The 71,106-nt window shown below is 44.4% G+C and overlaps 3 protein-coding genes and 1 long non-coding RNA gene across 9 annotated transcripts in view; 2 read left to right on the forward strand and 2 right to left on the reverse strand.

Moving 5' to 3' along the window:
• Positions 1 to 4,528: 4,528 nt before the first annotated feature.
• Positions 4,529 to 37,285, reverse strand: LOC129851324 (uncharacterized). The gene is made up of 13 exons (XM_055917780.1): positions 37,017 to 37,285; positions 21,487 to 21,650; positions 19,227 to 19,427; positions 18,797 to 18,982; positions 18,440 to 18,528; positions 18,138 to 18,279; positions 17,906 to 18,010; positions 14,667 to 14,757; positions 14,196 to 14,229; positions 9,150 to 9,227; positions 8,770 to 8,872; positions 7,310 to 7,443; positions 4,529 to 7,163 (listed from the first exon to the last, which is right to left on the reverse strand). Exons 1-13 carry the CDS (start codon positions 37,072 to 37,074, stop codon positions 7,028 to 7,030), a joined length of 1,521 nt encoding a protein of 506 aa, XP_055773755.1. The 5' UTR covers positions 37,075 to 37,285; the 3' UTR covers positions 4,529 to 7,027.
• A 5,282-nt stretch (positions 37,286 to 42,567) lies between these two features.
• Positions 42,568 to 47,008, forward strand: LOC129851326 (V-type proton ATPase subunit e 2-like). Its single transcript, XM_055917788.1, has 4 exons — positions 42,568 to 42,719; positions 43,137 to 43,184; positions 43,804 to 43,903; positions 44,202 to 47,008. Exons 1-3 carry the CDS (start codon positions 42,622 to 42,624, stop codon positions 43,895 to 43,897), a joined length of 240 nt encoding a protein of 79 aa, XP_055773763.1. The 5' UTR covers positions 42,568 to 42,621; the 3' UTR covers positions 43,898 to 43,903; positions 44,202 to 47,008.
• A 593-nt stretch (positions 47,009 to 47,601) lies between these two features.
• Positions 47,602 to 49,671, reverse strand: LOC129851327 (uncharacterized). The gene is made up of 2 exons (XR_008758961.1): positions 49,585 to 49,671; positions 47,602 to 48,441 (listed from the first exon to the last, which is right to left on the reverse strand). It is a non-coding gene; the product is annotated as an uncharacterized LOC129851327 (long non-coding RNA).
• The window catches only part of LOC129851325 (CREB3 regulatory factor-like), a 37,796-nt gene continuing 16,322 nt past the window's right edge, over positions 49,633 to 71,106 (forward strand). The window contains exons 1-4 of one of the 6 annotated variants that reach the window (XM_055917784.1): positions 49,633 to 49,932; positions 66,374 to 66,617; positions 66,894 to 67,010; positions 67,754 to 68,585. In XM_055917784.1, coding sequence (XP_055773759.1) covers positions 66,609 to 66,617; positions 66,894 to 67,010; positions 67,754 to 68,585 — 958 coding nt within the window. In that variant the 5' untranslated portion in view covers positions 49,633 to 49,932; positions 66,374 to 66,608. The other 5 variants (XM_055917787.1, XM_055917781.1, XM_055917786.1 and 2 more) reach the window with 5 other exon arrangements.

Below are 71,106 nucleotides of genomic sequence, written 5' to 3' on the forward strand. Positions count from 1 at the left end.
CTGGATTGTGAACAATATGATGTGCTGCTGCTGAATTACAGCAAGACCCTACAGTTAACTAGTGAGCTAGCTAGTTAGCTAACTTTTATCTATCAACATTAGCTAGCTACAAACAACAGACAACAGTGTCATGTCATTATGCCAAGGCCAAGGCAAGCTGCTCTGAGTTTCCAGTGTGTTCTTGTGTGAAAGAGATGTCTTCAGCTCACTGATCTTCAGAACAACGGACCCAAAGTGAACCCTGACATGCATATAACTAAGTCTGTCTGTCTGGGATTATTGTGTCCTATTGTGTCTGACTGATGCGTGTTTTTTTTAAATGACAATGAATAATCTTTCATGTAATTGTTAATTGCAGCTTCGTTATTGTTATTTTATTGTGTAATTCATTTCTTTTGCATTTTTATAATTTAAAAAATCTCATATTTTCTTACATAAAAACAACTGCATTGTTAGTTAAGGGCTTGTCAGTAACCATTTCACAGTAAGGTCTACACCTGTTGTATTCAGCGCATGTGACTAATACAATTTGATGTGATTTGTGTGTTTAGGTGCTGGACGTTGCTCCCTCTGACACTGGGTTTCTGAACATCTAAAAGTCTGAGCCGTTTGGGGGGTTCTACTAGCTGACATGTGGAATTGTTTTAAGTTTTAAGTTCTAATTTGATTTTGAATTATAGTATCCCTTTAGGTAAAAACATTAAATACATAAAAATGATTTGATAAAATATTGAATTTGGCCTTTTCTGCTATAGACAATGCAAACGCATTGAACAACACATTCATAAATGGTATAAAAAAAAGACAGTGAAAAAATGTATCATAAGGACTAATGTTTTGAAGTGACTGTCCTCTATCTAGGGATATAACAACATGTGTTTTTATGGACACATACACTATACAAAAGTATGTGAACATCCCTTCAAATTAGTGGACTAGGTTATTTCAGCCACCCCTGTTGCTGACAGATGTATAAAATCGAGCACACAGCCATGCAATCTCCATAAACATTGGCAGTAGAATGGCCTTACTGAAGAGCTCAGTGACTTTCAACATGGCACCTTCATAGGATGCCACCTTTACAATAAGTCAGTTTGTCAAATTTCTGCCCTGTTAGAGCTTCCCTGCTCAACTGTAAATGCTGTTATTATGAAGTGGTAACGTCTAGGAACAACAACGGCTCAGCCGTGAAGTGGTAGGCCACACAAGCTCACAGAACGGGGTCCGCTGAGTGCTGAAGCACGTAGCGTGTAGAAATTGTCTGTCCTCGGCTGCAACACTCACTCCCGAGTTCCGAACTGCGGCTAGAAGCAACTTCAGCACAAGAACTGTTCGTCGGGAGCTTCATGAAATGGGTTTCCATTTCTTAAGATCACCATGCGCAATGCCAAACGTTGGCTGGAATAGTGTAAAGCTCGCCGCCATTGGACTCTGGAGCAGTGGAAACACGTTCTCTGGAGTGATGAATCACGCTTCACCATCTGGCAGTCAGACGGACGAATCTGGGTTTGGCGGATGCCAGGAGAACGCTACCTGCCCCAATGCACAGTGCCAACTGTAAAGTTTGGTGGAGGAGGAATAATGGTCTGGGCTGTTTTTCATGGTTCAGGCTCGATCCCTTAGTTCCAGTGAAGGGAGACCTTAACGCTACAGCAAACAATAATATTCTATACGATTCTGTGCTTCCAACTTTGTGGAAACAGTTTGGGAAAGACACTTTCCTGTTTCCGCATGACAATGCCACCGTGTACAAAGCAAGATCCATACAGAAATGGTTTGTCGAGATCGGTGTGGAAGATCTTGAATGGCCTGCACAGAGCCCAGACCTCAACTCCATCGAAAACCTTTAGGATGAATTGGAACGCCGACTGCAAGCCAGGCCTAATCGCCGAACATCACTGCCCAAGCTCACCAATGCTCTTGTGGCTGAATGGAAGCAAGTCCTCACAGCAATCAAATCAAATCAAATTGTATTTGTCAAATACACGTGTTTAGCAGTTGTTATTGCGGGTGTTAGCCAAATTGCTGTAGCCAAATGCTTGAAGCAACGTTCCAACATCTAGTGGAAAGCCTTCCCAGAAGAGTGGAGGTTGTTATAGTAGCAAACACATCAGCTGTATATGACCAGGCAAAAAAAACTTTCCAAGCCAAACTATTACACACACCCTATATCGTTGTCACCATATTAGCTAAAGTAACGTCATAGTCAACATAGTGCAAAGACCTGGCTAGATCATTAAGGAACAATTGTCCAGACAGAGGATTGAGTTTACGAATTTACGTTTTATTAACCCAACTTCACACAGGCTACTGTTTGGCCGTAGCCCACGCCAAATAAATGAAGGATACCCTATAAAAAAGTGAACTTTTCTTGTGAAGGCCAGACGTAAGAGAGAGAACAATGGCTAAACCTGGTCTTAACTTCCAATGCTCCATCCCCCTGCCCAACCCCCTCCACGCCACTCCACCAACCACCAGGATGCCCGGCATCAGAACATTCCAGGCATTCCGTGATTGGCAGGTTGATTGGCATGTCAGACCCCGCGAACACTGGGTGCTGGTAAGTACAACACAACCAACTAATAGCCTAACACATAACTTCACAGCTGTCTGTGTGGGTCGCTACAATAGCTAATAGAACTAATGCGTTAGTAATCCCGCTAAAATCATGCAGTAACGTTACTGTGTACAGTCAGTAAGCAGTTTAGCACTTACACAGGCGAGTCCCGATGGCAATAAATTAGTAAAACCAAAAGCTTACCTTGACTTGGAAGAGTTCCAGTGTTCTTTTGGATAGTCATAGACATCTAGCTAGCATAGCATCCCTCTGTTTGAGCAGGGTGTTTGAGTAGGCTAAACTAGATAGCTGCATTTGCTGGCTAAGTAAGTGAAAGTGAAAAAGAATTACGAAATCTCTCTCTATCGCTCTCTATCTTGCTTCTCCTTCATTTTGGAAAAAATGTGTTTGTTCAAAACTGTTCAACTATTGTCTTTCTCTCTGAGTCAACTACTCACCACATTGTATGCACTGCAGTGCTAGCTAGCTGTAGCTTATGCTTTCAGTACTAGATTCATTTTCTGATCCTTTGATTGGGTGGACAAAATGTCAGTTCATTCTGCAAGAGCTCTGATAGGTTGGAGGACATGCTCTGGAACTTGTCATAATTACTGTGTAAGTCTATGGAAATGGCGAGAACCATGAGCCTCCTAGGTTTTGTATGGAAATCAATGTACCAGGGGATGGAAGCTAGCTGTCCTCCAGCTACACCATGGTGCTACCCTACAGAGTGCTGTTGAGGCTACTATAGACCTTCATTGCAAAATAGTGTGTTTTAATAATTTATTTGATTAGATAGTTTCATCTAAAAAGGATAACTTTTAAAATGTTTAACTTTTTTTTTAAATAATGAAATTCACTAAGGAGGATGCCCCTCCGCTTCCTCCTCTGAGGAGCCTCCACTGTGTCACATGGCCCTCTCTGCCTCACCATACCGCTGGAGAGAAGAAGGGAGGAGGGAGGGAGGGGGGAGGAGGGAGGGAGGGGGGAGGAAGAGAGATGGCGAGAGAGTCAGAATTCTGACAGACAGACACACACACACACACAAAGCATCGTGCAAGTTCACAGTAGATAGCTCAGATAGTGACCTTCAACCCTGTTAGTGCACTCCCTTTGTGGAAGCATCACTTTGGCCAATCAGGAGCAAGCTGGGTGGACTTCTGAGCATCTGATAAGTCAGAGGAGTAGATCTCCAAACACCCGTAGCTGTATCAATTATTCCCAAAGAACCAGAGAGAGAGAGAAAGAGAGCGAGAGAGAGCGAGAGCGAGAGAGAGTTTGGACAAGATTACAGAAATCTAATTTCAGGTGGGAGTATAGTGGTATTTTATGTCAAGCTTTAAGGTGCTGTGTATCTGTGGTCTTTGGGGTTACAGTGGATAGTCTCAGAGAACATGTCCACAGCCTGAGAGTACTGGCTGCTTAAACAGCTGAATACCCTTCTCTGGAGGAGAACACACACATAGTGTTAAACTGGAATCATTTCAGTGAATAGATATAATCATTCTGAGACAATTGTGTTCATGTCACCTGTTAGTGAGACTCTCTTCCTCTTCACAGGGTCTGAACTCTCCACCTGATATGAGACAACTCAGTTAACACTGCCTCTGTGTGTGTGTGTGTGTGTGTGTGTGATTAATTGTTAGTGCACACTTCGGGAAGGGTGGAGAAAAGGGACGCAGCCAGAAAGTACTGGGGCCAGGGGCAGAGAGGAACAGGGGCAGAGAGGAACAGGGGCCAGGGGCAGAGACGAACAGTCAAAGCCTAAATCGTTTTTCTAGATACGGTCTATGTCTTTGCCAGGCTAGAGGGATTCACATCTTTCATCAATGTCGTTTTTTTTCTTTAATTGTCACTCGACGAGTGAATTCAGACAATCTAATTAGAGATGGAAACGTAAATATAAATATACGCCACGTGGCAGCGGATAAAGATACAGACAAAAATTACATTTAATAATGAAACTTCATCTGATTTGATAAAACTGTATTTTATTATTAATGAATACAACTGTTTGACATAATAAAACAGTCATTTGTACACCCAGCTCCCCCACATGCTGAGTGAGGGGTTACATACAGATTGTCATTTTACATTGATGCTCTCAAACAATCATTGTGTACTCCTCATATTGTCACTTTAGTCAACTGAACATACATGTATTAGTCCACTGAACAGACATGTATTAGTCCACTGAACATACATGTATTAGTCCACTGAACATAATATGTATTAGTCCACTGAACATACATGTATTAGTCCACTGAACATACATGTATTAGTCCACTGAACAGACATGTATTAGTCCACTGAACATACATGTATTAGTCCACTGAACATACATGTATTAGTCCACTGAACAGACATGTATTAGTCCACTGAACAGACATGTATTAGTCCACTGAACAGACATGTATTAGTCCACTGAACAGACATGTATTAGTCCACTGAACAGACATGTACTTGTCCACTGAACAGACATGTATTAGTCCACTGAACAGACATGTATTAGTCCACTGAACAGACATGTAATATTCCACTGAACATACATGTATTAGTCCACTGAACATACATGTACTTGTCCACTGAACAGACATGTACTAGTCCACTGAACAGACATGTATTAGTCCACTGAACAGACATGTAATATTCCACTGAACATACATGTATTAGTCCACTGAACATACATGTATTAGTCCACTGAACATACATGTATTAGTCCACTGAACATACATGTATTAGTCCACTGAACATACATGTATTAGTCCACTGAACATACATGTATTAGTCCACTGAACAGACATGTATTAGTCCACTGAACAGACATGTATTAGTCCACTGAACAGACATGTATTAGTCCACTGAACAGACATGTATTAGTCCACTGAACAGACATGTATTAGTCCACTGAACAGACATGTATTAGTCCACTGAACAGACATGTATTAGTCCACTGAACAGACATGTATTAGTCCACTGAACAGACATGTAATATTCCACTGAACATACATGTATTAGTCCACTGAACATACATGTATTAGTCCACTGAACATACATGTATTAGTCCACTGAACATACATGTATTAGTCCACTGAACAGACATGTACTAGTCCACTGAACAGACATGTATTAGTCCACTGAACATACATGTATTAGTCCACTGAACAGACAGGTATTAGTCCACCAAACAAACACTGAGTGTACAAAATATTAGGAACACCTGCTATTTCCATGACATTAACTGACCAGGTGAATCCAGGTGAAAGCTATGATCCCTTATTGATGTCACTTGCTAAATCCACTTCAATCGGTGTAGATGAAGGGGAGGAGACAGGTTAAAGAAGGATTTTTAACCATTAAGATATTTGAGACATGGATTGTGAATGTGTGCCATTCAGAGGGTGAATGGGCATGATAAAATATTGAAGTGCCTTTGAATGGGGTACAGTATTAGATGCCAGGCGCACTGCTTTGAGTGTATCAAGAACTACAACGCTGCTGGGTTTTTCATGCTCAACAGTTTCCCGTGTGTCAAGAATGGTCCACCACCAAAAGGACATCCAGCCAAATTGACACAACTGTGGGAAGCACTGGAGTCAACATGGGCCAGAATCCCCGTGGAACGCTTTCGACACCTTGTAGAGTCCATGCCCCGACGAATTGAGGCTGTTCTGAGGGCAAAAGGGGGTGGTGCAACTCAATATTAGGAAGGTGTTATGGGTCTTGTTCCAATATCCACAGCAGCACACTACTTGTTTCATTTAAGGTGGTCTAGTGTGGATGTTAGAACACCCTATGGACACTGGTGACGTTCCAGGCTGACTCATGGTTGCGTGCCACGTCACTGACTGTGCAGTCGTACATCAGTTTGCTATATCATGATTGGGTTAGCTGACATCTTAAACAAACACCTATCCATGTGTTGTGAGAGAAGGCAGGTGAGTGCAATTTAGTCTGCCTGGAACATGCCTCATATTCAATAAAAAGCATTGATTATTTATCCCCTGTTGGGGCAATTACTTGGCACCCTATGGCATCAGGCTGGCAAAGTGACATCACAAGGGGTCACACGTTCAGGTCACATGACCATACATACAGTTAAACACATGATAACAACAGATGTCAGCCCCCTTAGTGTCTACAACATGGTCATCATAGAGGAGGTTCACTGGGCAAAGATCCCTTCAAGTTCTAATGATGAAGTAATTTCCATGTTTCACAGCTCAGGCTGAGGGAGAGGGGGAAGGAAATCAGAGGTTCACTCCTCTTCACTTTGATTGACACTTCACACACTCATTCTATATGTCTAGTGTTCTGTCTTGGATCTGTGGTCTGTGCCAGAGGACTACAAACGGGGTGACACCCCCCCAAGCATCCTGTTCCCTTTTAAAGTAGGGACACAGTCCCTCATCCTCTTCCTTAATCTTCATCATTCTCCTCCCTCTCTACTATCCAGTCACTGCGTGGTGGTCAGGGTTGCCATGGTTTCCTGTCTCTTCCTTTCTGGTCGGGCTTGTGTTTGAAGCGACACTTGTCACCATAGAAACAGCCGGTGGTCCTCCAGAAGAAACACTCGTCACCATTGATGGGAGCCATCCTCCTGGTCCTGGGAGAGAGAGAGACAAACAGTATGAAAACACAATAACACTTCCTCCTTCCATCACTTTGTACATTTCAAACTTTTCGGAGTTGATTTGGAACACTTTATAATAACTCATAATGATGTTTTGAATGACAGACGGATGTCCTTACCCTGTGGAGGCGTACTGGGAGGCTGAGGAGGTGTTGAGGCCTGTAGGGTTGGTCCTCTGAGGAGAGGGAGGGGTTCTCTGCATCCAGCGGTCTGGGTACCTGATTACCAGCCTGGTGCTCTCCAGCTCCACACCCTGGACAGGAGGACAAACAGCAGGCACATTCAAAATACATGCAATAGGACCAATAGCATAGTCCCAAAAGTACAATGGAACCAATAACATTGTATTGGGTTTTATTACTGGCACAGAAATTGTTTTTCCTTTGCAGCCAGAAAGGAGTTGAATTGTACTTTTCTCTCTGTGTTGGACAATGATGATACTATTTATGTGCAAGACTCAAGCTCTTCACTGAAGGCTCTTGACTCTGTGTATCATGCAGAGATGTCTAACTCACCATTGTGATCTCTACAGTGCTGTCAGGTGGACATCAGTAGCAACACGCAGGCTCAAACACTGGTACATTCTTATTCATTTAAGAAAAACTGCTCTTCTAGCTCAAAATGAGAACACATAATACAAGTTCAGATCTCAAATCTTGTTTTATGCTAATAGTCCCTTTCATTACTCAGCCCCTGATCTTGAATTCCCTCCAAGCCAAACTAAAACACCAGGACCTGATCTTGAATTCCCTCCAAGCCAAACTAAAACACCAGGACCTGGTGTCCCTGGAGGAGTTCAAAGGACAAATAGATGAACAGGTCGTTGAGCCATGTAGCTGTTTCTAGTTGTCACCCCATGTCACTAGTTTGCATTGCCTTATGTAAGGAAGCATGTTTTACACTACATACACACATCCTGTTTGTTTCCTGGTGTATTTGAGCTGTTGCCAGTGTCTTCTGTCTGTGTTGTCCTTTTAGTCCAACTTATTTCAAATAAAGTTTTTGTACAGAGGTTTTCGTTTTCGGGATGTCTCATGGTCTGACAAACATCGCTCTCGCTCTGCCACCTTTCACCGCAAGTGCGACATCGGCGGATGCGGTGGACTGATATCTCTATCTTGAACAGACAGATTTTTAGGTGACTTGTATTATTATGTTAGATTGAAACAGTTTTTTTGGGGGGTTATCCATACTCACAGGAGGCCTTTAGCCTCACCGTCATTGTAAATAATCATTTGTTATTAATAATTGACTTGCCTGGTTAAATAAAGGTTAAATAAACATTGTCCCAATCAGACAACAGAACCAAAAGCATAGTCCCAAAAGTACAATAGCATAGTCCAAAAGAACAGTCTCAAAAGTACAATGGAACCAATAGCATAGTCCCAAAAGTACAATGGAAACAATAGCATAGTCCCAAAAGTACAATGAAACCATATGCATAGTTCCAATCGTACAATAGAACCAAAAGCATAGACCCAAAAGTACAATCTCCTATAGTTTAAGCTAAATTGAATTGAAAGCACATCTCACATAGTTGAAGGCATTTAACAGCATTATGTTTCATCCCACAACTCACCTGGAGCCTCTCCAAGGCGCGAGCGGCCATGTTGGCATTCTTGAAGTTGACAAAGGCACAGAATCTCTCATGTAGAACTCTGATACTCTCTATTTCCCCACACCTACAGTAAAGAACATAGAATTAGAACGTAAAAGAATAATGATCACCATTCCAACTCAACAAACAGATAAATGTCATAGTATTAGAATGGTGAACCAGTGGCCATTTTGAGTAAACCATTTAAAATGTTAATGTTATGTTTCTTGATGATTATCACCACCCACCATGTAAGAAACAAAGTCACAGCAAGAGAAGCCTAAGCAGTGGATATGGAGATCGAGATAGATAGGTGCAGCTACTGAACAAAAACAGATGGAAATGGGGCATGATGGTCATACGTTTTGAAAAGGTCCCATATGTGTTTCTCAGTAAGGTCCACGGTGACGTTCCCCACCCAGAGAGAGGGACAGGGGGACCTGAGGACAAGAGGAGAGAAGTGGACCATGGTGAAAAACACATTCATTACAGCAACATTATGCAACCTAAATGCCACCCTATTCCCTAGATACAGTTGAAGTCGGAAGTTTACATACACTTAGGCCGGAGTCATTAAAACTCGTTTTCAAACACTCCACAAATTTCTTGTTAACAAACTATAGTTTTGGCAAGTCGGTTAGGACATCTACTTTGTGCATGAAACAAGTCGTTTTTCCAACAATTGTTTAGACATGTTTTTTCACGATTATTTCACTTATAATCCACTGTATCACAATTCCAGTGGGTCAGAAGTTTACTTCCTGACATCAGTCAGGAAGTTAAAGCTTGGTCGCAAATGGGTCTTCCAAATGGACAATGACCCCAAGCATACTTCCAAAGTTGTGGCAAAATGGCTTAAGGACAATGAAGTCAAGGTATTGGAGTGGCCATCACAAAGCTCTGACCTCAATGCTATAGAACATTTGTGGGCAGAACTGAAAAAGTGTGTGCGAGCAAGGAGGCCTAAAAACCTGACTCCGTTACACCAGCTCTGTCAGGAGGAATGGGCCAAAATTCACCCAATTTATTATGGGGAGCTTGTGGAAGGCTACCCGTACCGTTTGACCCAAATTAAACAATTTAAAGGCAATGCTACCAAATACTAATTGAGTGTATGTAAACTGATACACTGGGAATGTGATGAAAGAAATAAAAGCTGAAATAAATCATTCTCTCTACTAGTATTCTGACATTTCACATTCTTAAAATAAAGTGGTGAACCTAACTGACCTAAGACAGGGATTTTTACTAGGATTAAATGTCAGGAATTGTGAAAAACTGAGTTTATATAAACTTCCGACTTCAACTGTTGTTCATTACTTTTGACCAAGGCCTATAGGGATCGGGTCAAAAGAAGTGCACAATATAGGGAATAGGGCAGGGTTTCCACTAGCCAGTAAAAGCCGGCTTTTGGCCGATTACATTTATTTTTTATTTTAAAGCCGATAAATAAAATTGCCATTGGCCAATTGTCCGGGAAAAAAAAAAAATCCCATTGCAAAATAGCCTAAAAAGCATTATTCATTGATGGAAATACCAGTTGATCTAAATACATTTGACTGGTCATGATTATCGGTCTATAGGTTAATTTGCATAATTTAGAGGAATTAAATTGGCACGTGTGTTCAGTATATTCATAATGCATTTTATTTATCACACGTATACAGATACAGAGCCTTTGAGAGAAAAAATCTGCCAGACAGCGCGAGTGCTGCTGCTACAGCATCTCAAACAGCAAATGAACAGGCAACGCAAGGCTTCATCGCCACGTCACACACCAATCTGCAATGAGATGGAGGCAGTACACATTTTCAAAACATATACTTAATTGATTGATACCTGAATATTTTAAATCAGGGGTTGGTGTCACGATCGTTTGTTGAATAAATGGACCAAGGCGCAGCGTGCGTAGAGTTCCACATGTTTAATCAATGAAACTCACAAAAAAAACAATAAAGAATAAACGAACATGAAGTTCAAGAAATGCTCACAGGCGACTACACAGAAATAAGATCCCACAACCAACAGGTGGGAAAAGGCTGCCTAAATATGATCCCCAATCAGAGACAACGATAAACTGCTGCCTCTGATTGGGAACCATACCAGGCAAACATAGAAAACAAAAACACCTAGATAGGAACACCCCCAAGAACACCAAAAACACCCACAGAATCATACCTGCGGGGGAGAAGCATCTATGAAGGAACTTTGAATGTCTGATCTTCAGAGAGTTGGCTTAACTAACATTGGACCAGAACAAACCCTTGATGATGACTCTCAGTTCCATTACAGTACACTATGAAACTGCTGTACCCTGCCTATTTGCTTAAAAATATCCTTTGCTATTTATTTGTATTTTTTATACGTTATGTTTTATGACTGCTGCAAAATGCATTGCCTCTCTGCGGACATTAAAGTCTTCTGAATCTGAATACATAATTCTGCCTAGAGTTTGATAGCTAGACCAGAGCTAGCTAGCTAACAAGCTTGTGTGTGCAGAACAGCACCAGAATTCAAATAAAAACATGTCTATAGTACTATAGTATCCTTAACTAGCATTGAAAAGGTTAATCCATTCTTCTCTAATAAAAAACATTTTAATCAAGCGTGTAACGTCAGTAGCTACAGTAGATTACGCTTCGGAGGGAGGGGCAGTTAGCCTACACACACACACACTCAGGCAAAGATTTTCAGCTGGCAGGCAGGCAGGCAGACACTGGATTAAGTTTCTGAGTGACAGAGTGAGGGCTTTGCATTGGCACTTTGTTGAATTTTTGGTGGGACTGGAAAAAAATGCCAGGAAAGAAAATAACATTATTAACTGGTTCCCATGCTTTTAAAATAACAGTTCTGTTTCGGTACAGTATAGATCACTTTCGTTCATGGTTCTGGTTTTGTTCTTCGTTTTCGGGTCTGTTCCCCAAACCAGTTCCAACCCCTGGTTTTACTACACATTATTAGGCATGTCTTATGTAACGGATGTGAAATGGCTAGCTAGTTAGCGGGTACGCGCTAGTAGCATTTCGATCAGTTACGTCACTTGCTCTGAGACTTTAAATAGGGTTGCCCCTTGCTCTGCAAGGGCCGCGGCTTTTGTGAAGAGATGGGTAACGCTGCTTCGTGGGTGACTGTTGTTGATGTGTGCAGAGGGTCCCTGGTTCGCGCCCGTGTCGGGGCGAGGGGACGACGTAAAGTTATACTGTTACACTTACTTTGCGTCAAAGTAGCCTGGCCAAAATCAGACTATATCCGTGGAGGCAATTATTTTATATCAACTTTCTTTCTCGTCCAGTAAACAAAGGCACAATCCTAGTCATACCAGCAACCCATGCTTGTTGTTGCATATCAGATGTCCCCTCTTTCAACATTTCTAACAGATATTTTCATCTCTGTCACACGACACCCCTCGCATGTGCAGTGTTCTTTTGACAATGGTGTTCTCCCGCTAAATGCATTATGGAACAAACATTCACACATAGCCTACTGCCTTCTGCACATTGTTGCATTTATAATGTGAAGAAATAATAGTTTAACATTTGAATCTAAACCAGCGGTCAACAACCTTTTCTGAGGTCAAGATCACTGAGTCAAGATGCAAGCCAAGATCTACCGCTCAGCTTTTTTAAAAACATGACTTAAACATAAGCCTTTTGAACATTAACTAATTAAAAACAGTCCTGTAGCAATGAGGTTTGTACAGTAGGCTATAGGCCCTATATATCATCACTGCATATTGGCTATGCTTGAATTGGCCTGCCAATATTGTTTGTTGTATCTGACCCTTTTTTGATTATATTTCATAATTGTAGGTATATGATCACACTGGTACTACATTATTTGTTCTATTACTTGTGAGGCACAGCTGAGTGAGCATAATAATTTGCTTATTTTGTTTACTGTACTGATGGCCTGCATCTGATGGTCAGTCTGAGGGAAGGGAAGGAGCAGCGGTGAGGCTGCCTCTCACCCGACTCACCGTCCCTCCTCTCTCCCTCCCTCAGCTGAGAAAAGGGGACACAGTCTTCCAGCTGATGGTGAGGCTTAAGTCTCACTGGATTACTTCCTGAACCTCATGAACCAATTAATGTTGTTACTCCTATGACCAGAGAAATAACATTGAAACACTCACATTTTATGGCTTATAAAACTGATGAACTAAGTGTTGACAGTGCTGAATAACAACTTCAACATGTCATTAATTATAAAATCAGCAGCTCTTTGCTGTATTTGTTGAGTCTCTGTCTTCTCATGGTTTTAAACGTTTAGAAATCTCACATGATCAACTTCGCTGTGAGTTCTTCTTTTTACAGTCTATGGAGCGAGGAAACTGTGCAGACACGGTGATCTGAGCTATCTGATTGGCCAGCGGTAGGCCTACAGGTGCACTTGATTTGCTCTCTGGGCCTGCCGAGTAGGCGGAGTTCCTTTAGACACATGAAATGGTTTAAAATGGAAACACTTTGCTTTCCCGGCACTAGGGCTGCTGAATCAAGTGCACATACCATCAACAGCGTGAAACCAACAAAAAAAAAATAGGAACGCAAGGCTTTATCATTGGGTTTTTCACAGAAATGCTTGGTAATCGACTAGGAATGGCTTGGAAATCGAGCAGTCGATCGCGATCGACCAGTTGGCGACCACTGATCTAAACCTTCTGCTCTGCAGATGTAGGCTAGTCCTACTGGTTGAATGAATTTGGGCTCCATCTTCCCACAACTGTCCCAGAGTCTGTTTGGTACAGGCTATTTCCTTCTCCACAAGTTGACCAATAGAATAGGTGAACGTTTCTACTATGAGGGAGAGTAGATTAACAGGCTAGTTATTTTGCTGTTTGTGACTCGTCTTGTTGTCTGAGGAAAAGTAAATGTGGACAGTTATTCTAACATCTTCAAAGTGCTCATCAGAATTCAGTAAGAAGTATGACACATTGTTGCATCTTCAACTTGCATGTTCTGTTAATATGAATTAGCATAATTTGAATGTGATTTCTGTCATTCTGAGCACTGTGGGTGGACGCCCTAATCAGCTTACACACCCAATTCAGATGGGTTCCGATAAATTTCTCAAATGTCCGGTAAATTCAAATGCTTCTTGGCAAATGTCCAGCGCCACATTTTCCTAATGTAAACCCTGGAATAGGGGGCCCTTTGGGACAGTCTATAGCTTCTATAACTGTAGGGATGTCAATTAAATGATCTATTATAGGACCATTTAGATGACGAATAACAAACAGAGTGGTGGTGTCTCAGTCAACAAAGCTGGTCTCAAATGACGAGATAACCTTGTCTGAGACTTGAAGATTCATGTTAGCTCCCGAAGCTAATGCCTAGACTTTAGCTCAGTGGGATAACATGGTCTAGAGCCACACTAACAACCCAGGTATGATACCCAGAGTTAAACATACTCACCCAGTAGAGTCCTCAGGGGAGGAGAGGTCCACCACTGCAGAAAGAAGAGGAAAAGATTCACTTTACTATGAAACATTGTAGCGAAACCTCACAACAAATCAATGTTAGATGTACAGTAAGTATTTCTATATTGTTGTAGTATATTTGGTAAATCAAACACTTTAAATGCAATGCCCCCTGTGGTGGGATGTGGTAGTACAGCCTGTCTATCCTATGCCCCCTGTGGTGGGGTCTGGTAGTGCAGCCTGTCTATCCTATGCCCCCTGTGGTGGGATCTGGTAGTGCAACCTGTCTATACTATGACCCCTGTGGTGGGGTCTGGTAGTGCAGCCTGTCTATACTATGTCCCTGTGGTGGGGTCTGGTAGAGCAGCCTGCCCCTGTACCATGTCCCTGTGGTGGGGTCTGGTAGAGCAGCCTGTCTATACTATGCCCCTGTGGTGGGGTCTGGTAGAGCAGCCTGCCCCTGTACCTCTGTCAGCCTCAGGGGAGCCGAGAGCAGCCTGCACCGTGGTAAACTTCTCCAACAGCAACACACTCTGCCCCTCCTCAAAACCCAGATCCTACAGGGGGGGAAGAGAGAGAGCGAGAGCGAGAGAGAGAGAAGGGGTGAATTGATACACTGATCAGATCAGATCTCAGAAACAAAACAAAAAAGACAAAAAAGCTCATCACAAGTTCACCAATCAACACCAAAGTTATCCTATGACAAAAGACTAGAGGCTGACCCGATCGTAGGCGATCGAATAAACCCCCAAATCCTTTCATTCTGTTAGCAAACGTGCAATCTCTTGAAAATAGAATAAATGACCTACGCGGAAGATTAAACTATCAATGGGACATACAGGACTGTAAAATCTTATGCTTCACAGAGTCGTGGCTGAATGACGACACGATCAACATACAGCTGGCTGGTTAAACGCTGTATCGGCAGAAAAGAACAGCGTGGTCGTTCAGACAAGGGGCGCCGGACTATGTATTTTTGTACACCTGGTGCACCATATCTAATGAAGTCTCAAGGTTTTGCTCACCTGAAATAGAGTATCTCATGATAAGCTGTAGACCACACTATCTACCTAGAGAGTTTTCATCTGTATTTTTCGTAGCTGTCTACGTACCACCACCGCTGGCACTAAAACCGCACTCAATGAGCTGTATTCCGCCATAATTAAACAGGAAAACGCTCATCCAGAGGCGGCGCTCGTAGTGGCCGGGGACTTTAATGCAGGGAAACTTAAATCAGTCTTGACAAATTTCTATCAGCATGTTAAATGTTCAACCAGAGGGGTAAAAAAAAACTCTGGACCACCTTTACTCCACACACAGAGACGCATACAAAGCTCTCCCTCACCCTCCATTTGGCAAATCTGACCATAATTCCATCCTCCTGATTCCTGCTTACAAGCAAAAATTAAAGCAGGAAGCACCAGTGACTCGATCAATAAAAAAGTAGTCAGATGAAGCAGATGCAAAGCTACAAGACTTTTTTTGCTAGCACAACTGGAATATGTTCCGGGATTCCTCCAATGGCATTGAGGAGCATACCACCTCAGTCATTGGCTTCATCAATAAGTGCATTGATTACATCGTCCCCCACAGTGACCGTACGTACATACCCCAACCAGAAGCCATGGATTACAGGCAACATCCGCACTGAGCTAAAGGGTAAAGCTGCCGCTTTCAAGGAGCGGGACTCTTACACGGAAGCTTATAAGAAATCCCGCTATGCCCTCCGATGAACCATCAAACCGGCAAAGCATCAATTCAGGACTAAGATCGAATTGTACTACACTGGCTCTGACGCTTGTTGGATGTGGCAGGGCTTGCAAACCATTACAGACTACAAAGGGAAGCACAGCCGAGAACTGCCCAGTGACACGAGCCTGCCAGAAGAGCTAAACTACTTCTATGCTCGCTTCGAGGCAAATAATACTGAAACATGCATGAGAGCACAAGCTGTTCCAGATGACTGTGTGATAACGCGCTCTGCAACCGATGTGAGTAAGACCTTTAAACAGGTCAACACTAACAAGGCCGCAGGGCCAGACGGATTACCAGGACGTGTACTGCGAGCATGCGCTGACCAACTGGCAGGTGTCTTCACTGACATTTTCAACCTCTCCCTGTCCGAGTCTGTAATACCAACATGTTTTAAGCAGACCACCATAGTGCCTGTGCCCAAGAACACTAAGGTAACTTGCCTAAATTACTTCTGACCCGTAGCACTCACGTCTGAAAGGCTGGTCATGACTCACATCAACACCATTATTCCAGAAACCCTAGACCCACTCTAATTTGCATATCACACTAACAGATCCACAGATGATGCAATCTCTATTGCACTCCACACTGCCCTCTCCCACCTGGACAAAATGAACACCTATGTGAGAATTCTATTCTCATTGACTACAGCTCAGTGTTCAACACCATAGTGCCCTCAAAGCTCATCAATAAGCTAAGGACCCTGGGACTAAACACCTCCTCTGCAACTGGATCCTGGACTTCCTGACGGGCCGCCCCAAGGTGGTACGGGTAGGTAACAACACATCCGCCACGCTGATCCTCAACACGGGGGCCCCTCAGGGGTGCGTGCTCAGTCCCCACCTGTATTCCCTGTTCATTCATGACTGCATGGCCAGGCACGACTCCAACACCATCATTATGTTTGCCGATGACACAACAGTGGTAGTACTGATCACCGACGAGACAGCCTATAGGTAGGAGTTCAGAGACTTGGCCGTGTGGTACCAGGACAACAACCTCTCCCTCAACGTATCAAGACAAAGGAGATGATTGAGGACTACAGGAAAAAGAGGACCGGACACGCCCCCATTCTCACCAACGGGGCTGTAGTGGAGCAGGTTGAGAGCTTCAAGTTCTTTGGTGTCCACATCACCAACAAACTAACATGGCCCAAGCACACCAAGACAGTCGTGAAGAGGGCACGACAAAACCTATTTCCCCTCATGAGACTGAAAAGATTTGGCATGGGTCCTCAGATACTCAAAAGTTTCTACAGCTGCACCATCGAGAGCATCCTGACTGGTTGCATCACTGCCTGGTATGGCAACTTCTCGGCCTCCGACCGCAAGGCACTACAAAGGGAAGTGCGTACTACCCTCAAGCTTCCTGCCATCCAGCACCTCTATACCATGCGGTATCAGAGGAAGGCCCTAAAAATTGTCAGACTCCAGCCACCTGGACATAGACTGTTTTCTCTGCTACCATAGGGCAAGCGGTACCGGAGCGCCAAGTGTAGGTCCAAGAGGCTTCTAAACAACTTCTACCCACAAGCCATAAGACTCCTGAACATCTAATCAAATGGCTACCCAGACTATTTGCATTGCCCCGACCCCCACACCCCCTCTCCCCCTCTTTTACACCGCTGCTACTCTCTGTTGTTATCATCTATGCATAGTCACTTTAATAACTCTACCTACATGTACATATTACCTCAACTAACCGGTGCCCCCGCACATTGACTCTGTACCGGTACCCCCTACGTATATATAATCTCACTATTGTTATTTTACTGCTGCTCTTTAAATACTTGTTACTTTTATTTCTTCTTATGAATTAAAAAAAAAAACAGCATTGTTGGTTAGGGGCTCGTAAGTAAGCATTTCACTGTAAGGTCTACCTACACCTGTTGTATTCGGCGCAAGTGACTAATAAAATTTGATTTGACCCCTGACCCCAGTCTCCCCTCACCATGAGCTGCAGGACCTGGCAGTTGAAGAGCTCAATGGAGGCCTCCTCACAGTCCTGATCCAGCTTCAACACCTGCTGCATGGCCCTCTCTGCCTCACCATACCGCTGGAGAGAGAAGAGGGGAGGAAGAGAGGGAGGGAGGGGAGAGATGGAAGATGGAGTCAGATTTCACAGACAGACACACACACCCACAGCAATGTCCACGTTGACAGTAGAGAGCTCAGACACTGACCTTTAACCCCATCAGTGCACTCCCCTTGCGGAAGTATCCCTTTGGCCAATCAGGGGCGAGCTGGATGGACATCTGAGCGTCTGATAGGGCAGAGGGGTAGAGCTCCAGACACCAGTAGCAGTGTGAACGATTCCCAAAGAACCTGAAAGAGAAAGAGAGAGAGACAGATAGAGAGAGAGGGAAAGGAGAAAGAGAGAGAGGACACATTAAAACACAAGTTGACAGAAATCTAATTTCAGGTCAGAGAGCATAGTGGTGCGATACGTTGTATTTAGGGTCATAGGTCAAGCTTTAAGGTGTACCTGTGGTCTTTGGGGTCACAGTGGATAGCCTCAGAGAACATGTCCACAGCCTGAGAGTACTGGCCCTGCTTAAACAACTGAATACCCTTCTCCGGAGGAAAACACACATACCGTGTTAAACTGGGGTCATTTCAGTGAATTTGAAATAATCATTCTGAGACAATTGTGTTCATGTCACCTGTTAGTGAAGCACCCTTCTTCTTCACAGGGGCTGAACTCTCCACCTGAAATGAGACAACTCAGTTAATACTGCCTCTGTGTGTGTGTGTGTGTGTGTGTGTGTGTGTGTGTGTGTGTGTGTGTGTGTGTGTGTGTGTGTGTGTGTGTGTGTGTGTGTGTGTGTGTGTGTGTGTGAACGTGTATGGGCATGTGTGTGTGTGTGTATGAACATGCATGTGTGTGTCCAGCCCTCCGCACCTCGCTGGTCCTAGCCTCGTTCTCCTTGTTCTCTCTAGAGGCGCGGCCTGCACTGGTCCTGGCTTTGGGTCTGATGTGACTGGCAGCGTTGGCCACAAACGCACTGCGGACGTCCCACTCTGGCTCCTAGAGGAGGAGATGTAAATCAAAACGGCACCCTTATAATTCACTGCTTATAACCAGGGCCCATAGAATCATATAGCTCTGGTCAGAAGTAGGGCATTATATAGGGAATGGGGTGCCATTTGGGACACAGATATAATAGACAGAAAGAGACAAAGAAATACTTTCTATCATCCTTATTTCTATTAGTTTCTCTGGTGTATCCTCCCCTCCATACCTCCCTCCCTCCCCTCCCTCCCTCCCCTACCTCCTCTGGGGTCCTGACAGGGGGCTGGCGGTTGCTCTTCTTCCCAGACACAGCGAGAGGAGGCGTGGGTATGTTCTTGGCAGGAGGTACTACCCTCTGTACCTCCTCCTTCTCCTCCTCACTTTCACTCTCAGACTCTGACGCTACTCCCTCCTGCTCAGCATCCGCGCTCTTCTCCAGTTTCTTTCGTTCTTTCTGTCTCTGTAAAGAGAGAATGGTGAAGGTGTGTTGAGGGAGGGTAAGGAGGACAGGTGTGTGACAGGTGGACCAGGTATGACAGAGATAATGACAGGTGGACCAGGTATGACAGAGATAATGACAAGTGGACAAGGTATGACAGAGATAATGACAGGTGGACCAGGTATGACGGAGATAATGACAGGTGGACCAGGTATGACAGAGATAATGACAGGTGGACAAGGTATGACAGAGATAATTTGGTCCTGCCGTACATACCTACACGTACGCTACGGTCACAAGACGCAGGACTCCTAATTGTCCGTATAATTTCTAAGCAAACAGCTGGAGGCAGGGCTTTCTCCTATAGCGCTCCATTTTTATGGAATGGTCTGCCTACCCATGTGAGAGACGCAGACTCGGTCTCAACCTTTAAGTCTTTACTGAAGACTCATCTCTTCAGTGGGTCATATGATTGAGTGTAGTCTGGCCAAAGAGTGTGAAGGTGAACGGAAAGGCTCTGGAGCAACGAACCGCCCTTGCTGTCTCTGCCTGGCCGGTTCCTCTCTCTCCACTGGGATTCTCTACCTCTAACCCTATTACAGGGGCTGAGTCACTGGCTTACTGGTGCTCTTTCATGCCGTCCCTAGGAGGGGTGCCGCCCCCCCTTGGGTTGTGCCGTGATCTTTGTGGGCTATACTCTGCCTTGTCTCAGGATGGTAAGTTGGTGGTTGAAGGTATCCCTCTAGTGGTGTGGGGGCTGTGCTTTGGCAAAGTGGGTGGGGTTATATCCTTCCTGTTTGGCCCTGTCTGGGGGTATCATCGGATGGGGCCACAGTGTCTCCTGACCCCTCCTGTCTCAGCCTCCAGTATTTATGCTGCAGTAGTTAATGTGTCGGGGGGCTAGGGTCAGTTTGTTATATCTGGAGTACTTCTCCTGTCTTATCCGGTGTCCTGTGTGAATTTAAGTATGCTCTCTCTAATTCTCTCTTTTTCTCTCTTGGAGGACCTGAGCCCTAGTACCATGCCTCAGGACTACCTGGCATGATGACTCATTGCTGTCCCCAGTCCACCTGGCCGTGCTGCTGCTCCAGTTTCAACTGTTCTGCCTGCGGCTATGGAACCCTGACCTGTTCACCGGACGTGCTCCCTGTCCCAGACCTGCTCTTTTCAACTCTCTAGAGACAGCAGGAGCGGTAGAGATACTCTTAATGATCGGCTATGAAAAGCCAACTGACATTTACTCCTGAGGTGCTGACTTGCTGCACCCTCGACAACTACTGTGATTATTATTATTTGACCCTGCTGGTCATCTATGAACATTTGAACATCTTGGCCATGTTCTCTTATAATCTCCACCCGGCACAGCCAGAAGAGGACTGGCCAGCCCACATAGCCTGGTTCCTCTCTAGGTTTCTTCCTAGGTTTTGGCCTTTCTAGGGAGTTTTTCCTAGCCACCGTGCTTCTACACCTGCATTGCTTGCTGTTTGGGGTTTTAGGCTTGGTTTCTGTACAGCACTTTGAGATATCAGCTGATGTAAGAAGGGCTATATAAATACATTTGATTTGATAATGACAGGTGGACCAGGTATGACAGAGATAATGACAGGTGGACCAGGTATGACAGAGATAATGACAGGTGGACCAGGTATGACAGAGATAATGACAGGTGGACCCAGGTATGACAGAGATAATGACAGGTGGACCAGGTATGACAGAGATAAACAAATAGTCACTGGTTCCTTATTCCTCTGGTGCAATACCAAAAACCAACTCCATTACTCAACTCTATTACGTCATTAATTATTCATTCATTAACATTAATTACACAGACATTTCTTAATGACTATGAAGCAACAATGTTACTGTAGTAATGACAGTGTTATTACAGGTTACACAGGTATAAAGTTACAGGTTACACAGGTATAAAGTTACAGGTTACACAGGTATAAAGTTACAGGTTACACAGGTATAAAGTTACAGGTTACACAGGTATAAGAGCAACTTCATTTGAAGTGTTACCAGGTTGATTATGATGTGCTGTAGGTGTGACATAGTACAGGTGTGTGTGTGTTCTACTCACCTTTCTCTTAGCCCTGCGTCTCTCTGCTCTCCTTCTGGTCTTCTCCTCCTCACTCAACTCCTCCTCCCCACTCAGGACCTCTCCACCCGCAGCTGGACCTGGACCCCCTCTTCCTCCTCCTCCTCCTCCCTCCCGCTCCATCTCCTCCTGCTCACCTGGCCCATCTAGAAACACACATAACCAGAGAGCAAACACAAATGAACCAAAGAAAACACTTGTGTATGTTTAGTGTTGCTTTTGTAACATTATCTATACAGGTTGGTCCCACTGAGAAAGTTAGAGACTTTGGAGGAGGAGAACAAAGAGAAGAGGGAGGAGAAAAAGACAGAGGAGGAGAAAGAGACAGAGGAAGAGGAGGAGAAAGATGAGGAGGAAGAGAAGGAGGAAGAGGCGGAGGCAGCAGCCCAGATATATCCATGTTTAAATGGATTCTGATTTTTGTCCAGGGATACACAACATCCTGAAATATATATATATTGTTGTTAGAAAGAAAACTATATTTCCCTTGACGTAGTGATGCTGAATGTAAAACAATGTCTCAACATACCCCACTCTCCCCTAAAGGTTAGTCTCATTGAGATGGGGACTGGAGGGAAAAGAGAAGGAATAAAGAAGACCGGGAGAAGAGAAGACACAGTGCACATGCTGCTACAGATTCTCCTTTGTTCTTTGGGTGGAAACATATTGGACCAGTGGATCCGTACAGGAAGTGTATCGTTGCCCTACCAAGAAGAAATGACAGACTCCTCCCCCTCCCCCCAACACACTCATATAGTACATCCCAAATGGCACCCTTTATCATATAGTTCACTATTTTGGGTCATGGTCAGAATTAGTGCTCTATATAGTGCAACACTTTTAACCAGGGCCCATAGTGCCAAAAGTAGTGCACTACATAGGGAAAAGGGTGCCGTTTAAGAAGCAGCCTAGACCTATTGAAGCTGGGCCTGGCAGGGTCCATAGTATTCCTGCATACAGGGAGGCTGCCTACAATGGTTTCACTTTTTATTTCCATCAGTGTCCTTCTTTCTGGCTTATTCACTCAAGCCTCAGAATCTGGAAAATGCTAACCTGGTGGAACCAGCCTGATCGCTCATTCATTCTGTTTCATTTCAAGTGAAACCCATTTGAGTTCTGGGGAAACTGAGAAACTGATTGAAGCTAGAAGGTACTTCCTGATCTCTTCAAATAAGAAACTAATTTCCGTGTCAAAACTTTTCAGTGCCCTACTTAACAACCCTCGTCTAAACATCTCATATTAGTTTATATTAGTTTTTGTCTTTTTTCATCCAATTTTACTGAGCCCATGTTAGATAGAAACAATGACTGAAACACTACTTACACTGCTAAGAAACAAGCAGTAACATCCACGCTGGGAGTCAGGAAGCAAGTACAGGGAGTGAATATTTAATAACTAAACATAGACCAAGACACACGAGTGGTGTACAGCCATGGAACACAGAGTCAATAACACCTGGGGAAGGAACCAAAGGGAGTGACATATATAGGGAAGGTAATCAGGGAGATGATGGAGTCCAGGTGAGTCTGATGAGGGGCTTATGCGCATAACATTGGTGACAGGTGTGAGTAATAACGAGCAGCCTGACGACCTCGAGCGCTGGAGAGGGAGCGTGATACAAGCAGCAACGGTGTTGTAAATAAACATATTTCTGGTGCGAAATGAAAACCACATGTTGTGTATCTGGCCAGCATTTCCCAAGGCCAGCAGAGAAGCTGTTTGTGTTACACTACTTTGATAGGGAACAGAAATTGATGGGAAAGGACTTTATCTCCCCAGCTCTCTCTGCCTCTCTCTCTCTGCCTCTCTCTCTCTCTGCCTCTCTCTCTCTCTCTGCCTCTCTCTCTCTCTCTCTGCCTCTCTCTCTCTCTCTCTGCCTCTCTCTCTCTCTCTCTCTCTGCCTCTCTCTCTCTCTCTCTCTCTGCCTCTCTCTCTCTCTCTCTCTGCCTCTCTCTCTCTCTCTCTCTGCCTCTCTCTCTCTCTCTCTGCCTCTCTCTCTCTCTCTCTCTCTGCCTCTCTCTCTCTCTCTCTCTGCCTCTCTCTCTCTCTCTCTGCCTCTCTCTCTCTCTCTCTCTCTGCCTCTCTCTCTCTCTCTCTGCCTCTCTCTCTCTCTCTCTCTCTGCCTCTCTCTCTCTCTCTCTCTCTGCCTCTCTCTCTCTCTCTCTCTGCCTCTCTCTCTCTCTCTCTGCCTCTCTCTCTCTCTCTGCCTCTCTCTCTCTCTCTGCCTCTCTCTCTCTCTGCCTCTCTCAATTCAATGGGTTTTATTGGCATGGAAACATACTGTATGTTTACATTGGGTTTTATTGGCATGGAAACATACTGTATGTTTACATTGGGTTTTATTGGCATGGGAAACATACAGTATGTTTACATTGGGTTTTATTGGCATGGAAACATACTGTATGTTTACATTGGGTTTTATTGGCATGGAAACATACTGTATGTTTACATTGGGTTTTATTGGCATGGGAAACATACAGTATGTTTACATTGGGTTTTATTGGCATGGGAAACATACTGTATGTTTACATTGGGTTTTATTGGCATGGGAAACATACTGTATGTTTACATTGGGTTTTATTGGCATGGAAATATACTGTATGTTTACATTGGGTTTTATTGGCATGGGAAACATACTGTATGTTTACATTGGGTTTTATTGGCATGGGAAACATACTGTATGTTTACATTGCCATAGCAAGTGAAATAAACGAAAAAAAGTGAGAAGAAACTAATTGAACACCGTCAACAAAAAACTATTAGAAATTACAAGTGAACGTCGCACTCAAAAAGGTTGAAAAAATATAGACATTTCAAGTGTTATTATCAGCTATGTTTTAGCAATGTGCAAATAGTTGTAGTACGAATAGCGGGGGACGATAAACAGGTAAATATTGGTGGTATTTATAATGTTGTTTGTGCTCCACTGGTTGCCCTTTTCTCATGGCAACGGGCCACAAATCTCGCTGCTGTGACTGCACACTGCGGTATTTCACCTAACAGATATGGGTGTTATCAATGTTGGATTTGTTTGATTCGTTTTCAAATCCTCTCTCTCGCAACAAAACAATGCAAATAAAAAAGAATGCCGAAAGACATGAAACAAAACAGTGGGGGGAGGGGTAAAGGAATATGTTTGCCTTGTGATTCCATGCACCTCGGTCAGCCTGTGAGGTGACGGCAGCCAGAACAGATGTTCAGAGACGGAAGAACTGGGCTGCGTCCCAAATGGAACCCTATCCTCTACCACTCCCCTATGGCCCCTGGTCGAAGGTAGTGCACTAAATAGGGAAAGGGTGCCGTTTGGGGGACAGCCTTATAGAAGGAGCCCTCTAAGTCCAGAAATAGAACCACCAACGACCAACCAGCAGCAGGCCTGGGCCTGAGGAAGGAAGAGAAACTCTATCTGTTTGGCATTAGCAGCCGGACTCAAACACACCCAGAGAGGAGCAACGGGAGAGAGAACGCGTGTCTGTGTGCGCGTGGGACCTCTGGGACCCAACAGGCCTATAACTAATAGGATGTTATTTTACATTATGTAAAGGCCTCTGCGTTCTTCCCAGCAGAAACAGTTTGTGCATATATTATGACAACATGTTGTGACGTTTTTGTTTGTTTTGGTCTTCGGCAGGTGTTTTTGTGGCTGTACGGGAGCACAACATTTCGCGAGGCAAGCCGAAGTCTACACCCCTTCATCGGTTATTGTTCAACAGTAGGGATTCTTCAATGAAGTGTCTGTTGTCATTCAACAATAGAACACTCATTTCCTAGCGGTTAAGAGTGTTGAGCCAGTAACCGAGTCGGAAAGGTGGAAAAATCTGCCGTTCTGCCCTTGAGCAAGGCAGTTTACCAACAACTGCTCCCTGGGTGCCGTGGATGTCGATTAAGGCCCCCTGCACCTCTCTGATTCAGAGGGGTTAAAGGAGGAAGACACGTTTCGGGTTAAATGCATTCAGTTGTACAACTGACTACGTATCCCCTTTCCCTTCCCCTTAAAATACTGCACCAAACATCTTAGTTAAATGTACAATTGTTTGACTAAGATCTCCTGAGCAAAAAAAAGTCAAAATGAATGACAGATTTCATGAGTTAGATGAATTCTAACTATTTTGAGGAAGTGTATACTGGCTGCGGCAGATGGACAAAACGTACCATTACCCTTTTTTGTTTCTTTTAAGCAAAGGTCTTTAAGAGAGTATGCGAGCACACTCGTTCGGTTCACCTAGCAGAGTTGGGCTAGGCACCAGCTGAACCAAAGCATGCTGAAGCCCTATCGGCCCTGGGCAAAAGTAGTGCACTATAAAGGGGACAGGGGCTAGGCACCAGCTGAACCAAAGCATGCTGAAGCCCTATCGGCCCTGGGCAAAAGTAGTGCACTATAAAGGGGACAGGGGCTAGGCACCAGCTGAACCAAAGCATGCTGAAGCCCTATCGGCCCTGGGCAAAAGTAGTGCACTATAAAGGGAACAGGGGCTAGGCACCAGCTGAACCAAAGCATGCTGAAGCCCTATCGGCCCTGGGCAAAAGTAGTGCACTATAAAGGGGACAGGGGCTAGGCACCAGCTGAACCAAAGCATGCTGAAGCCCTATCGGCCCTGGGCAAAAGTAGTGCACTATAAAGGGAACAGGGGCTAGGCACCAGCTGAACCAAAGCATGCTGAAGCCCTATCGGCCCTGGGCAAAAGTAGTGCACTATAAAGGGAACAGGGGCTAGGCACCAGCTGAACCAAAGCATGCTGAAGCCCTATCGGCCCTGGGCAAAAGTAGTGCACTATAAAGGGGACAGGGGCTAGGCACCAGCTGAACCAAAGCATGCTGAAGCCCTATCGGCCCTGGGCAAAAGTAGTGCACTATAAAGGGGACAGGGGCTAGGCACCAGCTGAACCAAAGCATGCTGAAGCCCTATCGGCCCTGGGCAAAAGTAGTGCACTATAAAGGGGACAGGGGCTAGGCACCAGCTGAACCAAAGCATGCTGAAGCCCTATCGGCCCTGGGCAAAAGTAGTGCACTATAAAGGGGACAGGGGCTAGGCACCAGCTGAACCAAAGCATGCTGAAGCCCTATCGGCCCTGGGCAAAAGTAGTGCACTATAAAGGGGACAGGGGCTAGGCACCAGCTGAACCAAAGCATGCTGAAGCCCTATCGGCCCTGGGCAAAAGTAGTGCACTATAAAGGGGACAGGGGCTAGGCACCAGCTGAACCAAAGCATGCTGAAGCCCTATCGGCCCTGGGCAAAAGTAGTGCACTATAAAGGGGACAGGGGCTAGGCACCAGCTGAACCAAAGCATGCTGAAGCCCTATCGGCCCTGGGCAAAAGTAGTGCACTATAAAGGGGACAGGGGCTAGGCACCAGCTGAACCAAAGCATGCTGAAGCCCTATCGGCCCTGGGCAAAAGTAGTGCACTATAAAGGGGACAGGGGCTAGGCACCAGCTGAACCAAAGCATGCTGAAGCCCTATCGGCCCTGGGCAAAAGTAGTGCACTATAAAGGGGACAGGGGCTAGGCACCAGCTGAACCAAAGCATGCTGAAGCCCTATCGGCCCTGGGCAAAAGTAGTGCACTATAAAGGGGACAGGGGCTAGGCGCCAGCTGAACCAAAGCATGCTGAAGCCCTATCGGCCCTGGGCAAAAGTAGTGCACTATAAAGGGGACAGGGGCTAGGCACCAGCTGAACCAAAGCATGCTGAAGCCCTATCGGCCCTGGGCAAAAGTAGTGCACTATAAAGGGGACAGGGGCTAGGCGCCAGCTGAACCAAAGCATGCTGAAGCCCTATCGGCCCTGGGCAAAAGTAGTGCACTATAAAGGGAACAGGGAGCCATTTGAGACGCGGCCCAACTCAACTCCAACCATGACAAATATACTCACAACAGCCTCAAACAACCTCATCTTGACGCAAATGTTAAACCATGTGTGGAATGAGATATTCTCCATAATGAAATAATCAAGTCACAAAGTTAGCACTGGAAAAGGGCCTAATACAACCAGTATGTTTGCTTCTCACAAGGACAGAGAACTAAGCCTGCATGCCGTTGTCAGCACTTCTGACTGACTGACTGACTGACTGACTGACTGACTGGCTGGCTGACTGGCTGACTGGCTGACTGGCTGACTGGCTGACTGGCTGACTGGCTGACTGGCTGGCTGGCTGGCTGGCTGGCTGACTGGCTGGCTGACTGGCTGACTGGCTGACTGGCTGACTGACTTACTGGCTGGCTGGCTGGCTGGCTGACTGGCATCTGGGCTCTTGTTCCATAAGGTGAAACGTTCAGAACATTGCAGATAGAAATGCAATGAATAATATAGAGCATGCCTTATCCGACATGATAGATAGACAATCATATCTCTACAATACATTTCTATCGGAACGTTCTGGAATGTTGGATTACCTCGGTCAACAACGGCTCCTCCCCTTAAACACACAACGGCTCCTCCCCTTAAACACACAACGGCTCACTCCCCTTAAACACACAGCGGCTCCTCCCCTTAAACACACAACGGCTCCTCCCCGGGTCATGTTCAGTAGTCACAAAACTGGGGAAACTTTTAGAAACTGGAAGGTACTTCCTGATCTCTTCAAGAAACTCATTTCCGTTTCAAAACTTTTCAGTGCCCTACTTAACGATCCTCGTCTGAACGTCTCATATTAGTTTATATTATTAGTTAATATTAGTTCGTTTTGTGTCTTTATCAATTTTTACTGAGCCTGTTAGAAATAAACAATGACTGAATCAATACTTACACTGCTAAGAAACAAGCAGCAGCATTGTCAGAAAAACGGCCCTTATTTCTTGTGCGATATGAAAACCACGTTGTGTATCTGGTTCCCAAGGCCAGCAGAGAAGCTGTTTGTGTTACACTACTTTGATAGGGAAAAGAAAAATGCTGGGAAAGGACTTTACCTCCCCAGCTCTCTCTTACTCTTCTCTCTGCCATGCTCTCAGCCTCTCTCCCTCTGCCTTTCCTTCTCTCTCTGAACATCGCTCTTTCTCCCTCTTCTGCCCCCTTCTCTCGCCCTGCCTCTCTCGCTCTGCCTCTCTCAATTTAATTCAAAGGGTTTTATTGGCATGGAAACATACTGTATGTTTACATTGGGTTTAATTGGCATGGAAACATACTGTATGTTTACATTGGGTTTAATTGGCATGGGAAACATACTGTATGTTTACATTGGGTTTTATTGGCATGGAAACATACGGTATGTTTACATTGGGTTTTATTGGCATGGAAACATACTGTATGTTTACATTGGGTTTTATTGGCATGGAAACATACGGTATGTTTACATTGGGTTTTATTGGCATGGGAAACATACTGTATGTTTACATTGGGTTTAATTGGCATGGGAAACATACTGTATGTTTACATTGGGTTTTATTGGCATGGAAACATACTGTATGTTTACAATGGGTTTTATTGGCATGGGAAACATACTGTATGTTTACATTGGGTTTTATTGGCATGGGAAACATACTGTATGTTTACAATGGGTTTTATTGGCATGGAAACATACGGTATGTTTACATTGGGTTTTATTGGCATGGGAAACATACTGTATGTTTACATTGGGTTTTTTGGGCATGGAAACATACTGTATGTTTACATTGGGTTTTATTGGCATGGGAAACATACTGTTTGTTTACATTGGGTTTTATTGGCATGGAAACATACGGTATGTTTACATTGGGTTTTATTGGCATGGAAACATACTGTATGTTTACATTGGGTTTTATTGGCATGGAAACATACGGTATGTTTACATTGGGTTTTATTGGCATGGAAACATACTGTATGTTTACATTGGGTTTTATTGGCATGGAAACATACTGTATGTTTACATTGGGTTTTATTGGCATGGAAACATACTGTATGTTTACATTGGGTTTTATTGGCATGGAAATATACTGTATGTTTACATTGGGTTTTATTGGCATGGAAATATACTGTATGTTTACATTGGGTTTTATTGGCATGGAAACATACTGTATGTTTACATTGGGTTTTATTGGCATGGAAACATACTGTATGTTTACATTGGGTTTTATTGGCATGGAAACATACTGTATGTTTACATTGGGTTTTATTGGCATGGAAACATACGGTATGTTTACATTGGGTTTTATTGGCATGGAAACATACTGTATGTTTACATTGGGTTTTATTGGCATGGAAACATACTGTATGTTTACATTGGGTTTTATTGGCATGGAAACATACTGTATGTTTACATTGGGTTTTATTGGCATGGAAATATACTGTATGTTTACATTGGGTTTTATTGGCATGGAAATATACTGTATGTTTACATTGGGTTTTATTGGCATGGAAACATACTGTATGTTTACATTGGGTTTTATTGGCATGGAAACATACGGTATGTTTACATTGCCATAGCAAGTGAAATAAACGAACAAAAGTGAGAAGAAACTAATTGAACACCGTCAACAAAAAACTATTAGAAATTACAAGTGAACGTCGCACTCAAAAAGGTTGAAAAAATATAGACATTTCAAGTGTTATTATCAGCTATGTTTTAGCAATGTGCAAATAGTTGTAGTACGAATAGCGGGGGACGATAAACAGATAAATATTGGTGGTATTTATAATGTTGTTTGTGCTCTATTGGTTGCCCTTTTCTCATGGCAACGGGCCACAAATCTCGCTGCTGTGATTGCGCTCTCTCTCTCTCTCTATCTCTCTCTCTCAAAGTAAACAGAGTGGTGGCTGCATGCCTGTGGTTTCCTGCCACTCAGAGACAAAGTACCCCTCCCCCCATAAGGCCTTATGCTGACAGACAAGAGAAGAAGACAGAAGAGAGTAAAATCAAAGAGGAACAGTTTGTTAGTAGTTAGCCACCACACAGAATACACACAACACAACCCATCTCCATACCACCCTCATCATCAGCCCAATGATAGACGGGTGGGGTGGGTACTGTCTGTGTCAGAATAAATCCATGTTTCCCCTGTCGTATAATGGATCAACACGGTTCTACTCTAGTCCATTCCCTCTATTCTCTTATGACACTTCAAAGACATCCTTCTGACACAGACATCCTTCTGACACAGACATCCTTCTGACACAGACATCCTTCTGACACAGACATGCTTCTGACACAGACATGCTTCTGACACAGACATGCTTCTGACACAGACATGCTTCTGACACAGACATCCTTCTGACACAGACATCCTTCTGACACAGACATCCTTCTGACACAGACATCCTTCTGACACAGACATCCTTCTGACACAGACATCCTTCTGACACAGACATCCTTCTGACACAGACATCCTTCTGACACAGACATCCTTCTGACAGACATGCTTCTGGTTTGACCAAACATGAGTGAGTCATCACGAAAGAGGATTTCTCGGCAGCTAAAAGTCGGAGGACAATCAAACTGAAAGTAAAAGACTTCCTCCAGGTGCGTCTCAAAGGGCACCCCATTCCCTATATAGTGCACTACATTCGACCAGAGAGTGCATAGGGAATAGGATGCCATTTGGAAGGCGGCCAGCCCCAGATGTTATTGTCAAACCTACACTGCCTCTTCAGTGTGATGACAGCGATCAGGTGCGTCTCATTTGAATAGCACAACAACAACGACCTGGTAGACTGGTGACACGTCCAGGTTGCCTGCTGACTCTGGTGACACGTCCAGGTTGCCTGCTGACTCTGGTGACACGTCCAGGTTGCCTGCTGACTCTGGTGACACGTCCAGGTTGCCTGCTGACTCTGGTGACACGTCCAGGTTGCCTGCTGACTCTGGTGACACGTCCAGGTTGCCTGCTGACTCTGGTGACACGTCCAGGTTGCCTGCTGACTCTGGTGACACGTCCAGGTTGCCTGCTGACTCTGGTGACACGTCCAGGTTGCCTGCTGACTCTGGTGACACGTCCAGGTTGCCTGCTGACTCTGGTGACACGTCCAGGTTGCCTGCTGACTCTGGTGACACGTCCAGGTTGCCTGCTGACTCTGGTGACACGTCCAGGTTGCCTGCTGACTCTGGTGACACGTCCAGGTTGCCTGCTGACTCTGGTGACACGTCCAGGTTGCCTGCTGACTCTGGTGACACGTCCAGGTTGCCTGCTGACTCTGGTGACACGTCCAGGTTGCCTGCTGACTCTGGTGACACGTCCAGGTTGCCTGCTGACTCTGGTGACACGTCCAGGTTGCCTGCTGACTCTGGTGACACGTCCAGGTTGCCTGCTGACTCTGGTGACACGTCCAGGTTGCCTGCTGACTCTGGTGACACGTCCAGGTTGCCTGCTGACTCTGGTGACACGTCCAGGTTGCCTGCTGACTCTGGTGACACGTCCAGGTTGCCTGCTGACTCTGGTGACACGTCCAGGTTGCCTGCTGACTCTGGTGACACGTCCAGGTTGCCTGCTGACTCTGGTGACACGTCCAGGTTGCCTGCTGACTCTGGTGACACGTCCAGGTTGCCTGCTGACTCTGGTGACACGTCCAGGTTGCCTGCTGACTCTGGTGACACGTCCAGGTTGCCTGCTGACTCTGGTGACACGTCCAGGTTGCCTGCTGACTCTGGTGACACGTCCAGGTTGCCTGCTGACTCTGGTGACACGTCCAGGTTGCCTGCTGACTCTGGTGACACGTCCAGGTTGCCTGCTGACTCTGGTGACACGTCCAGGTTGCCTGCTGACTCTGGTGACACGTCCAGGTTGCCTGCTGACTCTGGTGACACGTCCAGGTTGCCTGCTGACTCTGGTGACACGTCCAGGTTGCCTGCTGACTCTGGTGACACGTCCAGGTTGCCTGCTGACTCTGGTGACACGTCCAGGTTGCCTGCTGACTCTGGTGACACGTCCAGGTTGCCTGCTGACTCTGGTGACACGTCCAGGTTGCCTGCTGACTCTGGTGACACGTCCAGGTTGCCTGCTGACTCTGGTGACACGTCCAGGTTGCCTGCTGACTCTGGTGACACGTCCAGGTTGCCTGCTGACTCTGGTGACACGTCCAGGTTGTCTGCTGACTCTGGTGACACGTCCAGGTTGTCTGCTGACTCTGGTGACACGTCCAGGTTGTCTGCTGACTCTGCTCTCTGCTCGGATGCTGTTGCAACACCTCCAGCTGACGGAGTCAGAGGTGCTGAAAATAGCCTGGAATGACGTTTAACTAGTTTAGGTTTACTTGTGGAAGAGAGGAATGTTATGTCTATCTCAGCCGGCTCTCTCTCTCTAGCAACTTGTCGATCGGGGGTAACAATTAGCGTGTGGATTATTACTGTTTAAATACATGTTGTTAGCCTACTTACCAGTGTCTAGATACAAGGGTTCATTTGGTGTTTCACAGAAGTGTGTATTGACATTTTGTTAAAAGCATGGCCCAATTATTGCAGGTTCGATTCCTATCTCTTGGTCAAGTAGAGTGTATCTTGGTCTAGAGTGCATCTTGGTCAAGTGGAGTGCATCTTGGTCAAGTGGAGTGCATCTTGGTCTAGTAGAGTGTATCTTGGTCTAGTAGAGTGTATCTTGGTCTAGAGTGCATCTTGGTCTAGTAGAGTGCATCTTGGTCTAGTAGAGTGCATCTTGGTCAAGTGGAGTGCATCTTGGTCAAGTGGAGTGCATCTTGGTCAAGTGGAGTGCATCTTGGTCAAGTGGAGTGCATCTTGGTCAAGTGGAGTGCATCTTGGTCAAGTGGAGTGCATCTTGGTCAAGTGGAGTGCATCTTGGTCTAGTAGAGTGCATCTTGGTCTAGTAGAGTGCATCTTGGTCAAGTGGAGTGCATCTTGGTCTAGTAGAGTGCATCTTGGTCTAGTAGAGTGCATCTTGGTCAAGTGGAGTGCATCTTGGTCAAGTGGAGTGCATCTTGGTCAAGTGGAGTGCATCTTGGTCTAGTAGAGTGCATCTTGGTCAAGTGGAGTGCATCTTGGTCTAGTGGAGTGCATCTTGGTCTAGTGGAGTGCATCTTGGTCTAGTGGAGTGCATCTTGGTCTAGTAGAGTGCATCTTGGTCTAGTAGAGTGCATCTTGGTCTAGTAGAGTGCATCTTGGTCTAGTAGAGTGCATCTTGGTCTAGTGGAGTGCATCTTGGTCTAGTAGAGTGCATCTTGGTCAAGTGGAGTGCATCTTGGTCTAGTAGAGTGCATCTTGGTCAAGTGGAGTGCATCTTGGTCAAGTGGAGTGCATCTTGGTCTAGTAGAGTGCATCTTGGTCTAGTAGAGTGCATCTTGGTCAAGTGGAGTGCATCTTGGTCTCGTAGAGTATCTTGAGCAATGTCAGTTAGTGAGTGCAACAGCCCAGGCCAAGCTACACACTACAGTCCTCTGTGGCATTGGCTTATACACACACTACAGTCTTCTGTGGCCTTGGCTTATACACACACTACAGTCCTCTGTGGCATTGGCTTATACACACACTACAGTCCTCTGTGGCCTTGGCTTATACACACACTACAGTCCTCTGTGGCCTTGGCTTATACACACACTACAGTCCTCTGTGGCCTTGGCTTATACACACACTACAGTCCTCTGTGGCCTTGGCTTATACACACACTACAGTCCTCTGTGGCCTTGGCTTATACACACACTACAGTCCTCTGTGGACTTGGCTTATACACACTACAGTCATCTGTGGCCTTGGCTTATACACACTACAGTCCTCTGTGGCCTTGGCTTATACACACTGCAGTCCTCTGTGGCCTTGGCTTATACACACTGCAGTCCTCTGTGGCCTTGGTTTATGCACACACTACAGTCCTCTGTGGCCTTGGCTTATACACACACTACAGTCCTCTGTGGCCTTGGCTTATACACACTACAGTCATCTGTGGCCTTGGCTTATACACACTACAGTCCTCTGTGGCCTTGGCTTATACACACACTACAGTCCTCTGTGGCCTTGGCTTATACACACTACAGTCCTCTGTGGCCTTGGCTTATACACACTACAGTCCTCTGTGGCCTTGGCTTATACACACTACAGTCCTCTGTGGCCTTGGCTTATACACACTACAGTCCTCTGTGGCCTTGGCTTATACACACTACAGTCCTCTGTGGCCTTGGCTTATACACACACTACAGTCCTCTGTGGCCTTGGCTTATACACACTACAGTCCTCTGTGGCCTTGGCTTATACACACTACAGTCCTCTGTGGCCTTGGCTTATACACACTACAGTCCTCTGTGGCCTTGGCTTATACACACACACTACAGTCCTCTGTGGCCTTGGCTTATACACACACACTACAGTCCTCTGTGGCCTTGGCTTATACACACACTACAATCCTCTGTGGCCTTGGCTTATACACACACTACAGTCCTCTGTGGCCTTGGCTTATACACACACTACAGTCCTCTGTGGCCTTGGCTTATACACACTACAGTCCTCTGTGGCCTTGGCTTATACACACTACAGTCCTCTGTGGCCTTGGCTTATACACACTACAGTCCTCTGTGGCCTTGGCTTATACACACTACAGTCCTCTGTGGCCTTGGCTTATACACACTACAGTCCTCTGTGGCCTTGGCTTATACACACTACAGTCCTCTGTGGCCTTAGCTTATACACACTAGTCCTCTGTGGCCATGGCTTATACACACTACAGTCCTCTGTGGCCTTGGCTTATACACACTACAGTCCTCTGTGGCCTTGGCTTATACACACTACAGTCCTCTGTGGCCTTGGCTTATACACACTACAGTCCTCTGTGGCCTTGGCTTATACACACTACAGTCCTCTGTGGCCTTGGCTTATACACACTACAGTCCTCTGTGGCCTTGGCTTATACACACTACAGTCCTCTGTGGCCTTGGCTTATACACACTACAGTCCTCTGTGGCCTTGGCTTATACACACTACAGTCCTCTGTGGCCTTGGCTTATACACACTACAGTCCTCTGTGGCCTTGGCTTATACACACACTACAGTCCTCTGTGGCCTTGGCTTATACACACTACAGTCCTCTGTGGCCTTGGCTTATACACACTACAGTCCTCTGTGGCCTTGGCTTATACACACTACAGTCTTCTGTGGCCTTGGCTTATACACACTACAGTCCTCTGTGGCCTTGGCTTATACACACTACAGTCCTCTGTGGCCTTGGCTTATACACACTACAGTCTTCTGTGGCCTTGGCTTATAGAAGAAGCGGCCTGAATTCACCACCACAACACCCATTTGAGACAAAAGACTAAACCAGGAACTAGGGAATAGAAGGCCTTTAGATTTAAACAAGAGTCTGGGAGTTACTGGTGACTGCGTTATATTGGAATTACTCATCAATTTGTTCTCGTACATTTAGGGGAGAGTATCATCCAGAGTTAATGTAATAACATATGCCATTTAACACACTCTTTTATCCAAAGCAACTTTCAGTCATGCGTGCATACAATTTACATATGGGTGGTCCCGGCAATTGAACCCACTACCCTGGAATTACAGGCACCATGGTCTGCCATCTGAGATACAAAGGAGCAGATCTGTTCCACAAAGACACACAACCCTGGAGCCAAGAGGACTGTGTCCCCTGAGCTATGTGCACTGCACCGTGTCTTGTAAGCATAATGGAAACAAAGTCTCAGATTCCGATGTGGCGTGTCGGCACATGCAGATAGAGCAGAGAGACAGAAAAGCCTACACACAGGATTGAAGTAGAAACATACTGATTATGTGAGTGGGAGAGCAACAATTATGTTTTATTTGTATTTATTTAACCTTATTTAACTAGGCAAGTCGGTTCAGAACAAATTCTTAATTACAATGAGGGCCTACCCCGGCCAAACCCTAACCACGACGATGCTGGGTCAATTGTGCCCCAACCTATGGGACATCCAATCACGGCTAGTTGTGATAGAGCCTGGAATCAAACCAGGGTCTGTAGTGACAACTCTAGCAATGAGATGCAGTGCCTTAGACCGCTGTGCCACTCGGGAACCCAAAAGCAAATATAATTTATTTAAAAAGGGGCAATCTGCAGTTCCTACATACATTTTTGGACTTAAATGAATGATATATACCCATTGATCCTCATGAGCTTAGTTCAACTGTTGCACCCCATCAGAACCCAAAATATAAGCTTGTTTTACTCCAATGTTTGTAAACAAAGTATATGTAAACAAACACTATACAGGCTCAAAACATGAATACTACTATAATTTTGATATCATGGCTGATCCGCCCTTACATCCGCAACTCGAACTATGAATTTGAGAGCGGTTACATTTTTCCAACTCCATCCCTCAGATTTGTTATGGTTTCAACTGCGGACTGCCGCTTTAAATACAAGGCAACCTTTTATAGGAACGTACATGACTGACATAAACAAAATAATATCACTCCCATTTGTGATCACAATAGGCTATCACAAAGCATAGGAGCATTTTAACTTGTGTAACTTGTCTTCAGTCGATCCGACTCGCCAGCGAGAAGTAGAAAAACACTCCACAGCTGTTTGTCAATCAGTTTAAATGTGGCCCGTGGTCGACGTAAAATACATAGACATTTATGAGTTCAATAACTTTGCAGTGGCCTCGCAGTTAGTTTTACTTACCGCCTCCAATACCCAGCAGTCGGCAAATGTCTCTTGTGAACTTCATCAGTTCGACCATCCAGCATTATCAACTTGAATAGAAAATATACAAAACATTAAAGTATATCACTTTAAAACTGGATAAAAGGGCCAGTATTGACAGCGGTTACCCCACAGTTTAACCGCGGGTTGAATCGATCTTCGTTGTTCGTTCAACTGCCTTTATCTGCGCCGTTTCCTGAAATCGATCGAGCTACATCTGACTCTCGTAAATGATCAAGCTATCAGACCGACAGAATAAATGCGCCACTACACTAAGCTTTACGAGCGCTCTCTCGTCTAAGTTCCGCCTGATACCGTGTTCCTAAGTGTAGTTGCGCATCCATAGCTTGTAACATTATAGTTAGGTAGGGCTACACGAGACTAGCTTGACCGCAACGTTTCCTGCATGTGGGCATGTGTCTGCCTGCCACAGCCACTCTCTAGGCAAAGCAATAATGAAACTCAGATATCATCTGAAGATGAATAGATGAAAGCTGAAACTTAAAATTAACCGCGGACTGTGATGTGGATTTCATTACAACTGTCAGGGGAGCTTTGAAATGAAACATGTTTTGATATGCTTGTTTCAGGATATTGAAACTTCAGTTCCTACTTAGCTAAAGGACATTTGGTGAAAAAACTGAACGCTAGAATATACTGTAGTATTATACGAATTTATTCTAGTACATTGACATGATCTGTGTCCGGTAAACAACCCAGGTAAAGTTACAGCCTGAAGTCCATAGTCAGACCAGTAAAGTATCCCTTGAACCACTAGGTGGCGACAGTTCGCTGTCATAGAGAAAGAACGAGCGAGGGAAGAGGTAGGTAGACAGAGGGAGTGAGAGAGAGACAGAGAGAAAGAGAGATGATGAATGTAAAACCCATAGAGAAAAGTGTTGATTCTAGAATGAAGGAATGACCATCAGCATTCTTGCAGTGACATGATAACCATGAGCTGCTATAGAGCTTTAATATAACAAAACCCTCTACTGTCATTTCCCTATTGCAGCCCTGGTGTGGAGAGGATTTTCTATGAGGCTAGAGACCCTGCTGTGGAGAGGATTTTCTATGGGGCTAGAGACCCTGCTGTGGAGAGGATTTTCTATGGGGCTAGAGACCCTGGTATGGAGAGGATTTTCTATGGGGCTAGAGACCCTGGTGTGGAGAGGATTTTCTATGGGGCTAGAGACCCTGCTGTGGAGAGGATTTTCTATGGGGCTAGAGACCCTGGTATGGAGAGGATTTTCTATGGGGCTAGAGACCCTGGTATGGAGAGGATTTTCTATGGGGCTAGAGACCCTGCTGTGGAGAGAATTTTCTATGGGGCTAGAGACTCTGATGTTTTACTGGTGATAATGTGTTTACATAGCTAGAGATTACACAAAGAACTTGGGAGGATGCAGTGACATCTGAATATTTAAAATTCTGTGGACAAAACAAACAGACTCAAGTGTGTGTGCGTGCGTTAATGTGTGCTTGTGTGTGTGTGTGTGTGTGTGTGTGTGTGTGTGTGTGTGTGTGTGTGTGTGTGTGTGTGTGTGTGTGTGTGTGTGTGTGTGTGTGTGTGTGTGTGTGTGTGTTTGTGCAGTGTGTGTGCTGTGTTCCCCAGTGGTGGGCGGTGCCACACGTCACAAGGCTTCCACAGTCAGGCTGAAAAAGGCTTTGGGGGTAACAGAACACTGCACCATTTAAAGGACAATACACTTAACACACACACAGTGTTGAATGTCACAGTGTACACACAAGTCAAGGTGTCCTTGATAGTATCTTGCGGCGGGGGAAAGCAGACAACCAAAGGATTTATGTACCGGATCCCCAACCATCTGCTCCGACAAAAAATGTCCCGCCTCTGAATCTAGTCGCCTACCCCTGATCTAAACAGGGATTGGTTTGCTTTGTAGGTCAAAGTTCATACAACAATTTATTTACTTAAATTAGGCCCTGTTTCCCAGACAGCAGGTCCAGGACTAAAAAGTTATTTCAATTTATAATCTCTAATGAGAATGCTTTTTAGTCCTGGACTAGGCTTCATCAACATCTTCAGTGTTGATCTATTAGGTTTCCTCTAGCTGTCAATAGCATTTCTGGAAATGTATGGGGATGATTTATGCCATAAAATGTAATCAAATCTCTGTTTGTTGCCTACAGGTTTTTTTGTGACATTCTTATGACATTGTAGCATGTCTGTTTAAGCATAGGAGATGTCATGTTGACATGGCGTCATACCAGACAGATGATGAGATAGAGAGAGAGAGTCTGGCTAGGTTTCAACGGGAGGTGATGTAGCACTATGCCCTTTGTCTGAAAAGGAAATGTACAGAATGTAGAAAATAGTACAAATAAAGGAGACAGACAGACAGACAGACAGACAGACAGACAGACAGACAGACAGACAGACAGACAGACAGAGAGAGAGAGAGAGAGAGAGAGAGAGAGAGAGAGAGAGAGATAGAGAGAGAGAGAGAGAGAGAGAGAGAGAGATAGAGAGAGAGAGTCTGGCTAGGTTTCAACAGGAGGTGATGTAACACTATGCCCTTTGTCTGAAAAGGAAATGTACAGAATGTAGTTTGGCAGTACAACCCTACAGTTGATACAATGGAGCGCATACAGGTAACTGCCAAAATAAAGGAAACACCAACAGAAAGTGTCTTAATGGGGTGCTGCGGCCACCACGAGCCAGAACAGCTTTCATGCGCCTTGGCATGGATTCTACAAGTCTCTGGAACTCTATATTGGAGGGAAGCGACACCATTCTTTCACAATAAATTCTATCATTCTGTGTTTTTTTGACGGTGGTGGAAAACGCTGTATTATGCCCTGCCCAGCATTTTTTATGCATGACCCTAAGCATGATGGGATGTTAATTGCTTCATTATCTCAGAAACCACACCTGTGTGGAAGGACCTACTTTCAACATATACTGAACAAAAATATAATAGCAACATGCAAACATTTCAATGATTTTACTGAGTTACGGTTCATATAAATGGATTTTACATGGCTGGGAAGGGGCTCAGCCATGGCTGGGCCTGGGAAGGCATAGCCCCACCCACTGGGGAGCCAGGCCCAGCCAATCAGAATGAGTGTTTCCCCACAAAAGTGCTTTATTACAGACAGACTCCTAAGTTTCATCATCTGTCCGGGTGGCTGGTCTCAGACGATCCCACTGGTGAAGACGCTGGATGTGTAGGTTGGGATGGCGTGGACATCCCTGCAGTCAGCATGCAAATTGCACGCTCCCTCAAAACTTGAAACATCTGTGGCATTGTGTTTTGTGACAAAACTGCATATTTTAGAGTGGCCTTTTATTACCCCAGCACAAGGTGCACCTGTGTAATTATAATGCTGTTTAATCAGCTTCTTGATATACCACACCTGTCAGGTAGATAGATTATCTTAGCAAAGGAGAAACACTCCCTGACAGGGATGTAAACCAATTTGTTCACAACATTTGAGAGAAAAAAGCTTTCTCTCAAATGTCTTTTATTTCAGCTCATGAAACATGGGACCAACACTTTACATTTTGCGTTTATATTTGAGTTCAGTGTACATTGTATCCCTCATTTACTCAAGTTTTCCATTATTTTGGCAGTTACTGTGGACAGTAAGCCATATGTGACAATGGCACAGTTCATGATAAAGTTAGCTAAGCTAAATCCTGTCCGTTTCTATCTATAGGCCTGTTTATGCAATCAATGTATTAAAACCTCAGGGGATTCATTGGAGAATAACTTGTCATTTGTTTTTACTGTTGAGGTAGTCTGGTGTTCCATGTCTTTTTTGCCAAATGACAGCAGTGACAAGGATATTACCCCAAAAAGAGCGGTACCATCCAGGACCACTATGGAAATAAGTGTTTTCATTGGGCCTATATAATGCTTTCACATGTTATCCGTCAGTAAACAAATGCACATCTTGTTGGAAGCATTATTTTTACCCCAAATAAAATATAATTCAATTCAATTGAAATTAGTGCTGGAGATCCTGGAGAAAAGGAACTAATCTGGTGTGAAGAGAAATGATGCTGATATGATTCCATTAGTAACATTGCCCAGCTATAAGAACACCTGCTCTTTCCATGACATCAGTGTAGATAACGGGGAAGAGACAGGTGAAAGAAGGATTTTTAAGCCTTGAGACAATTGAGACATTACTTGTGTGTGTTTGTGTGTGTGTGTGTGTGCCATTCAGAGGGTGAATGGGCAAGAAAAGTGCCTTTGAACAGGTTATGGTAGTAGGTGCCACAAGCACTGGTTTGTGTCAAGAACTGCAACGCTGCTGGGTTTTTCACAATCAACAGTTTCCCGTGCGTATCAAGAATGGCCCACCACCAGAAGGACACCCAGTCATCTTGACACAACTGTGGGAGGCTTTTGAAGCATCCTGTGGAACACTTTTAACACCTTGTAGAGTCAGTCCATGCCCCGACGAACTGAGGCTGTGATGAAGGCGCAACTCAATATTAGAAAGGTGTTCCTATTGTTTGGTATACTCAGTGTATAAGAAAAGATGTAAATATCCTACAGTACAAACTACATCCGTGTCTGTGATGAATGGGTTAATTCATGCTGTTGACTTGTGCACCAGCATGGCAGCAGTTGGGAACATGGCTACTTAGCATTCAGTCACATGTCGTTTGTTACTTGGCATTTATGTTATTAATGTGGCAACACATTGAAAAGAACCTATGGATTGAGCATATTATATTTAAGCAATAAGGCCCGAGGGGGTGTGGTACATCGCCAATATACCATGACTAAAGCTGTGGTATATTGGCCATATATCGCAAACCCCCGAGGTGCCTTATTGCTATAATAAACTGGTTACCAACTTAATTGGAGCATACCATGGTATACAGTCTAATAGACCACGGCTTTTCAGCCAATCAGCAATCAAGGCTTGAACCACCCAGTTTATAATTATGCAATAAGGCCAGAGGAGGTGTGGTATATGGCCAATATACCACGGCTAATGGCTGTTCTTATGCAAGTGGATACAGCCTGTAGCCGTGGTATATTGGCCATATATCACAAACCCCCGAGGTGCCTTATTGATATTATAAAGTGGTTACCAATGTAATTAGTACAATTACATATTTTGTCATACCCCTGGTATACGGTCTGATTTACCACAGCCAATTAGCATTCATGGCTTGAATTACCCAGTTTATAATTAGCTATAACCAAGGCCATTAGAGTGACCAATGTATTAATTTTATGAAAAAGTGTGGTTGGTACAAACTATACTTACTTTTAACTCGGCAACATTGTTAAAATGTGTCAACAATGTGTTACTGTTACAATTCACTTCCGATCTGCTGTCAGATTAGGTCTACAGTATACGCATTCCACTAGCCAGTCGCTCCTTTCGTAATACTGACGAACACACAATCTAAACCAATCAAAGACTGCAATCACAACGCTCCCGGCCAATCAGAGGCGTTTTAATGGGAGAAGGCGGGAGTAAACTGCAAGGGGGTTCTTGAGAAGGAACGCAGCGGATCGGTTGATGCTGTTGTTCTAGCTAAGGACACAATTTGGTATTTATTTATCTTTCACCCGGTGATCTATTCGGTGTAACGATGGGCTCTTTCGCTTTGCCGATGATCTGTTTCACCACGTTATGGGCGCTCGTTGGTATCGTAGCACCCTTTTTCGTGCCCAAAGGACCCAACCGAGGGTAGGTGTCCTACCTACCGTTATCCATACAAACGCATTACAGAAGCGAAAAATAGTGTATAATGGTAATCTGGTTAATATTTATATTTGCTTATTATATGAAATTATTTGTTTTAAGGCAAATATTTGACATTGTAAGGATATGTTCCTATATCTCGGATTGTAATGAATGAACGGGATGGAAACAGTAGGCCCTGGACAGAAGCCTATAGGCATCGATACCCTCTCTCTCATCCCTGCTGTTGGCCCGCTCGCAATGCAGTTATCACAGTAGTAGCTACTGTATATCAAAGATGTCGTTCATGTTAAGCAGGTTATAGTGTGTGCGTGTGCGTACGTGCACGCGAGCAAGCTTGGGTGTTTGTGATGATAGCGGATATGGTTTGTGTCAATGTGTGTTGACTCTTTCTGTTCACAGGGTTGTCATCACTAGTTTGATATTGACAGCTGTTTGTTGCTGGTTATTGTGAGTATGGATGTTCTGTCAGGTTCTCTACTCTATGTTATCTCTAAGTCTACTTACTGTATAAGTTAATGTCAGGTTCTCTACTCTATGTTATCTCTAAGTCTACTTACTGTATAAGTTAATGTCAGGTTCTCTACTCTATGTTATCTCTAAGTCTACTTACTGTATAAGTTAATGTCAGGTTCTCTACTCTATGTTATCTCTAAGTCTACTTACTGTATAAGTTAATGTCAGGTTCTCTACTCTATGTTATCTCTAAGTCTACTTACTGTATAAGTTAATGTCAGGTTCTCTACTCTATGTTATCTCTAAGTCTACTTACTGTATAAGTTAATGTCAGGTTCTCTACTCTATGTTATCTCTAAGTCTACTTACTGTATAAGTTAATGTCAGGTTCTCTACTCTATGTTATCTGTAAGTCTACCTACTGTATAAGTTAATGTCAGGTTCTCTAGTTGCTGTATAAGTTAATGCCAGAGTCTCGTGTGTGTGTGTGTGTGTGTGTGTGTGTGTGTGTGTGTGTGTGTGTGTGTGTGTGTGTGTGTGTGTGTGTGTGTGTGTGTGTGTGTGTGTGTGTGTGTGTGTGTGTGTGTGTGTGTGTGTGTGTGTGTGCGCGCAGCTGGCTGATAGCGATCCTAGCCCAGGCCAACCCTCTGTTTGGACCTCAGCTGAAGAACGAGACTATCTGGTACCTCCGCTACTTCTGGGAGTAACACCAGGTCAGTCTTACTGTCTAATTATAACGCCTGACATAGCACTGTATAATAGCTTTCAAGAATAAACATTCATGTGTCAGGGCCGCGAATCCCGGCACACACAGCCTAGGATACCAGAGATGGCATGGGTTGGAATCTGACCCACTGTCATTCTGACTCGCAGTCTCTCCTACCTTTCCTGTCTTCCCTTCACTGGCCTAGCTCAATAAAACATGTAAAACCCCAAGAAAATATTTGTAAACATAATAATCATGAGTAAACTAGGTATATAGCGTTTATAATGGCTCCTTTCTCTCTCCAGGGTTGGGTTCTCTTTGATGCTCCGTTGACCACATATCTTCATTCCCTTCATCCATCCTGGACTGGATTCTTCTACAACTTGACTCCTGAACCCGTCTATTCCCTCCTCTTTGCAACCCTGGCTACATTCCTCTATCCCTCCATCCCAATGTCTTTCTTACGTCACTGCAACGTTGTCAGAATGTTTTGCATCGCCATCTGAACCTGCAGCAGTCCAGTCAGATTGGAGAGAATTTGCACTGTCCAATTTACAGTAGCTATTACAGTGAAAGAATACCATGCTATTGTTTAAGGAGCGTGCATAGTTATGAACTTGAAAAGTTATGAATTAACCAATTAGGCACATTTGGGCAGTCTTGATACAAAATGTTGAACAGAAATGCAATGGTTCATTGGATCAGTCTAAAACTTTGCACATACACTGCTGCCATTATGGCCAATATCTAAATTGTGCCTGGGCTGGAATAATACATTTTGGCCTTTCTCTTGCATTTCAAAGATGATGGTAAAAAATGTTTTTTTTTCTTTGTATTATTTTTTTACCAGATCTAATGTGTTATATTCTCCGATATTCATTTCACATTCCCACAAACTTCAAAGTGTTTGCTTTCAAATGGTATCAAGAATATGCATATCCTTGCGTCAGGTCCTGAGCTACAGGCAGTTAGATTTGGGTATGTCATTTTAGCGAAAATTGGGGAAAAAAGGGTCCGATTCTTAAGAGGTTCTAAACAAACATGTTCTAACGTTGGGATCAAATCTGTGACAATATAGATAAGTGAGGTATAATACTCCTTAGACAGAAAAGTATATGACACTATATATGTAAGGATTATATGAAACATATCTAGGCCATCATACTGCTGATGTTTCAACGTGTTGTAGAATGCATGCAGAATTCTATTTATTGGATAGCAGGTATGAAAGTAATATATGATATAATATAATTGTATATGTTACATATAATCCTGACATGTGAGAAGGTTCTATTTTTGAGCAAAACAATGCATTTGTTTTGCTAATGCACTGGAAGGCATAGCTCACACTGATAAACTCAATATTAGCAGGTAGCACATAGATGTCACTTGCGTCTCTAGCTACAGTTAAAACGTGTCATCTTGGAGGTTTAGTTGACCTGTTATTGTTATTGTTTACATTTCCTCTACATGTTGTTGTTGTTGTTATTATATTTTATCAGAAAGTCTTAATTGAAGTTTAGTATTTATTTTTACTGACGTCCTGGCTCTTACATAAGTTGACTGTTATGTTATGTGGAGTCAGTGTCTGTATTATGTTACTTTGATGATTATTGTTGAGTCATTCTGTGTGTAAATACTAGTACATTACCAGGAGTGGTTGGCTGGCCCACGGCCATGAGAAACTACACTCGAGAGCCCCACTCCATTTTAAGCGTCTTTAAAATCTCAACCACCAGGACAACTCCTTACTCTATCCTCTCTCCTTTCCCATCGTCGCTCTCCAGGATCGTTATGGTCCTCCTAGGGTTGCATTAATTCCAGGAACTTTCCCCAAATTCCCGGCTCAGAAATCCTGGTTGGAGGATACCCAGATTTCCTACGCATTCTCTTCTTATTCCAATATCCTTGCTGGGATTTCTGGAAACCTGGGAATTTGGGGACATTTCCTAGAATTTTCCAACCCTAGGTCCTCCTAGTTACCATGGTGATCATGATCACAATATCAGCCAGTGTTTGTCGTCGACCACAATACAACTAGTCTTGCTGCAGGGACAGGGTTGGAGGAGTCAATTCCATTTCAACAGTTAACTCCCATCAATTCAGGAATTGAATAGAAATTGCCCTGTAAAATGAACTGAAAAATCTGAATTCTAAATTGAAACATTTCCATTCCTAAATAAACTTGAGTTGAACTTGAATTGACCCCAAACGCTGCAAGTGCTTGCTATCAACCTCTGCCCCTTCTTGTGTAAACAATGTGTGATGCTTTCTGTAGGAAGGCACCCCAGCTCCAGCCAGCCACAACAACCTTCCCTGCCCTCCCTCCACCCCCACCCAGAGAGAAGCCGTCTTAGCCTGAGTGCCAGTCTTGTTAGTGTCATCATGCCAACTCCTTGTCATTCACTGTCATACTAAACATGTTTGGCTTGACAATCACACCAATGTCGTTGGCAAGATGGCACAAACACATCTGGGACCAGGCTAGGGCATTCTATCTCTGAGACAGCTTGTTCCTCAGCTCAGCCAAAAAGTTAAGAAAGATACATCAATATACAGCTACTTTTGAGAAAGACCAAATGATGTTGTGTTTTCCTTTAAGCCTTGTTGATAGTTGTGGTGGCGGTTTACAGAGGGATCAAAAGTGATAGATCAAGGCCATGTCCCAAATGGCAACCTATTGCCTATACTCTATAGCACACTCCTTTTAAATCAGGGCCCATTGGGCTCTGGTCAAAAGTAGGGCACTATGTAGGGAATAGGGAGTAATTTAGGACGCTCCCTGAAGTAGACATGATTCAGCCCAGGGCTGACATGAATAGATCAGTTTACATGAGAGAAAGCTGTTCTATGTATTCCAGCTATGTAGATATGTGATATGTGGAAGCCTAGGTCCATTATTACAAACACTAGACCTAGGTTGCAACGTGCATAACAGCTCATTCATTGTGGTCACCATGGAAACATTGAGCGTATAGATGTGTGTGTTTTTGACACTGGAAAAAGACTTGTCTGACTCAGGCCTTGTGTAAGTGTGATCTAATGTGTAGGTGTGTACAGTGACATTGTCCATGTGAATCCCTTAGTAAAAACCCTATTTCAATGTCTGGTACACTGTGTCCTGTCTCCTTCTGAATCCTCCTCAGCCTGCACCTGACACTTGTCTCTATCGTATACACACACACACACACACACACACACACACACACACACACACACACACACACACACACACACACACACACACACACACACACACACACACACACACACACACACACACACACACCTGATATTATGAGCACTGTTCTTTACCATTCATTTACACAGTTAGAATGGAGTGTAAAGGGACATTTAGACAGTTAAAATGGACGTTTGTACAGTTAAAGTTGACATTTACACAGTTAGAATGGAGTTTAAATGGACTTTTAGACAGTTAAAATGGGCGTTAAGGATAAAGGAAACCTCTACCCTTAAGGTTATAGAGAGGGAAAAAAATATTGAGCCATTTGTGCCACCAGCGGATTAGGGATTACAGGGTTACATAAAATTACAGACATCATTCATCATCTAGGATCAGACAGTTATGATTACCCAACATTATGGGCCTTCTGCTGTGTGAAGGTGACGGAAAATCGCTGTATCCCAAATGGCACCCTACAGATAATGATGACTGAAGAAAATACAGGACTATATGAGATGAACTGTAGACAGTGGAGGAAAGCTTTTACTTTGAAATTCCTATTTGGCCTTCAACAAACTCAAACACAAACGCACGCACACACTTTCAATAGTCTAAACCTCTCTATCTCACTTTTAACAACAACCCACCTGGGCTATGACTATTGTTTTCAACAGAATTAAATGGCCTTGGTGTCCCATAGTTACCATGTTCCACAGTTCTGGCCATAGAGATAGAATCAGAACTCAGACCTACACACTCTAGAATATCTATGGTTCAGATAGGCTTGTTTAGTGATTGGATTAAAATCAAATGTATTTATAAAGACCTTCTTACAACAGCTGATGCCACAAAGTGCTGTACAGAAACCCAGCCTAAAACCCCAAACAGCAAACAATGCAGGTGTAGAAGCACGGTGGCTAGGAAAAATTCTAGAAAGGCCAAAACCTAGGAAGAAACCTAGAGAGGAACCAGGCTATGAGGGGTGGCCAGTCCTCTTTTGGCTGTGCCGGGTGGAGATTATAACAGAACATGGCCAAGATGTTCAAATGTTCATAAATGACCAACATGGTCAAATAATAATAATCACAGTAGTTGTCGAGGGTGCAACAGGTCAGCACCTCAGGAGTATATGTCAGTTGGCTTTTCATAGCTGATCATTGAGTATGTCTACCGCTCCTGCTGTCTCTAGAGAGTTGAAAACAGTAGGTCTGGAACAGGTAGCACGTCCGGTGAACAGGTCAGGGTTCCATAGCCGCAGGCAGAACATTTGAAACTGGAGCAGCAGCACGGCCAGGTGGACTGGGGACAGCAAGGAGTCATCATGCCAGGTAGTCCTGAGGCATAGTCCTAGGGCTCAGGTCCTACGAGAGACAGAGAAAAAGAAAGAGAGAATTAGAGAGAGCATACTTAAATTCACACAGGACACCAGATAAGACAGGAGAAATACTCCAGATATAACAGACTGACCCTAGCCCCCCGACACAAACTACTGCAGCATAAATACTGGAGGCTGAGACAGGAGGGGTCAGGAGACACTGTGGCCCCATTCAATGATACCCCCGGACAGGGCCAAACAGGCAGGATATAACCCCACCCACGGTGCCAAAATGTCTGTGAACATTCTCTGTCAGCTGCGTTGTTCTCTCCATTGCGTATGGAATGTGTCATATGCTGTGGCCTATATCTACTGCCGACTGCGAGAGGACATACTGTACGTATAGCACACACAGGCACGCATGAACGTGCACACACTCTCTCTCACAGTACACACATGTACTCACCCTCTCTCTCTCTCTCACAAACGCTGTGTCTGTCTCGCTCTCTCACACCACACTAAACTGTTCTATAATTTATGAAAAATAACGTGATCATACAGTACTCTCTCTCACACACAAACACACACGAAGTTGTTTTATTATTCATGGTACTGTAACTTGACGTTCTGCACACACACAGGCAAGTGGCTACCTACTTTTGTGTAACATTAAGATTTAAAATAGAAAAGGAACATATGATTACTGTAGGTAGACCTAGGCTCCTTATCATTGTGATATTGGTCTGCATGTAGCAGAGTAGGCTAGCTAGGCTATACCGTTTTTCCATTACATTTTAATAGGAATCTGACCAATATTCTCGGATTTAATGTAATTATCTGCCTATAGAGCGGCGCAGCAGGAAGCAGGCTAGAGCCCCCGGTACAGTAAGTAGTCGTGCGGTTCACCGGGTTCAGGCACTCATTCTTCACCGTGTCCTAAAGATGGTTCACATGAACCCGCCCCAGCTCTGACGTTACGCCAGCCATATCCGTTTTCACTAAGCGAGTTCGGTTTGCATGGTCCGTTGCCCCGGGTGAATGAAGACGTCACTTAAGGACCAAGAGAGTGGTCCAAAATAAGCAAAATCCTGCAAACCGGGGCACCGGGCCTTGCAAAACGAACTCGACCACTAGAATTGAGCGCTGCCATGAACTCGTATGCCCTCGTGCACCGAGAGCCTGTGTTTACCCGTTGACACAGTTTCCATTTTGCATCAGGAGTTTTCCTCGGTTGCTCTGCGAGCGGAGCGCGCGTGTGTTGGTCCTTTCGCTTTTAAGAGGAGGCAGTGTCAAATTTAACCGAGTGTGTATTCCAGCCTAACATTAACATGTAAGCTCAAAAACAAAACATATAACATCCTCGGAACAATGTTCACGCCTCCCCTCCCCTCCAAAAAGCGGATGAGAAACTAAAGTGTTGTCATTCCGCCGAAAAATTGAAAGTAGACTAGGCTACCAGTTTGCTCTTTTTTAATTGTGAGTCATACGGGCGACACCATGTGATGCGTAAGGGGGTTAGACCGCTCCGTGGAGATGTGTAAGTTATTTACGAGCTTCTCTAAAATAGTATTAGGTTTATCTAGGCATGATGGAGGCAATAATTCAAAATGTATTAATTGTGTCTGGTCTCATTTCGAAATCTGCTCTGTTTTGGATCAGACATGATCCTGTACAGCCTTGATGTCCCCGTTTGATCAACTATGGACTAGCTCGACACCAGCTGTTTAAAACTAACTTCCTTTATGTGAGGATAAATGATGTGTTTGCTGTATTATGACTTTCGCCGTGTTATCACACTTGTATGTGCGTAATAATCTTTGGAGTGGTTAAGGCTCAAGGCAGACATTTTACACTGGTGTGGGTTAGTAACCTTGTAACCTACTTGTCTGGAGAGGATTCTTTCAAGGGGACACGGACGAAACCTAATAAGGTATAGCAATGTAGCTAGTCACCTCACTTAAGCTTTGTAATTTACTGAAGTTGGTAGTTATCCCCTTTTGGACTTACCTCGTATTTCGACTTAGTATTTGCGCTATTATTTTGTTAAATGATTTTTAGTAGAACCGATACAAAGTATATTTAGGGAGGAGGGTTCAACTGCATCTTGAGAGCGGTGCATGCGTTTCGATCTCCTGAAAACCCTTTCAACTTTGGCCGTAGGCTATTGTCACTGGCTGTTACTGTACACATTCGAGTCGGTTAGACAACTGTCACTGTGGGTCGCATTCGAGTCGGTTAGGCTACTGTAGCCTACACAGTCAGGTGTAGGAAATGACAAAAGGGGAAACGAGGTAACTTCTTTTATATCGAAATATTTTCCTCGCAACATATTCGTTTTTTTTAGGTCAGGGCTATAAAGAATGTAGACTGTAATGTAGGCTCCATTGTGGCGTGCGAAGCCACTCCACACGCTTTCTAAATCTGGCGTTTCGTGCCGTATTAAAAATTAATAATGGACATCCGGCGTTGCATGGTGCCAGCTGCGCCCCAAATTTATTTTTTGGGGTGGTGTGCGGTGCGCGAGAATTTTGGGATTATTATTGTCTGTCAAATCGAATTCTATCATATTCGCCCGGTATTTTAGAGATGTTATTACAATTTTAAACAAATTAAAACACTATTGGCGATGTGAGATGCCTTGCTTGAGCGCAGCCATCGGGTTTTGAGGGTCGTGTGTTCTCCCTCGCTCGGTCTCATGCCATGCGGGACCCTGCTGTCTGCCATAGTACCCTCCTCTCTCTCTAGACGGTTCTTTATCTTTGTTGTTGTGCAGTGATCATCCAGTGGTGCAGTCAGACCAGACCAGACCACTGTGAGACCAAGACGCTGCCCCAAGTTCACATGTTGTGGGTTATTATGATGGGGTTTATCGTTAGGGTGAGGTGATGAGGAAACTGATTAATTAAGGGATCATCGGATGGGCACGCTAACAAGCGCGGATGAGAACGAAATAGGTTAGTTTGTTTCTCTTTCATTCAGGAGTAAATAAACAAGGGAAGAGACGAAAGCTGGGCATCAGTTAGTCCTAAAATAAACCACCGTTTCATCAAAAGTCTTCCAGTAATATTCGTTAAGATGGGGAAAGAACATTATAAATGAAATTATTTCCCCAGACGAATAGACTAGTGCGTGCGTCGGACCCAATTTTGCAAATTGGCTTTCCAGACAGTCTCACTGATCGGGCTGGCCTCCGGTCTCCTCTCGTGGCAGTGTAGGCTACTCGGTGCACGCGAGTCGATCGGTTCCACGCTGACATCACGAGCTGTCTGGACTGCTCGTCTCTCTCTGTCCCGACTAACAGGTGCACTTTTTTGACACTTATTAAATGCGTAAATGTCTAACCTACTTATTATTCACACGTGTTGTTTAGTCTATATAACGTGTTATGCAACCTAAGAGTGGCATGTAAACAGTATTGTGTTATTAGTAGGACTACTAATAGTAGGCTATATAGAGCTTTTGTCTGAAGTGCATAGGCTATGTGTAAGTCGCTCTGGATAAGAGCGTCTGCTAAATGACTTAAATGTAAATGTAATGTGTGTGGTCCAATTATTGTAGGCCAATAGCGTATAGGCTATGTGGCTTGTTCCAATATGTCACACTGCCTTTTGACCTATATTATTCTCCAGGCCTCCGAGACATTAAATATGTGTAAAACCACACCAAGGTCGTATATGTTGTTGCTCTAGTGATATGGTGTAGCCTATATTCTGTTAAGGGTCGGCCAAGGTCGAGTGTAGACTAGTCCACCAGTCACCAACCAGAAGGATCGGGTATTTCCTGAGCGGAGACAGGACTCCGGTCTGGAGCCACATACACAATACGATATGTTGTTTACTTTGGGGAATTGTCTCATATACAGGTATATAGACTATATTAGGCCTAATACATAACCTATTAATAACTTAAAGGGGATGGCTGGGAACCTTGATAATAACTTATCAACTAATAATCAAGTCCTTAATTAGGTGAATTAGGTGAGCTAGTTCAGGGCTACAACAACATTGTAAAACTTCTGGGGTTTGAAAACCACTTCCCTAAGCGGGTTGTGTTATTGTGTAGCATATAGCCTACTGGTCTTGTCCTATTGGGCTTGCGTCCCACATGGCATCCTATTCCCTATGTAGTGCACGTCTTTTGACCAGGGCCAATAACCTTTTAATAGCTTCAAGGAGATGGGAACCTTGATAATAACCTTACCTGATCTCTATACAGTGTGATTTATTTGTAGTAGCCTACTGGGGTATCTTATTCAATATGGTCTCAAAGCCTAAACTGATCCTTAATCAGCACTCCTACTCTGAGACGCTTTATGAATACAGGCCCTGGTGTTGTCCTCATTTGTGACCTACCACCTGGATTCGGTCTTATGTAGCATCATTTGAAATGTTTTTTATTTTTTATTTTTTACATTGGATACAAGTAGAGACTCAGAGTTAGAAAATGGTATATCATACACTGCAGTTGAGGAACAATGGAAGTTGATAAACTTCTAACCCCACTTTTGAGAAAATGGCTCTTGAATGTTTTGGTACACCTACTGGAGAGGTCTTCTTTGTCTACACCCATTCAGCATTGTTCACATCCTCTTAAGCCTTAGCCCCACCCATCTCTTTAACGATCCACATGTGAGGCCATGTGCTAAACAGAGTGAGTAGTGTAGTAAACAACCACAGATTTCAAGACTAAAAGTGGTAAAAGTAGTAGCCTACAATAAGGAAAAACTCCCGGTAAAAATACACTTTATCTAGTCCTATATCCTATCCTAATCAGACTTTAGTGCAGGTCATGTTGTTCTTCACATTACCTTCTCTGGTAAACACGCTCTATATCAAATCTAAGTTGCGCAGGATACTAAACGGTACAGTGAAATGGTTACTTGCATATTTGCATAGTAGCAATATCAAAAACAGAAAGTGGCCATATAACAAAATATTTTATAATTATTACCCAGACACACCTGCCTAAATTGATGAGTCATGTGAAAGAAATGCTATAACCACCCCCCAGCCACATCTAGCAAAGTGGATGAGTCACTATTGTCTAGACATGTTCACATGTCCATGAAATACAATAGATGGCCGTAATCACCCCCAGACACACCTGGCTAACTTTTGTTTAGACATGTAGCTAGCTAGCTAGCTAAACAATGAACCAATATAATCCCAACTCATACTACTACCACCAATACAAACTGATTGTCATAGCTGTAGTATGAATCTGCAGGTAGCTAAAGCTAACCAACTAGTTTCGATGTTAGCTAGATAGCTAACATTAGGCTATAACTAGCAATGAAAATGGATTTCTGATTCATCATACACGTAACCTTAGCTAGCAAGCCAGCAAGCTAACGTTTGCTAGCTAGCCAATAGTACGCTTTAACTTGCAATGAAAATTACTTTCTGATTAAATTAGAAACATATAATATCTGAACATGTAGCTAGACTCTTACCCATATTCATGGATGAATGCTTCACGGCAGACTGGAACCTTTTAACACCGTTTTGTTTGTAGCTACATCTTGTTTTGCCAGCATTGTGTCAAGTCACTCGGTTCACACTGACCGTGGCATGTGCAGAAAGTATCCCATCGCAACTTTTTCCAACTGATCTGTCGATAGCGCCTGCTAAATTCAGTGCATCAATTTTGTTGAGAAAAGCAGCAAAACGTTTGTAGTTCTCGATAGGTAATGTTATATCTTTCAAAAAAGCTGCAGTACAAAGGATTATCAACACATACTGAGCAGCTCACGTTATAAACAGAAGCATGCTACATGGCAGACCAATTCAAACTCATCTCCCCGCATGTCCAGCCCATCCATTATCTCAGCCAATCATGGCTAGCGGGAAGGTTCCTGACTTTTTCCGTGGATAAACCAACTAGGCTCATCATTTAACAATTTTACTCGTATTTACCAAAGGAATACACGTTTGTTATTAAGGCACATGAAATGTTTCAGAAGGCATTTCTGCCAAAAAAAACGCATTTTGATATTTAAAAAAAAAAAAAAAAAACTTCAAATACCTCTCCTGTGAAGTAGTGTTATGCGACATACGGCTAGCTTTCTGAAACGGGTCACATTTGACTGGGTCATTAGAGTGTCCTTCTAGCCATTTCATGTACTGCTGTTGTTTTACGGATATAGTTTTAAGTAGCCTCTCTAGAGACTGATCTATTGTCAGTTATTAGTTCCCTCTTCATGTTGAAGGTTAGGGTCTTGGGGGAAGGTAAACTGATCCTATATCTGTCCCTAAGGGGCATTGTCTAACCAGAGCCTCGTTTCAGGAATAGGATAAATTGTCCCAATGACACTGATCTAAGGTCAGTTTTAAGTTTCCCATCTCTCATCGACCTTCATTAGGGCTCTGGGGTGAAGTTTTCCCCTAGGTACCAATCTAGGATCAGCTTCCCCTCCCCCAATCCTTACTTTAACCTTACTCTAAGGAGAAATGTCTACCTGGTTTGGGTTTTTAGTTAGATGCTGAACTGATCCTAGAGCTGTCGCTATGGGAGCCTCCGGTTGCATCCCAAATGGCACCCTATTCCCTATGGGCCCTGGTCGAATGTACAGGTAATAGGGTGCTATTTAGGACATAGTCCCAGTGTCCAGGCTGGAATGTCTCAGTAAGGCTGTGCTTACGACCTGGTTGGCTGGCACCAGTGGCCTTTGGACTCGTTCTAAGTTATCAACACTCAATAAATGATTGATAGATTGTTGTTTTTATATTCAGACTACTATGGTAGGCTGTAGGCAGTTATGCATTGCAGCGTAGCCATTCAATTGGACATTTTAGTCATTTAGTGTGAGCTCATATCCAGAGCAGTTTACAGTTCGGATTAGGATTAGTATTAGGCAGGAACCACACTACACTTTGTTTTTTATATCTAGGGCAGTGGTTCTCCAACCTCTCCCCGGGGAACCTCAGACGTTTCACCCTTCTGTTGTAGCCCTGAACTAGCTCACGTGATTTACCTAGTCAAGGGTATGTTGATAAGTTGAATCAGGTATGCTAGCTCTGAAATAGATCAAACACTTGGAAGGTGCTTGGGGGTCCCTGAGGAGATCTTTTGAGATCCACTAATCTATGGTACTGTATAACATTAGTAGGCTACAGTACAGGCAGGTAGTTACCCCAGGAAGCCTAGTAGGCAGCTAGACAAAATACATGCATTGTTTTAATATCCAGGCTACTATAGCAATGGCACCCTATTCCCTATATAGTGCACTACTTTTGACCAGGGTCCATATATGGAGAGATTTCAGTGCCAACAGAAGTTTAATTTGAATTCCATCATTTAGAATTTCTATCAGTTAATTGCATTTGAATATAATAGTTTTGAATTCATGAATTGAACACATCCCTGTGGGCTTTAGCTAAGTGGGATAACACAGTCTTGTGACATGCAGTAGACCCGGTTCGCACCCAGTCAGTCACAAGAATAGGAGGTGGAAAAGCTATCCTTAGAAGAACCATGACAAGGCTATTCAATTATATTCTTATGGGGCCCACACGCCCTGCTAACGTATCCTGCGCGGCCTGTGATCCCCACAGAAGGGAACAGAAGATGCATCCATGTCCCAGAGAGTCTTAGCTTTCAGGAATGGGGTCATAATAGCTTATAGCTTGAACCGTTCAAACTCTAGAGCGAAATGCATAGGAAGAACATGCATTCAACAGTAGGCAGCATAGGTAGAGTGACAGTGGGCTAAATGGAGACACCACATGAAACACAGCAGCATAGGTAGAGTGACAGTGGGCTAAATGGAGACACCACATGAAACACAGCAGCATAGGTACAGTGACAGTGGGCTGAATGGAGACACCACATGAAACACAGCAGCATAGGTACAGTGACAGTGGGCTAAATGGAGACACCACATGAAACACAGCAGCATAGGTACAGTGACAGTGGGCTAAATGGAGACACCACATGAAACACAGCAGCATAGGTACAGTGACAGTGGGCTAAATGGAGACACCACATGAAACACAGCAGCATAGGTAGAGTGACACATCGTGTCAATAGTACAGGGGTCACGGGGAGGTGGAACGGCCTCGGTGACTCTGAGTTGGCTAATGGCTACATAACGTATATGATGTCAACACATCAGAATCTTCCACAGCTATAGCCTGTCTTAGTTTCCACACACACACAGACACACACACACACGCAGACACACTTTGTTTCCTCATTCCTGTGTGCCTTAGGTCAGCTCAGCAGCATAGCATGATGTTGTTGTTGTTCCTTAAAACTTCTCATGGCTGCGATCCCGTTAACGGGATGATATGACAACAGCCAGTGAAAGTGCACGGCGCCAAAATCAAACAACAGAAATCTCATAATTCAAATTCCTCAAACATACATGTATCTTCTACCATTTTAAAGGTAATCTTGTTGTTAATCCCACCAAAGTGTCCGATTTCAAATAGGCTTTACAGCGAAAGCACCACAAACGATTATGTTAGGTCACCACCAACTCACAGAAAAATTCTGCCATTTTTCTAGCCAAAGAGAGTAGTCACAAAAAGCACAAATAGAGATAAAATGAATCACTAACCTTTGATGATCTTCATCAGATGACACTCATAGGACTTCATGTTACACAATACATATATGTCTTGTTCGATTAAGTTCATATTTATATCCAAAAACCTCAGTTTACATTGGCGCCATGTTCAGAAATGCCTCCAAAATATCCTGAGAAATTGTAGAGAGCCACGTCAAATAACAGAAATACTCATCATAAACTTTGATGAAAGATACATGTTTTACATATAATTAAAGATACACTTGTTCTTAATGCAACCGCTGTGTCAGATTTCAAAAAGCTTTACGACATTACACAATATTCAATCATCTGAAAACAGCGTTCAGCCACAAAAGCAAGCCATACAGTTACCCGCCAAATTGTGCAGTCAACAAAATTCATAAAAAACATTATAAATCTCCACTTACCTTTGCTGATCTTCGTCGGAATGCACTCACAGGACTCCCACAAGAAATGTTCGTTTTGTTCGGTAATGTCCATCATTTATGTCCAAATAGCTATCTTTGGTTGTGTGTTTGGTAAACAAATCCAACGTCAGGAAGCGCGTTCACTAAAAGCTGACGAAATGTCCAAAAGTTCCGTAACAGTCAGTAGAAACATGCCAAACGATGTATTGAATCAATCTTTAGAATGTTTTTAACATAAATCTTGAATAACGTTCCAACTGGAGAATTACATTGACTTCAGATGAGCGATGGAACAGAGCTCCCTCTCATGTGAACGCGCATGGTCAAAGCATGGTCAGGTCATGGCAGACCTGACTAATTCCCCTCCCTTCACAGTAGAGGCATCAGACAAGGTTCTACAGACTGTTGACATCTAGTGGAAGCCGTAGGAAGTGCAAACTCATCCATATCTCGCTGGGATTTCAGTAGGATCTTGGTTGAAAATCGACCAGCCTCAGAATTCCCACTTCCTGTTTGGATTTTTTCTCAGGGTTTTGCCTGCCATATGTGTTCTGTTTTACTCACAGACATAATTCAAACAGTTTTAGAAACTTCTGAGTGTTTTCTATCCAATACTAATAATAATATGCATATATTAGCAACTATGACTGAGGAGCAGTCACCAGTTCACCAGTTTACTCTGGGCACCTTTCATCCAAGCTACTCAATACTGCCCCTGCAGCCATAAGAAGTTAAGAGCAGTTATAAGGTCAGTGGTGACATGTGTTGAGGTCAGGGTGGACTGATCCTTGATCTGTTCTTACCGCTGCTATTTCTCTAACACCTCGGATTATCCTGTGTGTGTGTGTGTGTGTGTGTGTGTGTGTGTGTGTGTGTGTGTGTGTGTGTGTGTGTGTGTGTGTGTGTGTGTGTGTGTGTTAGAGGTCGACCGATTATGATTTTTCAACACTGATACCAATTAATTGGAGGACCAAAAATAGCCCATACCGATTAATTGGCCGGTTTTTACATGTATATATTTGTAATAATGACAATTATAGCAATACTGAATGAACAATGAACACTTTTATTTTAACTTAATATAATACATCAAATCTATTCAGTCTCAAATAAATAATGAAACATGCTCAATTTGGTTTAAACAATGCAAAAACACAGTGTTGGAGAAGAAAGTAAAAGTGCAATATGTGCCATGTAAAAAAGCTAACGTTTAGGTTCCTTGCAAAGAACATATGAAAGCTGGTGGTTCAATATTCCCAGTTCTTCAATATTCCCAGTTAAGAAGTTTTAGGTTGTAGTTATTATAGGAATTATGACACGTTGACTATTTCTCTCTATACCATTTGTATTTCATATACCTTTGACTATTGGATGTTCTAAAAGGCACTTTAGTATTGCCAGCCTAATCTCAGGAGTTGATCAAATCAAAATCAAATCAATTCTATTTCATATAGCCCTTCGTACATCAGCTAATATCTCGAAGTGCTGTACAGAAACCCAGCCTAAAACCCCAAACAGCAAGCAATGCAGGTGTAGAAGCACGGTGGCTGGGATAAACTCCCTAGAAAGGCCAAAACCTAGGAAGAAACCGAGAGAGGAACCAGGCTATGAGGGGTGGACAGTCCTCTTCTGGCTGTGCCAGGTGGAGATTATAACAGAACATGGCCAAGATGTTCAAATGTTCATAAATGACCAGCATGGTCAAATAATAATCAGGAATAAATGTCATTTGGCTTTTCATAGCCGATCATTAAGAGTTGAAAACAGCAGGTCTGGGACAGGTAGCACGTCCGGTGGACAGGTCAGGGTTCCATAACCGCAGGCAGAACAGTTGAAACTGGAACAGCAGCAAGGCCAGGTGGACTGGGGACAGCAAGGAGTCATCATGCCCGGTAGTCCTGATGCATGGTCCTAGGGCTCAGGTCCTCCGAGAGAGAGAAAGAAAGAGAGAAGGAGAGAATTAGAGAGAGCATACTTAAATTCACACAGGACACTGGATAAGACAGGAGAAGTACTCCAGATATAACCAACTGACCCTAGCCCCCCGACACATAAACTACTGCAGCATAAATACTGGAGGCTGAGACAGGAGGGGTCAGGAGACACTGTGGCCCCATCCGATGATACCACCGGACAGGGCCAAACAGGAAGGATATAACCCCACCCGCTTTGCCAAAGCACAGCCCCCGCACCACTAGAGGGATATCTTCAACCACCAACTTACAATCCTGAGACAAGGCCGAGTATAGCCCACAAAGATCTTCACCACAGCACAAACCAAGGGGGGGCGCCAACCCAGACAGGAAGATCACGTCAGTAACTCAACCCACTCAAGTGACGCACCCCTCCTAGGGACGGCATGAAAGAGCACCAGTAAGCCAGTGACTCAGCCCCTGTAATAGGGTTAGAGGCAGAGAATCCCAGTGGAGAGAGGGGAACCGGCCAGGCAGAGACAGCAAGGGCGGTTCGTTGCTCCAGAGCCTTTCCGTTCACCTTCACACTCCTGGGCCAGACTACACTCAATCATATGACCTACTGAAGAGATGAGTCTTCAGTAAAGACTTAAAGGTTGAGACCGAGTCTGCGTCTCTCACATGGGTAGGCAGATCATTCCATAAAAATGGAGATCTATAGGAGAAAGCCCTGCCTCCAGCTGTTTGCTTAGAAATTCTAGGGACAATTAGGAGGCCTGCGTCTTGTGACCGTAGTGTACGTGTAGATATGTACGGCAGGACCAACTCGGAAAGATAGGTAGGAGCAAGCCCATGTAACGCTTTGTAGGTTAACAGTAAAACCTTGAAATCAGCCCTTGCCTTAACAGGAAGCCAGTGTAGGGAAGCTAGCACTGGAGTAATATGATCAAATTTCTTGGTTCTAGTCAGGATTCTAGCAGCCGTATTTAGCACTAACTGAGGTTTATTTAGTGCTTTATCTGGGTAGCCGGAAAGTAGAGCATTGCAGTAGTCTAACCTAGAAGTAACAAATGCATGGATTAATTTTTCTGCATCACTTTTGGACAGAACATTTCTGATTTTTGCAATGTTACGTAGATGGAAAAAAGCTGTCCTTGAAACAGTCTTGATATGTTCGTCAAAAGAGAGATCAGGGTCCAGTGTTCAGAGGTCCTTCACAGTTTTATTTGAGAAGACTTTACAACCATCAAGATGAATTGTCAGATTTAACAGAAGATCTCTTTGTTTCTTGGGACCTAGAACAAGCATCTCTGTTTTGTCCAAGTTTAAAAGTAGAAAGTTTTCAGCCATCCACTTCCTTATGTCTGAAACACAGGCTTCTAGCGAGGGCAATTTTGGGGCTTCACCATGTTTCATTGAAATGTACAACTGTGTGTCATCCGCATAGCAGTGAAAGTTAACAATATGTTTTCGAATGACATCCCCAAGAGGTAAAATATATAGTGAAAACAATAGTGGTCCTAAAACGGAACCTTGAGGAACACCGAAATGTACAGTTGATTTGTCAGAGGACAAACCATTCACAGAGACAAACTGATATCTTTCCAACAGGTAAGATCTAAACCAGGCCTGAACTTGTCCGTGTAGACCAATTTGGGTTTCCAATCTCTCCAAAAGAATGTGGTGATCGATGGTGTCAAAGGCAGCACTAGGGTCTAGTAGCACGAGGACAGATGCAGAGCCTCGGTCTGACGCCATTAAAAGGTCATTTACCACCTTCACAAGTGCAGTCTCAGTGCTATGATGGGGTCTAAAACCAGACTGAAGCATTTCGTATACATTGTTTGTCTTCAGGAAGGCAGTGAGTTGCTGCGCAACAGCTTTTTCTAAAAAAATTTAGAGGAATGGAAGATTCGATATAGGCCGATAGTTTTTTATATTTTCTGGGTCAAGGTTTGGCTTTTTCAAGAGAGGCTTTATTACTGCCACTTTTAGTGAGTTTGGTACACATCCGGTGGATAGAGAGCCGTTTATTATGTTCAACATAGGAGGGCCAAGAACATGAAGCAGCTCTTTCAGTAGTTTAGTTGGCATAGGATCCAGTATGCAGCTTGAAGGTTTAGAGGCCATGATTATTTTCATCATTGTGTCAAGAGATATAGTACTAAAACACTTAAGTGTCTCTCCCGATCCCAGGCCCTGGCAGAGCTGTGCAGATCCAGGACAGCTAAGCCCTGGAGGAATACGCAGATTTAAAGAGGAGTCCGTAATTTGCTTTCTAATGATCATGACCTTTTCCTCAAAGAAGTTCATGAATTTATTACTGCTGAAGTGAAAGCCATCCTCTCTTGGGGAATGCTGCTTTTTAGTTAGCTTTGCAACAGTATCAAAAATAAATGTTCTTATTTTCCTCAATTAAGTTGGAAAAATAGGATGATCGAGCAGCAGTGAGGGCTCTTCGATACTGCACGGTACTGTCTTTCCAATCTAGTCGGAAGACTTCCAGTTTGGTGTGGCGCCATTTCCGTTCCAATTTTCTGGAAGCTTGCTTCAGAGCTCGGGTATTTTCTGTATACCAGGGAGCTAGTTTCTTATGACAAATGTTTTTCGTTTTTAGGGGTGCAACTGCATCTAGGGTATTGCGCAAGGTTAAATTGAGTTCCTCAGTTAGGTGGTTAACTGATTTTTGTCCTCTGACGTCCTTGGGTAGGCAGAAGGAGTCTGGAAGGGCATCAAGGAATTTTTGTGTTGTCTGAGAATTTATAGCATGACTTTTGATGCTCCTTGGTTAGGGTCTGAGCAGATTATTTGTTGCGATTGCAAATGTAATAAAATGGTGGTCCGATAGTCCGGGATTATGAGGAAAAACATTAAGATCTACAACATTTATTCCATGGGATAGAACTAGGTCCAGAGTATGACTGTGGCAGTGAGTAGGTCCAGAGACATGTTGGACAAAACCCACTGAGTCGATGATGGCTCCGAAAGCCTTTTGGAGTGGGTCTGTGGACTTTTCCATATGAATATTAAAATCACCAAAAATTAGAATATTATCTGCTATGACTACAAGGTCCGATAGGAATTCAGGGAACTCAGTGAGGAATGCTGTATATGGCCCAGGAGGCCTGTAAACAGTAGCTATAAAAAGTGATTGAGTAGGCAAAGTGATTGAGTAGGCTTGAAGTCATAAACAGCGCTGTGATTCAAGCATTGCTAAGAGCTGCTGGCAAACGCAGTAAAGTTTGAATGAATGGTTACGAGCCTGCTGCTGCCTACCACCGCTCAATCAAATATTAAATCATAGACTTAATTGTAATATAATAAACACTAATACGGTCAAATCCGGAAACTATCATTTCGAAAACAAAACGTTTATTCATTCAGTGAAATACGGAACCGTTTCGTATTTTATCGAACGGGTGGCAACTCTAAGTCTAAATATTGCTGTTACATTGCACAACCTTCAATGTTATGTCATAATTATGTAAAATTCTGGCATATTCGCAACGAGCCAGGTGGCCCAAACTGTTGCATATACCCTTACTCTGCGTGCAATGAACGCAAGAGAAGTAACACAATTTCCCTAGTTAATATTACCTGCTAACATTAATTTATTTTAACTAAATATGCAGGTTTAAAAATATATACTTCTCAGTATTGATTTTAAGAAAGGCATTGATGTTTATGGTTAGGTACATTCGTGCAACGATTGTGCTTTTTTCATGAATGCACTTTTGTTAAATCATCACCCGTTTGGCGAAGTAGGCTGTGATTCGATGATAAATTAATAGGCACCGCATTGATTATATGCAACGCAGGACAAGCTAGATAACCTAGTAATATCATCAACCATGTGTAGTTAACTAGTGATTATTTTAAGATTGATTGTTTTTTATAAGATAAGTTTAATGCTAGCTAGCAACTTACCTTGGCTCCTTGCTGCACTCGCGTAACAGGGGTCCAGCCTGCCACGCAGTTTCCTCATGGAATGCAAGGTAATCGGGCATCCAAAAATTCTGATTACCGATTGTTATGAAAACTTGAAATCGGCCATGCGATTAATCGGTCTACCTCTAGTGTGTGTGTGTGTGTGTGTCAGGGTTTTCTATTAGTAAAATGTGGTGCCGGGCTTTTGACCGGCAGCATTTTAATTTACCGGACATTTGTACCGGGCCCATCTATGTACCGGGCCCATCTGCATTGTAACCTGATCAGGGTGTCTACCCACGGTGCTCAGAATGACAGAAATCACATTCAGATTATGGTAATTCATATTAACAGAACATGCAAATCAAAGATGCAACAATGTGTCATACTTCTTACTGAATTCTGATGCACACTTTGAAGATTCTAGAATAACTGTCCACATTGACTTTTCCTCAGACAACAAGACGAGTAACAAACAGCAAAATAACTAGCCTGTCAGTCTACTATCCCTCATAGTAGAAACGTTCACCTATTCTATTGGTCAACTTGACAACAAGACGAGTCACAAACAGCAAAATAACTAGCCTGTTAATCTACTCTCCCTCATAGTAGAAACGTTCACCTATTCTATTAGTCAACTTGTGGAGAAGGAAATAGCCTGTACCAAACAGACTGGGACAGTTGTGGGAAGATAGATCCCACATTCATACAACCAGTAGGACCCGTCTACATCAAAATAAAACGTTCATAAAGCAACGAGGCTGATGCAACAGATCAGAACGTTTAGCTTGTTGATAAAGGGCAATATGGAAGTCTTTATAAAATAACTGCTTCCGCTTTTGTATGGTGGGATTTTGACGAGGCTACTTTGAAGCAAGGTAAGACATGCCTCATAATATGAAGTAAAACTTTCAGGTTTCAAACAATGAAGTATATGTTTTCAAAATGCCTGCTGCCTCCAACTCATTGCAAAGTGGTGGGTGACACGCTGAAGCCTGTCTACTGTTTCCTATGCACTGGAATGGTGGATGGGAAACGGGCTTTAATTACCAGTTGAGAAATACAAATACAAATCTCTTTTTAATTGTGGTCATTCAAACAGTTTTTAACACACAATTGTATTCAGGATAGTTGTGCAATGATTGGGCTTATAGAAGCACGTTTCACTCCAGCAGCAACAAGCTGTTTGAGGAGCTGTAGCAGCAGCTCTCGTGCTGTCGGACAGATTTTCTGCTCAAACTAGGTTCTGTATCTGTTTGCTGTGTAAAAAGCGGCAAGTTAATTCCACTAAATTATGCAAATTAACCTTTTAGATGGTACTGGTACTGTATATATGACTGTTCTCTTTACATTGCATCGTATCTATCTATATTTGGAGTGCAGTGTGAGCGTTGAAAGGAGTCACCTAAGGACATGAGCTCTATGGGTGGGTTTCAATAGTCTTCACCCTGTCTCCTCTCCTTCTGGTCTGATCTGAAAACACAGCATTTGTCAAAGTGAAGTAAATCAATGTAATATGTATAAAATCCAATCAGGTGTCTGCAAGATTCTAAAATGGATTAGATATAACAAATTCCTCTTCATTCTACACACAATACCCCATAATGACACAGCGAAAAACAGGTTTTTATAATTTTTCACAAATGTATTAAAAAAAAGAAAAACAGAAATATCTTATTTAAATAAGTATTCAGACCCTTTGCTATCATATTCGAAATTGAGCTCAGGTGCATCCTGTTTCCATGAATCATTTTTGAGATGTTTCTACAACTTGATTGGAGTCCACCTGTTGTAAATTCAATTGCTTGGACAGGATTTGTAAAGACACACCTGTCTATATAAGGTCCCATAGTTGACAGTGCATGTCAGAGGAAAAACCAAGCCATGAGGTCGAAGGAATTGTCCATAGAGCTCAGAGACAAGAATGTGTCGAGGAGCAGATCTGGGGAAGGGCACCTAAACATTTCTGCAGGATTGAAGGTCCCCAAGAACACAGTGGCCTCCATCATTCTTAAATGGAAGAAGTTTGGAACCACCAAGACTCTTCCTAAAGCTGGCCGCCCGGCCAAACTGAGCAACCGGGGGAGAAGGGCCTTGGTCAGGGAGGTGACCAAGAACCCAATGGTCATTCTGACAGTTCCTCTGTGGAGATGCGAGAACCTTCCAGAAGGACAACCATCTCTCTAAATCAGGCCTTTATGGTAGAGTGGCCAGACAGAAGCCACTCCTCAGTAAAAGGAACATGACAGCATGCTTGTAGTTTGCCTAAAGGCACCTGAAGGACTCAGACCATGAGAAACAAGATTCTCTGGTCTGATGAATCCAAGATTGAACTCTTTGGCCTGAATGCCAAGCGTCACGTCTGAAGGAAACCCGGCTCCATCTCTACGGTGAAGCATGGTGGTGGCAACATCATGCTGTGGGGATATTTTTCAGCGACAGGGACTGGGAGACATGTCAGGATCAAGGGAAAGATGAACGGAGCACACTACAGAGAGATTCTTGATGAAAACCTGCTCCAGAGTACTCAGGACCTCATACTGGGGCAAAGGTTCACCTTCCAACAAGACAACGAACCTAAGCACACAGCCAAGACGACGCCGGAGTGTCCTTGAAGGGCCCAGCCGGAGCAAGGACTTGATCCCGATCTGACATCTCCGGAGAGACCTGAAATTAGCTGTGCAGCGACGCTCCTCTTCTAACCTGACAGAGCTTGAGAGGATCTGCAGAGAAGAACGGGATAAACTCTCCAAATACAGGTTTGCGAAGCTTGTGGCGTCATACCCAAGAAGACTCAAGGCTGTAATCGCTGCCAAAGGTGCTTCAACAAAGTACTGAGTAAAGGGTCTGAATAGTTATAAATGTCATATTTCCGTTTATTACTTTTTATACATTTGCAAAAATGTCTAAAAACCTATTTTGCTTTGTCGTTATGGGGTATTGTGTGTAGATTGAAGAGGGGAAATAACTATTTAATCAATTTTAGAATTAGGCTATAAAGTAACAAAAAAAAGTCAAGGGGTCTGAATACTTTCCGAATGCACTGTATATCTGGGAAACTGGCCCCAAGAGCTTTGCTTATGTGTCCTTAGATGACTTCTCTCACATATCTTGTTTAGACTATTGAAACCCACCCACCCCCATGATACCTTTCTCTCCCCGTCTCCTCTCCCCCTTTAGCGGTCCCAACAGTAAGCAGCGAGCACCGCGTCATGTGAGCACCGCGTCGACCCTAAAGCCTTGACCTCTCACCGCTGACCCCGTGAGGTCACAGATGGTGACTTCCTCCTCCTTCCTCCATCCGGGTCTTCAACAACAGTCAGTGAGCAGTGTGTTGTTGGTGTGTGTGTTATGTTCCGGCTGAACGCTCCAGCGGCACCCTGACCACCTCCTAACACCACCCACTGCCTTGGGCATGCCTCAGGTACACCACAGATCTCTGTATATTCTGTGCCGTACTAAGAGTCGTTTTTTAGCGGTTTTATTTGAGTGAAGGTGATAAAATTGCTTTCCAACTTGAATATTGATATTAATTGACTGTCTAAATATCTTGTCCTGTAATAATACATGTACAACAGAGATTGCGATTCTGATACTGATTACAGACAATATATTTAGACAGAAGTTCTATTCTGTTTGTAATGATGCTAGTGACAATGGTAGCTCAGCAGAGTAATGTGTGTGTGTGTGTATCCTATAGCCGGGCATGAATGGGATGGAGCCTGCGTTTGGCGAGGCGTATGGGAGCCGTGGCTGTCTCCTCAGCCCCTACCCCCTGGCTGTCTCCCCTCTAGGGGGCAGGACCCAATATGACCAGGTAACTAACTCACTAACTGCTTGTAACTGCTTCTAAGGTCCAGGTGTCTGACACATGAACATGTGTTTATTATGTGTCTTGTCCTTGTAATCTGCTCTACTACCACACTGCCTGGACTGCATGTTATTACACTGTTATTACTATGTTCTATCAGTGTTAACCGACACACCTGTTGTTTATTATGGTGATGTCACCACAGAGCTGCAGTGAGCAAGACTCTATTTCTATGTCTGTAACATAGATCAATGTAAAGTAACGGCACATTCTAACCATTTCAACAATGAACAATGCTCTTCTCCCTCACTCCCCTCCTTTCCACCCCTCTCCTTACCTCCCTCCTCCCCACCCCTCTCCTTACCTCCCTCCTCCCCACCCCTATCTCTCCCTCCCTCCCTCCCTCCCTCCCTCCCTCCCTCCCTCCCTCCCTCCCTCCCTCCCTCACCACCCCTCTCCTTACCTCCCTCCTCCCCACCCCTCTCCTTACCTCCCTCCTCCCCACCCCTATCTCTCCCTCCCTCCCTCCCTCCCTCCCTCCCTCCCTCCCTCCCTCCCTCCCTCCCTCCCTCGCTCCCTCGCTCCCTCCCTCACCACCCCTCTCCTTACCTCCCTCCTCCCCACCCCTCTCCTTACCTCCCTCCTCCCCACCCCTCTCCTTACCTCCCCACCCCTCCCCTCCTCCCCACCCCTCTCCTTACCTCCCTCCTCCCCACCCCTCTCCGTACCTCCCTCCCTACTTACCTCAGAGCGTGCTCCTGATGCTGGGCTCTCCAGCGACGCCGCGGAAACGGCCCTTCGAGTTGCTAAGCGACCTGGTGGACGACGGGGGCTTCGGCGAGGAGCTGCACGTGGAGCGCTGGGACGTGTCGGCGCTGGATGACATCACGCGGTACACCAAGCTGGGCCTTGGGGGGGAGCTAGCGAGCACCGAGGACGCCGTGCTGATGGGCCGTTGGAGCGGGACCCGGGAGGAAGAGGAGGAGGAGGAGAGGAGGAAGAGGAAGGCACAGGCCATAGCTCAGCAGCAGACATCACATGTAACCACGATGATGGTAACACATCTCCACGGAAACGGCATCACGATGACCCCCGACCCCTGTCTAGGCCACGCCCAGAGAGGCAGGGTGGTCAGAGAGGAGGTGGGACTTGATGTTACCATGGCGATGGAAAGGGTGACAGAAAAAGGAGGACAGGATGGGGGGATGAGGGTTCCTACGGTGGAGGTGTACCAGGTGGCAGAGGAGGAGGAGGTTGCCGCAGCTGTGTTGGCAGCGGCGGAAGCCGTTGCCGCAGTGACGGAGAAGTCTGGGATTCTTCCGGGGGGGTCAGTGTTGGAACACAACTACTCTCTGACCCAGGGGGGGGATAGACCCTCGCCCTCCAGCCCCAGCTCTGAGACAGAGACAGAAGTAGAGGGGCAGGAAGAGGGAGAGAGGGAGGAGGAGGAGGAGGAGGAGAGGGAAGAGCAAGAAGAGGTATTGGTGGAGGAGGAAGAGGAGGAGGAGGAAGGGGAGGACGGAGCAGGGGATGAGACTGCGGTGGAAGCAGAACTGTCCAGCTCATCAGAAACAGAATTTGGTGAGTTCTGGATTCTGGAGTGCTGGGGTTCTGGAGTTTATGATGTGATCTGGAATGTCTCAGAGCTTTGATATGACCTATTTAGTCATAGCTATGTCACTTTTTCTACTCTATTTTCTTCTGAGTATATTCTGTTATTCCTGCAAATTTGAAAAGTTTTGGTTGAGCCAATCTCAGCCATTTGATATCAGACAAGACAGAGTGACTGATATGTGTTCATGAAACATCACTCTGCCTTGTTTTGGTGTCTGTTGTCACACTCCTATTGTTGTATGGTGTGTGTGTTTGTCTGGCGGAGTGTGTGTGTGTGTTTGTCTGGCGGAGTGTGTGTGTGTGTTTGGTGGAGTGTGTGTGTGTGTTTGGTGGAGTGTGTGTGTGTTTGTCTGGCGGAGTGTGTGTGTTTGTCTGGTGGAGTGTGTGTGTGTTTGTCTGGTGGAGTGTGTGTGTGTTTGTCTGGTGGAGTGGGTGTGTTTGTCTGGTGGAGTGTGTGTGTGTTTGTCTGGTGGAGTGTGTGTGTGTTTGTCTGGTGGAGTGTGTGTGTGTTTGTCTGGTGGAGTGTGTGTGTTTGTCTGGTGGAGTGTGTGTGTTTGTCTGGTGGAGTGTGTGTTTGTCTGGTGGAGTGTGTGTTTGTCTGGTGGAGTGTGTGTTTGTCTGGTGGAGTGTGTGTTTGTCTGGTGGAGTGTGTGTTTGTCTGGTGGAGTGTGTGTTTGTGTGTTTGTCTGGTGGAGTGTGTGTTTGTCTGGTGGAGTGTGTGTTTGTCTGGCGGAGTGTGTGTTTGTCTGGTGGAGTGTGTGTTTGTGTGTTTGTCTGGCGGAGTGTGTGTTTGTCTGGCGGAGTGTGTGTTTGTCTGGCGGAGTGTGTGTTTGTCTGGCGGAGTGTGTGTTTGTCTGGCGGAGTGTGTGTTTGTCTGGCGGAGTGTGTGTTTGTCTGGCGGAGTGTGTGTTTGTCTGGCGGAGTGTGTGTTTGTCTGGCGGAGTGTGTGTTTGTCTGGCGGAGTGTGTGTTTGTCTGGCGGAGTGTGTGTTTGTCTGGCGGAGTGTGTGTTTGTCTGGTGGAGTGTGTGTGTGTGTGTGTTTGTCTGGTGGAGTGTGTGTTTGTCTGGTGGAGTGTGTGTTTGTGTGTTTGTCTGGCGGAGTGTGTGTGTGTGTTTGGTGGAGTGTGTGTGTGTGTTTGGTGGAGTGTGTGTGTGTTTGTCTGGCGGAGTGTGTGTGTTTGTCTGGTGGAGTGTGTGTGTGTTTGTCTGGTGGAGTGTGTGTGTGTTTGTCTGGTGGAGTGGGTGTGTTTGTCTGGTGGAGTGTGTGTGTGTTTGTCTGGTGGAGTGTGTGTGTGTTTGTCTGGCGGAGTGTGTGTTTGTCTGGTGGAGTGTGTGTTTGTCTGGTGGAGTGTGTGTGTGTTTGTCTGGCGGAGTGTGTGTTTGTCTGGTGGAGTGTGTGTTTGTGTGTTTGTCTGGCGGAGTGTGTGTTTGTCTGGCGGAGTGTGTGTTTGTCTGGTGGAGTGTGTGTTTGTCTGGTGGAGTGTGTGTTTGTCTGGTGGAGTGTGTGTTTGTCTGGTGGAGTGTGTGTGTGTTTGTCTGGCGGAGTGTGTGTTTGTCTGGTGGAGTGTGTGTTTGTGTGTTTGTCTGGCGGAGTGTGTGTTTGTCTGGCGGAGTGTGTGTTTGTCTGGTGGAGTGTGTGTTTGTCTGGTGGAGTGTGTGTTTGTCTGGTGGAGTGTGTGTGTGTTTGTCTGGTGGAGTGTGTGTGTGTTTGTCTGGTGGAGTGTGTGTGTGTTTGTCTGGTGGAGTGTGTGTGTTTGTCTGGCGGAGTGTGTGTTTGTCTGGCGGAGTGTGTGTTTGTCTGGTGGAGTGTGTGTGTGTTTGTCTGGTGGAGTGTGTGTGTGTTTGTCTGGTGGAGTGTGTGTGTGTTTGTCTGGTGGAGTGTGTGTGTGTTTGTCTGGTGGAGTGAGTGTGTGTTTGTCTGGCGGAGTGTGTGTTTGTCTGGCGGAGTGTGTGTTTGTCTGGCGGAGTGTGTGTGTGTGTGTGTTTGTCTGGTGGAGTGTGTGTTTGTCTGGTGGAGTGTGTGTTTGTGTGTTTGTCTGGCGGAGTGTGTGTGTGTGTTTGGTGGAGTGTGTGTGTGTGTTTGGTGGAGTGTGTGTGTGTTTGTCTGGCGGAGTGTGTGTGTTTGTCTGGTGGAGTGTGTGTGTGTTTGTCTGGTGGAGTGTGTGTGTGTTTGTCTGGTGGAGTGGGTGTGTTTGTCTGGTGGAGTGTGTGTGTGTTTGTCTGGCGGAGTGTGTGTTTGTCTGGTGGAGTGTGTGTTTGTCTGGTGGAGTGTGTGTGTGTTTGTCTGGCGGAGTGTGTGTTTGTCTGGTGGAGTGTGTGTTTGTGTGTTTGTCTGGCGGAGTGTGTGTTTGTCTGGCGGAGTGTGTGTTTGTCTGGTGGAGTGTGTGTTTGTCTGGTGGAGTGTGTGTTTGTCTGGTGGAGTGTGTGTTTGTCTGGTGGAGTGTGTGTGTGTTTGTCTGGCGGAGTGTGTGTTTGTCTGGTGGAGTGT

The sequence above is a fragment of the Salvelinus fontinalis genome, chromosome 3 (assembly GCF_029448725.1).
Source record: "Salvelinus fontinalis isolate EN_2023a chromosome 3, ASM2944872v1, whole genome shotgun sequence".
Taxonomy (NCBI): Eukaryota; Metazoa; Chordata; class Actinopteri; order Salmoniformes; family Salmonidae; genus Salvelinus; species Salvelinus fontinalis.

Excerpts from the sequence above, each read along its gene's own strand:
- LOC129851324 (XM_055917780.1), bottom strand. The coding sequence starts at position 37,074 with ATGGTCGAACTGATGAAGTTCACAAGAGACATTTGCCGACTGCTGGGT. Across the intron at positions 14,758-17,905 it reads GCCAGGTCCTGCAGCTCATG|GATCTGGGTTTTGAGGAGGG; the intron begins GTGAGGGGAGAC and ends CCCCCCCTGTAG. Across the intron at positions 7,164-7,309 it reads TCCCAGTACGCCTCCACAGG|GACCAGGAGGATGGCTCCCA; the intron begins GTAAGGACATCC and ends TCTCTCTCCCAG.
- LOC129851326 (XM_055917788.1), top strand. The coding sequence starts at position 42,622 with ATGGGCTCTTTCGCTTTGCCGATGATCTGTTTCACCACGTTATGGGCG. Across the intron at positions 42,720-43,136 it reads CCCAAAGGACCCAACCGAGG|GGTTGTCATCACTAGTTTGA; the intron begins GTAGGTGTCCTA and ends TTCTGTTCACAG. Across the intron at positions 43,185-43,803 it reads GCTGTTTGTTGCTGGTTATT|CTGGCTGATAGCGATCCTAG; the intron begins GTGAGTATGGAT and ends GTGTGCGCGCAG.